The sequence below is a fragment of the Phaseolus vulgaris genome, chromosome 3 (genome assembly GCF_051622355.1).
Source record: "Phaseolus vulgaris cultivar YP4 chromosome 3, ASM5162235v1, whole genome shotgun sequence".
NCBI classification, from domain to species: Eukaryota; Viridiplantae; Streptophyta; class Magnoliopsida; order Fabales; family Fabaceae; genus Phaseolus; species Phaseolus vulgaris.
In genome coordinates, this window is record NC_143500.1 from 31,959,205 (window position 1) to 32,031,293 (window position 72,089).

Sequence of the window (72,089 nt, forward strand, 5' to 3'; positions counted from 1 at the left end):
ATACTTGATAATACTTCTTGGACTATTGGTACAAGTATTTTTATTAATTTCTAGAATAATAAATGATGTTCTACTACTTCTTTAGCAAATATTGCAGGATTATCTGATGGTGCTAGCATTCCAGATACAGCCTCTCAGTTTTGGACTGGTTGTGATTGAAATATATCATTGTCTTTACAACAAATGCCTCGTTTTTTTAATCATATCATGGTTAGGGAGGAACAGAATCTCCCTAATTGGATTCTAGATGAGTCTGGTCGTTTCACTCTTAAATCTGCAAGGACTTTTTTCTTGGAACCAAGAGTTCCCTGTGTTTGGGGTAAATTCATTTGGTCTTCATATATTCTGCCTTCCAAAACTCTAGTAGACTTCCTACAAATCAACATATTCAGAATAAAGGTTTACATATATGTTCTATGTATACGCTTTGTGAAAAGTACGAGGAATCTATTCAACATTTATTTTTTGAATGTTCTAATGCTTTGCATATTTGGAGTTGGGTTTGGCAAATTTTTCTTACTTCTCATTTCTCTAATAAGGATGATCTTCTTTCTTTTATTAAGAGTGATGATAGTCCTTTGGTTAAATTGATTAAGTTTGCTATGATAACTTTTTCTATTTGGATGATATGGCGTATGAGGAATTGTGCTAGATTTAGGATAAGATTGATGTTTCAGGGCTATTTTGGTAATTAAATATTTAACTTGTCTAGTGGGAAATTCGTCTAAAGCCTCAATGAAGAATGATATGTTGGATTTCAACGTGATTAAGTTTTTTGGTATTAATACTCGTACTGGCTCTTCGTCCTCTTCCTATTAGATGGGAGTTTCCTACACCAGGTTAAAATTAACACAGATGGGGCTACTGAGGATATTATGATCTTGCTACTTGTGGAGGTATTTTTCGTAGAAGTATGGGGGAGTTTATTGGTACTTCTTCTGTGTTTCTTGAAGTTCAGACTGCTATGGTTACTGAGTTTTATGGAGTTATATATGTTATGGAGGAAGCTCAAAAGATGGGGCTTACTAATGTATGGCTTAAATGTGATTCTGCCTTGGTTTGTGTTGCATTTATTGGTAAGACTAATGTTCTATGGATGCTTCGTAATCGATGAAATACTTGTCTTAATTACTATGGAAATATCAGGTTTAGGGTTACTCATATTTTTCGAGAAAGAGAATGCGTGTGCTGATAAGTTGGCTAATTTAGGATTTATTCATAGAGAATCATTTTATTAGTATAATAGGTTTTTATCTAGTCTGTTCTTAGAATTTTTTATGAATATGTGTAGTCTACCTATGTATCGTTTTTGTTAGCATATGAGTTTTGTTCTAGTCCCCCGATATTTTTTTTCTTTTTTTAATAGTATTTTTTTCATGTGATCACTACAAAAAAATGTGTATAATGCGACGGTTATTTTCGCAAAAATTGGCGTTTTTAACCGCCGCATTATACGTCTGTGGCGGTATCGCGTACCGCCAGAATTCTTGCCGCCACAAAGTTTAATGTGGCGGTCAAATGAGAACCGTTGTAGCAGACGTCATAGTATGCATTGTATAATGTGGCGATTTTAAGCGTGCAATTGGCATCAGTTATAAATGTCGTAATTTTAAAACTGGGTAAACCAATTCTAACGTAAATAGTGTCAGTTTTAACCGCCACTTAATACAGTATAGTATGACATTTATAATACACTTTATAACTGTCATAATTCGAATATTAAATATTTAATTTTATTTTTATTATTTATAATAATTTATTTAATTCTATTTTATAATTTGATTTCATAATATTATTTAATTTCATATTATAATTAAACTTTAATTTTATTTTTAATATTTATAATAATTTATATAATTCTATTTTATAATTTGATTTTATAATATTAATTAATTTGATATTATGTTTCATAATATATATAATTAAGTTATAACATAAACTAATTTCATAATATAATTAAAATTGAAAAATACAATAATCAAAAGATGAGTTCATTCATTCATTGAAAGAACAAAGTTGATAATGTCAAACTAATCCAAACAACAAGTAAATTAAATTGTGAAAATGTAAATTGTTTCACTTTCTAAACATTTTACAAGTAAATTCTCAAGCTAGGAGTTTACACCAAGGCTACTGAACAAATTATCCAAAGTATTCTTTTTCAGCAAATTAAGCTCCCATTGAGCTCGTACTTCTTCCCTTGCAGCCCCAAGCAACAAATTATCATGTGATATAGAAGTCTTGGTACAACTCTATAGCAATATGCTTCCAGTTTCCAGATCAGCTCCATAAAGCACCTGGGAGTGATAGAAAATTAAATGTAAGCAGAACAACATATAATAAGGGCAACAAATAGTGCGATTATCCACCCTCATTTTGGTGCATCTTCTCCTTTTCCTCTTCATATTACTTTGAACACTTGACATTAAGTAATAGAGGAGAATGGAGGCAATTATAGTTAATTAATCAATAATGAGGTTAATAATAATTTTCTAACAAAAATAAATCATGTATATTTTATAAATAGACCTTTTGGAAATTACTACAATCTAGACATCCATGGATGACTCCCAGAGGAAGACAAGCTCCTGAGGAAAAATTCTGCATTAACATTCATATGTAAGATACTAACCAGAATTCAATGCACTAAAATATTTAGGAAATGTTGAGCATTGTAATCAAAATCAAGATAAATCAATATGAGACAAACTTGATCAAGCCGCTCACAGTCAGAGTCTTCATCTGAATGGTTCTCATATTGTCCATAACTAATCCATGGTCTTCAGCGAAGGGATCTAGGAACCTTTGCAGTTTCACGAACTTGAACATCATTTTCCACCCGAGTTGATAGTGATTCAGAAGCACTTGTAGAGGCTAAACAATTGGTCATGTTTTTATCTAAAAAATGAATTTAAAACATCTTTGCCTTAAAAAAATTGCAATATTAGTTCATGCTAACCTGGTAAGGCGATAAAGGCATCTGAATGCTTGGCTATCTCTACCTTCCTTTGATGCATTGTATTCTCCCAAAATCATGGCTTCAAATCTCAGCAACCAACTTCATATCAGCAACAGCCTTTACTTCTCCCACGTTTCACCAATTAGTTGCAAAAAGAACCAGTGCACAGGGGATGGAGCAAATAATAAGATCAACAAAGTAAAGAGAAAAGGAGCAGCTAAGCAATTATGAGAGTTGAAGGGTTGTTTATTTCATGCTTTACCTAGCTATATAGACATCAATAATTTATAATCCAAGGGATTGAAACTAAAAACCAAAAAATAAAACCAACAGAAAAAAAATTCTAGCCAATGAAAGAAAACCTACAGAGGGAAAAGATGCTGAACTTAAAAAGATATCACTAGCAAACTAGTCTCTAAAATATCTAGTTATCCTGATATATTTACCATTGATTTATTTCCACAATCAAGTCACATATAAACATTAAGAATTTTCCAGAACAAAAAGTATGACTCTTAATAGCTATAAAATTGCAAAACAATAAGAATATGCATATTAGGTAAAGGATTCCAGGAAACACAAGCTTCATCAATGTCCCACCGCCTAAGACATCTGCCAATTTCAACCTCCCAAATATGGATAGTTTCATCACTTGAATTATCCCTCCTTAATTAAGAGACCCATATCCACCCCTTAATTGAGACAACAATATATATAATCAACATTCATACCTGAAGTCATCCATTGACCTGAAGCTTAAACAAAAATTGAAACCAGCCAAGCAATGCAACACCAGTGGCACACCAACATGTTCGAAAATATCAAGCTGAAAAACAGGACCCCAAAGCGCATCAAACATCGAAATCAATAATTCTGAAGAAAATAAAACCATGGTTTTAAACTGTGGTTTCTTCACAGTCCTTGTGGCCAAAATCGCGTTAAGGGAACATTTCTTTCAAGCCAAGGATAAAACAAAAGAACGATACTGATCATAAATAAAAATAGAAACCCTACTTGAAACCCTGCCTGAGTAGCCTAAGTGTCAGCAACGAAATCGAAGGTGAAGTTGTGGCCATTAATGGACAATGAATCATTGGAAACCTTTTGAACATCGACGGCGGTGGCGAGCTTACGCTTGAGAGGGTTGGAAGAGGATGGTCTCGGGGACAAGGGGCTTTTGAACTTAGCAGGGGAAAGGACATCGAGATTGGGATCGGAGTGAGGTCATTCTCTTTGGAGGGTTCACAGACAACGATGCGAGAGTGAAGTGAGCTAGCGTTTCGTAGTGAGTGTGTACTGAAGAGAGCTAGTGTTTTGTAGAGAGAAAAAGAGAGGGGGGAAAATGGTAGGATTTCGTGAGAGAGAGGGAAGAGTGTTTATGAAAAGTGTGAAGAATGGTGTATGGAGGGAAGAAAAACGCGAGCATTTTCAAAAGTGTGAAAAGTGGTAGGATTTAGTTTCCAAGAGTCAAAACAAGTTTTTAAAAAAATGGGAATAATAAGGGAAGGAAAACACAGCATTTTATTATGAAGGATAATTGTGACAGTTCAAAATGACACATTTTGAAGGATAATTGTGACGGTTATTAAAACGTCGTATTATACAGAAAATTGTGGCGGTTATTAATAACCGCCATATTAAAACTGTCACTTTATACAAGATTTTTTGTAGTGGATGGCAGATAATTGTTGTTACTTGAGGTGTCATCATAGTTGAGATGCCAAGTTGCATAGTGATGCCTAACATGAAAGCTTTTATAAAAATCAAATAATGTAGACAATAATATAGCCAAATGATTTTAAAAACTCTTTAGTAATTAGAAATGTTTTATGCAAAATCATAAAAAATTGTCTTCTTAATAAATATGTACTTTGATAAAAAAAGTAAAAATAAATTTTGATTAGAAAGTTACCATTGTAACTTGACTACAAATAATTATGAATAACTTAAAAATTATCATCAACTTCATTAATTTGTATTTCATTTGATAAATAATTATGAATTTAAATATGATAAATAAATAAAAGAATAAATATATTATAATTAGAAAAACATTTATACCTAAAATATATGATAAAATGTAAAAAAATATATTACTTCACCACAATAGTTTTGTTGTAAAAATAACAGTATTTTATGGCATGACACTACAAAAAATATGCATATTAAGATGGGCCAAAAAAGACACTAGCTATAATAAATTGACGCAAAAGTGTAATTATCGTGGACTTAGCGTTTTTTGAAATTTGGAACTAATATGGTCGACATAAAAAATAGTGGTGGGTGCGAACACAAGTGATGTGTTTTTTGCGTGGCCCACACAAAATTATATTTTTTATTGTTTATTTAAAGAAGCGTGGGCTTAGCCTACAGGGATCCACACAATTTTTAAACAAGCGGGGGCTTAGCCTTCATGTTGCGCACACAAAAATATATTTTATATTGTTTATTTAAAGAAGCATGGGTTTAGACATTGGCCACATAATTTTTAAATAAATGTGGGCTTAGCCTTCATGTTGCCCACACAAAAATATATTTTATATATTGTTTATTTAAAGAAATGTGGGTTTAACCTACATGTGTTATCCACATATTTTTTAAACAAACGTGGGCTTAGCCTCCATGTTGCCCATACAAAAATATATTTTATATTGGTTATTGAAAGAAGCGTGAGCTTAGCCTTGTCTCTGTTTTTTCACTTATGGCCTTTAAGAGGGTGCAACCTTAATTGATGCACTTATTGTAACAACCTTTATTATTGTTTTCTCTTCTTTGTAAAATCACCTATTACATAGTCAGTTGTTGTTTTGCATCTCCATAATGTTTAATCCAAAATCAACAAAGCTATGATTCAATACTAAAAAGACTGAAAAACTTCAAGAAGATCCCAAATGGCCTCATTCGTAGAATATTTGGGTTCGCAACTTTTGTATATATCCACAATCCAAATAAAGGCAAACTTGATCCCCAGGTTGCTAGATTTCTTGGTTATTCAACAACTCAAAAAGGTTACAAGTGTTATAACACTTCATCTAAAAAAATTGTATATCTCCATGATGTTACCTTCTTTGAAACTAAATATTTTTTTCTCCAAGGATGGCTCCTAAGAAGTTCTTTTATAAAATTGGGATGACCACCTTGAACCCTTTGTTTTGTCATATGCTCCAACTAATGCCTCCAAGAATAAACTTACAGTTAAGATAATTAATTTTGGGACATAATTAGAAATTGAAACTAATAATATCATTGATACTACTGAACTACAATAAGAAAACACTGGAATATGGCAGCATATGAAAGCAAATATGCACCCCTATAAAGAGAAGGTGGCAGCATTAAAAAACTTCACATATAATTGATAGCATTTGGTGCCCTTTTCTACCAAGTCGTGCCTATTAAGCCCACCAAAACAAAACTTCCTTGCATGGTGGCCTATTGGAATATGAAGTTGGCACCACATTCCTCTCATCCATTGGCCTTAATGCCCTCGATCACTCCAGATCTACACCACTGTTGTGACATCTCCTTACCCGATCAACAACTACCAAGCCAAAACTGTCCTACCTAAAAACTTGCACCTACAAAGACAGAATAACATGCCAGCAGCTTCTACTTTGCCCATTTTTGCACCTTCCAGCTACCTTCATCCTTCAAATTGCAAGCTCTCCATGGTAGCCTAAAGGGAAATCAAGTTGGCACCACAATCCTCTCATCAGAAAAACCAGCTTCATAAATACTACCCCCTCCAGTACCTACACCAGCCCCTACCTTGTCTTCTAAGCCCTTACAACTAAGCCCTTGCACAATCACACTTCTTGAACCATAACACTCACTTGCTCTTTCAGTTCCCTAAGCAATAGCAATTCTACAGCAACCGAAAGATTATGAAGTCTTCTATTTAATTGTTGCAATGTGCCTAATTCACCAAAGCTCCATACTAGTTTCAAAGCTTTGCCACTGGTTTTGCTCCACCCAAAGAGTGGACCTCATAGTCCACACCAAACCTCTTCCTATACAAAATCCTTCGTAGCCTCCAGAACCCAAAATTCTTGGTCTACAACACTAATCTAACACATTTTATCAAGCATAGTTTACTTCATTGCCAGAAACACTTTCTTCTATCCAAGGATTAAGTTGTTTCTACCATGATGAATTACAAATCTAGGGTAAAATAAAATTACACAATATACACCTCGACCAATATAACATAGAAAGAAAACAGTTAGGGCAAAACCTAGGGTTGAGACTAAAAAAGGAAGGGAATGCAAAACTCACGATCACAGTCCCGCGGTTTGACGGTTGCATTCTCACGTTCGCATGCTCTCGATTACTCTATCGCTGTTGAGTACGAAGGTTCTCACGCACTTCTCAAGCTCACACCATGCATAAATGGTTTCTTGTGATTTTGCTTCAAGATATTCATTTATCTTCAATCTCTTAGCAGCTATTAACAAAGAAATAGGATTTTGTTATCCTTTGGAACAACTATAATAAGAATTTAAGAAATAAATGATGAATTAACAAAGAAATAAATTTTTGTTATCTCTTTGGAACAACTATAATAAGAATTTAAGAAATAAATGATGAACAAACATGTGACTATTTTAGTCGAAGACCAAATTTTCTAAACAAATTAGTTAAAATGAGATATAACCTTAAAAAAAAAATGAACTAAATAATTATATGAAATGTTTCATATACAAATCTTGAATTTATAAAAAATTAATATTTTTATCTATGTTCGAACAAGACTTTTTTTTTAAGATGTTTGATGTCGCTGAAAACATGTTTTCGTATGATGCAAAAAATAATGAAATTGGACAGAATTGATTAGGTCTTGGTTTTCCACTTGTTGAAAGGTAATTTCATTCTTTTGCACATACTTCAAATTGAAAGCATTATACGCATTTAACTATAACATAATTACTTTCCATAGGGGAGCTCAACTCGTGCAATAAAGGACAAACACCTCCACCATCACAGTTGTCCAATTACAAACATTGGATTAACTACAACCAAGATAGGTTTACAACTTCAACTACTTCTCCTTCTATTACAAATTTTTCCATAGTATACCACTTATGCATGTTGACAAAAAATGTGTTAATATTTCTTATGGACTCCTTATCAGCGCAATGAATTGAATCTTCTAATTACCATTGAGATTTCTCTAGTGAGTGGGACAATTGTTCATATAAATGGTTTTGCAACTGTTGAAGTACATCAAATTGATTAGGTTATGCGACAAATTAGTTTTCGACAGAGTATTCCACATGTTCCTCTAAATCTTGATCAACTGCACAATGAGGACAGGAGGGAAAGAATTGATCGATATTGGCCATGATATCACGCATCATGGATAGCAACGTGGAACGACCGTCATAATTGTGTAATTCAAGGAACTGAATTCACCAAAAATGGTCACTTATGTTATACTATCTCATACAAATGATATATCATACACATTATATGATACATATCGTCTCCAATAGAAGAATTAGATGATGATGTGAGTTTTTTTACAATTGTTCTATATTATTCTACTTTTATTGAAAAGAAACTAACATAATTTTTTCACTATCACAAAACACCACAATCGCCTCAACAACCATATTAAGAGCCCCCACAGAGTTAACATGTTGGCTCTTCCAGTGCTCAACAAGAGCCATTTGGTCAACCCAACCAATTGTTCGACTACACGGACTATCGACACACTATGTTTTCTCACCCATCATACCAACAATTTTCATCCAGCTTCACCAGTTTTGCATCACACCAAAACATATTTTTCCACCATGAGACCTCCATCAACTTTTCGTCCACTTTCACCATCACATTGTTATTGACCCTCGTTGCCTTCACATGGTTTGATAATCCACCTCATCCAAATCAACCTCAGCCCACAGACGATAGTCCAGAACCAATCGAACATCCACCTCCACAATGACCTTAAAGGTAGAAAAGAAAACCACAATATGACACATCGTCTCATAGATAGTCTCCTTTCTTTTTTATAATTCAATGCAATTTATTTGACCTTATTACATTATTCTTATTTCAATCTATTTAATCATACTTTTTCCCATTAATACAAATCACAATATAATTAAAAAACAATGAACTTTACAAACAATATAATTCAAAACCTTAAACTTAAACTCTTACTTTCACCAAACTCAAACTTCCCCCCTAAATCCAAAAGTCTAAAAAATATAATCAATAAAATTTTCATCATTAACTTAATCTTAAATTTTACAACCAATCTCATTTTTGTTTATTAACTCTAATCCAAAATACATTCAATATGAAATTTTTTTAATTTAAAAAATATCAAACTAAAGTCATGCATGACTTGTACGACTTTAATTATATTATTTTTATGCTGAATTTGTTAAATCATACACAATTTTACTTAAGATTTAAATTACTAAATCTTACTTAAATGTATCTAAATTTGTCAAGATTATACCAAACCACAAGCTACATATAATAGAAAAAAGCTAATCATTCATTCAAGATGAATTATCCTCTGTTGTTGCGAACTTCATAAAGAAAACCTAATTAGGGATAGTAAGACGATAGGAGAGGAGAGGTGCATGTTTGACTATCTCATCCACATCTTCAAAGTTAAATTTCTTCATCATGCTTATATTCAATGGATTGAAATAAAAATTACATTATAAAAGTTAAATAATTATAGAAAATAGTAATAATGTGAATAAACTAAAAGTAAATTACTAAACTAGGAATAAAAAAAATTATAATATAAAAATTTTAAGTTATCTAATAAGTTAAAAATGTATTAGTAATTTAAATGATGATGAATATGAGAACGAAAAAGAGTATTGGAAATGTATTTATGACAAAAACTGTATATTCATCTTTATCCTCGTATTCGATTTACAAAATCAAATATTATCTGTATCCCTAATTAGTTATTATGAAATCTTCTCATCAAAATCAATATGGATTTGAAGAACTTCAAAAAAGACTCGAGGAACTCTTTAAATTTGAAAGAAATCAAGTGAGGTAGATGAACTCTGATTAGTGAGTGACAGAGGGAGCGATGAGAAAGGAGAAAAGAAGCTTGGGGAGAAGAGGGAGGAAGAAGAAATGGAGAAAGAATAGACATTGAAGGACGTGGTGAGGGTATAAGAAGGGAAAATGAATGTGAGGAGATTGAAGGAACAAGATAAATAATGGAATGCAAGAAAAACATAGAGGGATTGATAGTAATGAAATTAAAAAGAAATAATGTGATGCAGTAGTAGAATGTAGATTGTGATATGTAAAAGAAGATAAAGAAGAGGATTTGGGAGTTGGAAGCAATGGGGTGATAGGTTTGCATGGAGAAAGACATGTAGTAAAAGCTGCACTACGTGTGATATAATTCAGAATCTTTCCAATAAAATTGTGTAAAGTGATATTTTGACATTTCACAAATCATATGTAAGTATTATAATAAAAATATTAAATAAAAATTAATTTTATAGATAATAAATAATTAGTTATTGATTAAGTTAAATAATATTTTATAAACTACAATGTTATTAATATAGTTTTTTTATATTATTAATAAAAAATTATAAACTAATTTTTAAATTGGTATATTAATTATTAAAATTTTAGCTATTAATTACTTTATATTCTAAATTAATTATTATAAAGACTAATTTAAAATATAAAATTATTAGAAGGTAAAATTTTGGTAACTAATGTTAGAAACTAATTATAAATTTTTATTAATAATAAAAAAATTAGATATTAAAAAATTTAATTTATATAATAATATCTAATTTAATCAACTAATTATTTTTTATATTAAAATTATTTGATATTTAATTATTTTATTGTAGTGAAGTGTAAGAAGAAACTATGGAATGCGAGAAAAAAAAGTCTCTTTATGAATTAGAGCTTCCATTTTTAAAGAAAATAATAATTTCCCTATTTTATTAATATGATTTTGATTATATGTTAAAAGTACATGATATTTTATTATTCAACAAAACTTATGTACACCAATTTCATATATATTCTTGTTTTTTTTATTAAATTTTTGCTTGTCATCACACTTTGATGTCATTTTACGTTAATATTTTTATTAAGACTCTTATTGTAAATAAAAAAAATGGAGGTGGTGAAAGAGAAAATAGAAAAAAATAATGAGTATAAAAATAAGTTATTTGGTTGGAAAGAAATGTGTGAGAAATATAATAAGTATAGAAATAATTTAATTAAATAGAATATAAAAATAATATTTTTATTTGTTCGTCTATTATCATCATCATCATCATTATTATTATTATTATTATTATTATTATTATTATTATTATTATTATTATTATTATTATTATTATAATAAGTTAAAACTATAAAAAAAAAATTCTATAATCGATTATAGCATGATTGTAATAGAATATATTAAAGTCATAACTGACCTTTTTTTAATAGATGAAAAATATGAATAATATAGCCAATATAATCGATTATATATAGTCAATCATGTTATGATTTAATAGTGGTTTTTATGCATTCATTTCTTTTAAGTGCGAAAAGTTTGAATTGTGAGTCTCTTTTTCTTTATGTTTCGTGTAACTTATTATTATTTATGTTAAAAGTGAAGTGAGATTGAGATACATAGGTGACACATTATAGATAAAATTGTTTTTTTTTTTTCTTATTTGTTCAATAATTATAACACCATATCATAATATTTTCAATTTAATATTTAAACTTAACCGCTTGTTGTTATTTTAATTTTTAAAAGTACTTTAAATTTTAAATTAAATCCAACATTGCATATAAATTATTAACCTAACGTAGTCGTTTTATTTATAATATTTGTTATTGTCTTTTTTACATAAGTTTATGATTTATCTTCATGTTCGATAAAAAAAAATGATTGTTATACGTAAAAAATACTACAATAAGCTTTTGCAGTGTTTTACCTTTTTTTTCATCATCTAAAATATTGACAAAAATCATAAGTGAAAAGCATGATTTATATAAAGAAAACAAATGTAAGTGACACATCAACAAATCACAGTCATGTGTGTCACGTGCTACTGAAATGTGCGAATCCTGGATTAGGGTTTCCTTTTCCGGATCATTCATTCGGATTCCAGTTTTCTATCCGCCCGAACTTGTTCATATTTTAATTCAATTTTCAGCTTGTTGGACCTTTATTTATCTTAATAAGGCTCCATTGTATAATTTCCTTTATCCACTTCCATACCTTCCACCTTCACCTCCATATTGATGGTAAAAAGGTTAATTTTAAACTTTTAAAAAAATTTAAATAAATTTAAATGAAGTATAATTTCATTTTATTTTTTTTAATAATCTCTGCACCCCTGCATCCCATATTTCTTTTTTAGCCGCAACACTTTAGTTTGAGAGATTAGTTTCATCATTTGATAAGAAGATTCGTTGTATTTAATATTTTCATAATATTTGTTTTAGCTTTTACTCCATTCTAACATCTTGTATCTTTTTATGAAAAAAAAATAAGCAAACAAAAACACTGTTAGCACCGATAAAATCACCATGCAAGAAGAATATATGGAGTACACAGATAAATTGTCTTTCTTTTCACGTCTTTATATTTTAAAAAATTTATATTTTTTGGAGTTTTTTTAGACTTGTAATCTAAAAATATTGCATATTAATTCATCTAAAGATTAACACTTAGCTTCCGGATAAATAAATCCATAAGGCAAAAGAAATCATTCTATATCCATAAATCCGAAAAACATTTAACAATTCTAGATATGTATATTCGGAACCTATAACACCATTCAGGATATGTATATTCGGAATGCATAACACAATTTCGGCTAATCGTATTCGTAAGCCACTTTTCACCTACGCATATCGCCGTCCAGAAGCTACAAAAACAAATGTTGTTGGCTTATAGATTTTCATATCCAGAGTTGAATATCTACTTCTGGATGTCTGCATCCGGAATGCGAAAACCAGGCTTTCAGATGACGATATCCAGGACCACCTCAGTTTAAACGAAATGCGAAAAACGACTTGAAATGTGTTCTTACCTCATTACCTTGGCAACCACACCTTACACCGAAAACATCATAGCAAAACCCCACTAAAACCTCCTCTTTTGCCGGTTAAAGCATCACCCAAAGAAAATCAAGTTACGTATGCAAATCACCATACACTATTTTTTAAAGTAAAGAAGAGAAGGGCAGAATGGAATTTCTAAAAATTCGTCGGTGCCAATCATAATTGATTGGGGTGCAGGAAGCAATTGCCAAAAAGGAAACCCTAACCTGGATTTGTTCATTTCAGTAGCACGTGACACACGTGACTGTGAAAATAGGAGTAGTGAGCGCCGCAAGGTGCAATCACACTATCTCCGCTGAAACGCAAATGCTTTTACATGGACCGTCCGATTGATTGCCACGTCATCAATCCGTGTGAATTCGTGTCTGAACGGCTAAGATCAGCACTGCAGAGCAACTGGGGGAAGCGAAGGGAAGAGGGTGGTAACTTGGGTGTTTTCTCCATTCTAGCGTGCTCGGTTTTCGATCAATTTTGGCTGAGCAAAGAATTTCGAAACGGTTTGCCAAGCGTGCTCTGCTTTCTGGATTCGAAGATGAAGGTCAATGAGGAATTGAGCGAGCAAGTTGAGGAGAACCAGATCACGCTTTTGAGTGAGGATGACCAAGAGTACAACTCCGACGATGAGCTAGACGACGCCGAAGATGATGAAGACGATGACGAAGATGATGACGACGATGATGACGACGACGACGGCAATGATGATGACGAGGATGACGATGAAGACGATGCTCCTGACGCCGGTAACGACGACGAAGATGACGAAGATGAAGAGGAAGGTGATGTCCAGCACGGTGCTGATCCTGGAGACGGCGACGGCGACGACGATGACGACGAAGATGACGACGACGACGACGACGATGATGAGGAGGAGGAGGAGGACCACGGTGAAGAGGTAGTTCTCTCTGATTTAATTTCTTAATCTTTAATTTTCTGAAATTGTTACAGTTTTTGTTTCGTCGCAATTATGGATCCTGGATTGTTTATTATATTATAACTTCCCCTGATTTGTTTCATTTCTCCCTTGAATTTATGTTTTCCCCAAATTTTATTGTGTTTCAAGCTGTGGTCTGGAAACTGAGGATTCTTCACTAACTTGTTCATTTAATCATTTACGGACCTTGCATCTTTCTGATTTTTCTTTTTCATTTAAATTTGTTTTAGAACAACCTTTTGCAGTGAAATTAGTTGTGTCGTATCGTTACTGCGTTCTATTTTCATATTTATCTCTATTGTGCTGGGACGGTCATAACATTTCCCTCCTGCAATGTCCTTTTCCCTTGCTTCATAAATACATGGATCAGTAGGTTTGTACTTATTGGAAAAAAGGAGGGGGGAAAGTTTATTATAGCTCCTATTTAATTTTAGACATCCATGAATGTTTCCTATACTTTATGTTTAACAATATATTAATATCATTACCTTTTATTGTTTGATCTTTGATAATTCCTTCATTTGTATTTTGATATGCTTGCGAATTTGTTCTTGTTGTCTTGTTTGATGCCAACCATATGGGGGAAACAATGAATCACGTTCACTAGGAATATGCATTGTTTAATCGTCCTGGGGTCCTTTATTGGCATTGTTTGAATCTCTTTATTTTTCCCCAATTTAGGCGTTATAGTTTTTTATGGGGGAGGGGATGGCTGAGAATCTACTTAATAGAATGAAGTGTTTGCTTAAAGAGCATGGTTCAAAACAAATTTTATTCTGAAGTAAAAATGAAAATGAAGAGGTGTGAAATAAATTTTAGTACTGTATCTATTGTGTTGCTCCATAGTCCATGCTTATCTTTTGCAATAATCTATAAACATAATTTTCTACTTTGCCATGGGCCTCCTGTGTTTGCATCACTTGTAGGAGGATTTGGGAACAGAGTACCTTATTCGCCCTTTAGGCACTGCTGAGGAGGAGGAAGCATCTAGTGATTTTGAACCAGAGGAGAATGGGGAGGAGGAAGATGAAGATGTTGATGACGAGAACGATGAGAAGGCTCAGGTTCCACCAAAACGGAAGAGGTCGGATAAAGATGGTTCAGACGACGATGATGGTGGAGAAGATGATGAGAGACCCTCTAAGCGGTAGAGCTGGGTCCCTTCTTTGCTAAAGGGCTTAAACCATAGGTTAACTTATCTCCCTTTGACCTTTAAAAGCACTTCAGAGAAAGGTTATGGGAATTGTTTTATTCTCTCTTGTATCATTATGGTGCGACATTATTAGACTTATTACTTTCAAATGCTTGGTGCATAGTCTATAGTGGGTTAAACATTCGGTAGAACAAATTTTGCACATTTGAATGTTTTTAAGTGCTTTGTATTACTGTATCTGTTGGTAAATTTCTTCTTTCTTTCACAAAACGTTTTTTCTTTTTAAAATCTATACTCATTGGTTTCTATTACATTTTGATGGGTGTTTCATGTATTAGATCTACTACTAACAGAAAATGGTGTTACCCTTTTTTTGGATACTAAAAATATGTTTTGACGAGTTTCAACTACAGGTTCGATTGGTGCTGCATTTGCTTTGTACCAACTTGATTTATCAATCAATCAATCCCAATGGAAGAGGGACTGTAGTTGAAACTATTCAGTTTTTGTTTTTAGAATCTAAGTTAAACTATTCATACGTACTTTTAGAATATTTTTTCAAGGTTCCATAAGATTACATGCCATAAAAGAAAAAAACTTGTTGAGTTATGGTAGGAGGGGGTAAACTTAAAACTGATGGTACTTGGTTTTCTAGAATCTTAGAAGGTGCCTGCTGTTAAAAAAGGTGTACGTGCCATAAGGTAAAATTCGTGCATAAAATTCAGAAATATATTTCAAAATAATGCACAATATTTTCACATTAAAATCCAGAATGTCGTTCCAAATTGTATAATAAAAAAATATAACCTATAGACAATTTAAACTTTAGACTTTTTCAGCTACATGAAGAAACGGTGAAGGAGGAATGAGTCTTACAGTAAGAGTAAAGAAGTTTGTTAAAATTATACTTCTTCAATAAATCTAATGGTAGAATTAAATTTAAATAATAAATTATGTTAACTTTTAATGAAAATAAAATTATTATAAAAAAATAGTGAAGTTTTTAAAAGTGCTTTTTGTATGAAAATTCTCTATAAGTATAAGAGTGATAATAACAACAGTAAGAATTCAATACAATTAATGCATCTTTTTTAGAATGATTAAATACTTGATTATAAATATCTATGCTATATTTTAACATAAGTTTTTTTAAATTATAACAGCATATATGAATTATCAAAAACAAGATTTGGAATTTTAACATACGCAAAGTTTATTAATATTTTTATATGTGATAACATCAAATCTACAAGTTTGCTAGATTAAAATAATATAGTTTTTTAATTGGAAAGTACTTATCATCCCTTAAATAAAAATATTTAATACTTTTAACTTCTGCACTGAATACACATGATAAAATGTAAGGACTTTGAATGATAATTTAAGTGTATGAAATAAATTAACTAAGCAGTAATTAAATTTAAAGCATGTATAATTTTTTGTCAATTTAATGCGTGTTTATAGTTTAAAGCACGTCTAAACTTTAGTCAATCTAGTACAGGTTTTTCAGTGATGTGTTTTTGGTTTTAATTTTCACTAGTGTGCTAATCGTGATTAAGTTGATGGAGTGAAAATATTAAAAAGTACGGGTGTAGATAACATGTATAGTTTAGGCTTTTAGTTAGTATTGATTATGGGCTGAAGATATAAGAAGAGCGAGAAATTCTTTCTGCACTCCTACATTTCGGTTCTGCACCCCATAATTCTGAAAATATCGAAATACCTTGGTTTTTTAATTTTAGGATGTTGAATTTGAAGACTTTCCGAATTAAAAAATACAAAAGTTAATATTTGTAATTTTTTCATCCTGAAATATATTTTTCAAATATAAATTTTACATTTTGAAATATATATTTTGTATTTAAGATTGTATAATCCAAAATTCAAATATTTTGGTTGGTAAAATATACCATGCGGATTTTTTTTTAGTATACATTCTAGACCTAATTTATAATATATTTTTTTTCAAATATATTCCTAGAAGATACTTCCAGAATCAAAATACATTTAAATCTATAATATGTTTCCAATTGTATAATCTGAAGTGTATATAAAAATATAATATATTTTGGATTCCAAATTTTGTCATATGAAAACTTTCTAATCACCTAATCTGAATTACAATAATATAAGCAAAATATATTTTACCAACCCCAAACCGATATAATCTCCAATGAAGAAGTGTGAAAGTGCTCTCCAACACAAACAAATCAAGAAAAGAGGAAGTGGGTGCGACTCCACTTACAGGGTGCAGATGAGAATATAAAGAGGGATGCTACATGATTTATTTGTTTTATTTTATTAAAGGGTAAAATAGTATTTGCACTACCCATTGGGCGAGTATAAGATGAATTTGCCAAGAATTTAGGGTTTAGTATCTGATCATTATAACTTTAATGTAAAATAATATAATTAAAGTTATAACTGAAATCGTATTATTTTTTACAACTTCAATGTATTATTTTATTATACTAAGAGTCAAATACGACTTTCACTATAAAATTGTTTACATGTTATTTAACTTTTTTTTTTTTATCAAAAATTATAATTTCTTAAAAAAAACAACTACTTTAGTGTAAAACTAAGAAATTTCACAAATTCCTTTTAATTCACACATCACTACTCGATTTCTTCTTGCCTTGGACATTCTTCTTCAGCCATTCTCTCTTCTTCCTTCTCCTCAATAAAATTCAGAACCAAATCTCATGTACCTCCTTTTGAAGTTCTCAACCTACAAGATAGTTAGAATAGTAGTTGAAGACATTAATAGGGAATTTTGCTTTCAGAAAATTCTTATTTTTTCCTCCTCTTCTCTATCCCATCAATATTCTCCATAGTAACTCACACACATAGAGTTGTGGCTTGAAGAGTTGGTTTGAATTTTTTGGTTGTTATTGAGTAAAAGTTTATTTTTAGAGTTGATCAAGGACTACGTTACTGTTGTGCTTCAGTATCTCCTCTTAAATTTAGTTTTCTTAGACCATAGAAGTAAGAGAAAGTAATTTTAAGTTGGATAAAAATCTCAATTTTAATTAAACCTTAATTTTGTACTATGAGAGTGTAATCGATTTAGCTTGTGAGGCCAATTTTCATTGGGTTAAAATTATAAAAATCGAGTGTATAAAATAATTAAATATCAATTAATTTAGAAATAAAAAATAATTATTTGTATTAATTAAGTTATATATTATTTTATAAATAAAAAATATTAATATTTAAAGTAGTCTTTATTATTAATAAAAAGAATATAAAATAATTTTTAAACTGATATATAACATTAGCTATTAAAAATTATTTTATAAATTTTTATTAATAGTAAAAATTATTTTAGATATCATTAAATTTTTAGTTTATAAAATTATATTTAATTTAATTAATATAATGATTAATTATTTTTATATCTAAATTAGTTGATATTTAATAATTTTTTATGTACTGTTGCATTATGGAAAATAATTATCTGTATGTGTATCAACTTAACATACTTGGTTGGTAGTTATTGAAGTGTATTGTTCAATTGTAAGACTTAATAATGTTTTTGAATGGTAATTTGTGTTTGTGAAATTCCATGTTGATTATTGATTTGGGTTTTGTCATCTTGCTGTTTATTAAATACATATATTTCAAAAAATAATTGATTTTGAATTTTTTTGTATTTTTTAAATATGTAGAAATTAAATTAAATTATATATATATATATATATATATATATATATATATATATATGATTATATTATTTAGGTTAGAGTTTGGTCAGTACGTTTAAACTCACCAAAATTGTATAGAAAAGTGATTAGATGATACAAATTAAAGTGGGTTTTATTTATGATCAAATGTTATTGTATAATCTATAAGAATGAATTAAATTGTTTAATATCGAAGTTTTAATTGATAATTACATTATTTTATGAAGTTTTTAATATGCGTTAGTTATACTATCTCGCTTAAGTAAGGTTTGTACAGAAAGCAATGTGATTATTTTGTTACTTAAACAACTTAATATTATTAATTAAGTGATTATTTGTATAATTTAAATGACAAATCATTATTCAAGTGAGTAGAGAATAAATAACAATCTTTAGTTTATGAGGAATATCATTAAAACTTATATATAACTTATGATTTTACAACTTTTTTAAGATTGAATATCCTTTACTGAATAGTTTTAGTCTTCTCTTCAATTTCGACGGTTCTTTTTGGATGTCCGAGAGGGTGAGATATCTATAAAGATACTCCGACACTTAAATTAGATGAGGTCAATTTAAGTGGTCTAGTTTAGAACTCAAAATAACATTACCTTTCACCTTGAGGGTCCCCTCTAATTTATACTATTCTAGTGAGCCTTATCCTGTCAGAAGGATTAAGGCAGCCCAATGAACACTTAATTATGCTTTGTAACCCCTAATCAGGATTAACGCTCTTAACCTGTAATTTGACGTGGATATTGCTTTTCACCGAGAGGCCGCTAGGCCGTCTAGGTAACGATCACTCAGACTTTCGATTTCCACTAGATAGAAGTTTTGATGATGAACACTTTGAAGAAATCCAGTAGGAATTTATCGTCATGACAGAGCTGTGCACTCTCAATTTGTCTCCAACTTGTTGAACAATGCTGATTGTGATTGAAGAGTAGACGCCTGACTCTCGTTAGTTTCTGACAGAACACTAGTTTTAACTAGGTAGAAGCTTTGTTGATGAGGAACACTTTAAAGAATTGCAGTAGGGTTTTATCGCCATGACATAGCCTACACTCTTCATTTGTCTCCAACTTGCTGAACAATGTTGATTGAAGACTAGACGTATGACTCTTGCTAGTTTTTAGCAAAACACCTTGCTAAAGTGATAAGTGATGTTTTCCTGTATTTAAAAGAAAATTTAGCTTGTTTAAATTATTCTTAAATAGTAAGATTATATATTGATTTTAATATATTATTGTGTAATTGTATTAAACTAGATTTTTAACCCGTGTACTGCACGGGAAAGGTATATTATTAATATATTAATAAGTAAATAAATTACAATGTAAATATTAATGTATAAAAACTATAATTAGTATATACAAATAAATAAATAAAAAATTAATATATTAAAATTAATATAAATAACACATTAATATAATATAATATAACATAAATAAATAAATTGTTCAAGTATAAAACAATTGGTGTAGATTTTGCAAAAAAATAAGTAATAACTAATCATAAACATTTATGTTAAAAAATATTCATTATAAAAGGTCAATAACTTGATTATAAATGATGAACAAAAATGCACGTTTCAAAAAAAAAAAAGGATTTGGGTGAAAAACACTTTAAATTATGCTACCACGCATGTTTATCATATAATTCTATTGCTTTCAAATATTGTCAAAATTTTCAATGTAAACAACATTTTCTGTCTTATTTGTTACATTTTCATCCACATCAAGAATCATCATTTTCAACCCTTTTTTCCTTGTAACTCTAGAAATAGCAACATACAACTTTCCATGAGTGAAACTGTGTTAGAATTATAGGGCTAAAACAAGAGGGGGTGAATTGTTTTTGAAAGATTTTCGCAAGTATTGAAGGTAGAGTGAAAGGCTATGAAGAATTAATCAATGGAAAATCTGTCCAGCCAAATACAAAATTGTTTTTAAGCATGATGCAGAAAATCAACCGGTTGTTTTTATGAAACAGTCGGTTGTTTTTATCAGCAGTTTATAAAAGCAGATTTAAAGCAATTTAAAGAGTGTAAGGATAAAGAGATTCACACATAATGTTTATACTGGTTCACTCAAAACTTGAGCTACATCCAGTCATCAGAAACCACTGAGAATTCACTATGTAATCAACTCTAGATTACAAGTTACACACACCAGAAGTGATGATCTTGAACCCCTCAAGAACACACACCACTCATTGGCAAAAACCACCCCAAGAATGTTTATCTTGATCCCCTCAAGAACACACAACAGTTCTTGGCAACACCAGTACGAAAATACAATTATTAAGAAGGAAGGGAATAGAATACACCTGGGTAAATCACAAGATCAAAGATCAGAATACAAAACCCAATCATATTCCATACTTGAGATGATCCAAAGCTCTTTGAAAACTATTTTTGATTGATCTCTTTTTCTTAGTCAATGCATAGGAGCGTAAAACCACATTTTTATGCTTCAATCAAATGGTTAAAATAGTTACAACAAAAGCCCAAAAGCAGTTGGAATCATTTAAAACAGAAAACCACTTAACAAAATTCTGTTAAGGTTTTCAGCAAAACAATTGGTTGATTTTTCGAAATAATCGATTGATTTTTATTTAACAGTGTACTGGTATGGACCGACCAGTCACTACCATGACTCGGTCTCCCTGACCGAGCTGACCGAAACCTCCACGAACGCCCAACCGACACACTCAATCCATTAACGCTCAAATCAAGGTCAGCGAAGCTAAACTACCATTAAGAATTAGGTAATGCAACCATAAGTGTGATCCATTCCACTAATCAGACCCAATAAGGTAAGCCCATTAAAATAATATAAATAACGCACATTCCAAGAAGATAGGTACGTCATTATTACTGTACACACCCGAGTGCCGAATACCTTCTTTACTGACTTGAGCGTCAGAGCGTCTTCTACAAGTACCTCCCCCATTTGGCATTTATCTGAGACTGAGAGCCGAAGGAGCAGAGCGAAGACCAGAATGATCACAATAAAGCTTTAGCAACCTGCCAGAAGAAAGGAAGAAGACAGAGCCTTCAATAGTTCTCTAGGTCCCTTCTCCCTAGCAGGAACAATTGGCGTCCACCGTGGGGCCGAGAGAAACTAGCTGAAGAAAGAAAGTAGATGGTATCAACCAGAAGCATGGAGAGGATGACTGAAGCCGATCAGGCAATGCTGCTGCTGTCTCTACGGAGAGAGATGACCGAGATAAAGAGGAAAACAAAAGAAGCTACCCAGAAGAATGAACAAGAGATGCAAGCTCTCTGAAGGGAGAATGAAGAGATGAAGAAGAAGATGATGGAGGGAGGACCTTCTGCTGGACCGACCAATGTTGTCGACAAATCCTACACCTCACCTCTCAACCCGATACCGTTGGAAGAGATAAGGGACAAGGTCTCCACCCACGAGATGGATGGCGAATCCCTTCTCAACAAGTCGGCTAGGATGACTGTCACGATGGACTCGGCCCGCCGACATCCTTTCACCAACACTATCGTTGAAGTTACACTACTGGACAAATGGAAGGGTTTCAACCGAGACCGATACGATGGGTCTACCGATTTGGATGAGCATATGAACTCTACACCTTGGATGATGCAGTGCTATGTCGAGTATTTCCTACATCGCTGAAGGGAGCAACCCTTAGCTGGTTTACGAAGCTCCTACCCAATTCCATTGATAGCTTCGCCACACTTGTGGTGAAGTTCGAGACCGAGTTTGCCACTAGCAGGCCACATCACCTGACCTCCATCGCCCTGGTGGGCATCCGCCAGGAGAAGGAAGAGTCACTGAGAACCTTTGTTGACAAATTCAACAAAGGGGCAATGAGCATTTAGAATCTCATCCCGGACGTTGCCATGCATCATATGTTGACAGCCCTGCGCCCAGGGCCTTTTGCTGATAATTTGTGCATGCAACCAACCACCAGCCTGGAAGAACTGAGGAAGAGAGCTGCTAAGTACATGCAGTTGGAAGAGCTAAGGGAGTTCCGCAACTAGGCCCGTGCCGAGGCCAACGGAGAGAAAAACAAGGAAGAGAAGGACCGCCAAGGCCGATCAGGTCAACGAGGAGGCAAGCGCAGAGATAACACAGATCGAGGAAGTCGTTTCTCAAGATACATCTCCTTATAGCTGAGAGGGGAAGAATCCTGGATGAGGCACTCAACGCTGAGTTGATCCCTCCTCCCAAGAAGATGGCCAGCCTAAACAATGACGACCGAAGGAAGTAGTGTCAATATCATCAAAACAGCGAACACTCCACTGAGGAGTGCCGGGCTTTGAAAGACAAAATTGAGGAACTCATTCAGGCCGGACACCTACGCCGATTCGTCAGAAATGACCAAGACATAGGGCACTCACCTCGCAGAGAAGGGCTCTCTAAAAGAAGAAGATCGCCTCCACGGGCCTGAGATGACCGAGACCACAGGGAAAACCGCCGGTCTCTGAGAGACGACCCTCCCGGGAGGCTGAAAGAAGAGGAAACCGAGAGGTTATCAACACCAAAGCCGACGACTTCGCCGATGGAGGGAGTACAAATAGTGCCTTGAAAGAAACACCTTCAGGCAGTACACCAGGTGAACACAGTAGCATTCCGACCAAGGATGTCGCCCATCACCTTTTCAGATGACAACTTCAAAGGCGTAGACTATGGGCAGGACAATCCCATGGTGATATCGGTCGATGTAGACCGATTTACAATCAGAAAGACCCTTGTAGACCAAGGAAGCTCAGTAGACATCCTCTACTGGAAAACGTTTAAAGCTATGAGAACACTCGAGGCCGAGATGGTGCCTTACGATGACCATGCAGTCAGTTTCTACGGCGAGAGGGTAGGGACCAAGGGCTACATTGAGCTCTACACCACCTTCGGTCAAGAGAAAAACTGCAAAACGATAAGAATTCGGTATTCGGTAATCGACTCCAATACCTCTTATAACATTTTCCTCGGACGACCGTTCATCTATCGGCTGTTGGCAATCGTATCGACACCTCACCTAGCAATGAAGTTCCCTTCGCCAACGGGGTATATTCTCACAGTTCATGTCAACCAGAAAGAGGCAAGAGAGTGCTATGCCGAAAGCCTCAGAGTGGAGCCTTTGAGGAATGATCTCTCTCCCAAGAGAAAATCCTCTCGAAAGTACTGCACATCCCGCGAAGCCTAATCGATGTCAGTAGAGCCAACCGTTGCGTTGGTAGACCTAGACCCCAGGGCGACCGAGGACAGGTTGGAGGCCATAGAAGAGCTGAGGTGAGTACTGCTTCTGGACGAAGAACGTAGTACCGCTGTGGGAGCAACCATGGCAGCAGTCGAGGCCGAGATAATGCATGCCACGCTAAAGAAGAATGTGGATCTGTTTGCGTGGACACCGTCCGACATGCGTGGTGTAAGCCTGGACATCAGTACTCACATGCAATCAGTGTTTAAGGAAGCACGACCAATCGCTTAGAAGAAGAGGGATTACGGCGATCAAAAACGCCTAGCAGCAATAGCATAAGCCGAGAAGCTCTTGTCGGTCGGGTTCATATGTGAAGCCTGATACACAACTTGGCTGGTCAACGTCGCCATGGTCACCAAGCCGAATGGTAATTGGAGGATGTGTGTCGACTACAGAAACCTCAACAACACCTGCCCGAAAGACTCTTACCCCTTACCGAACATCGGCCGCTTGGTAGATGGGGTGTCCTGTCATAAAATCCTAAGCTTCCTGGACACTTATTGTGGCTATAACCAGATAAGTACACACCCCAAGTACAAAGAGAAGACGATCGATGCCAATTACTACTATGAGGTCATGCCGTTAGGCCTCAAGAATGCAGGGGCGACCTACCAACACCTCATGGACAAAATCTTCCAATGACTGATCGGCCGGTGTGTAGAGGTATATGTGGATGATATCATGGTGAAGTCTGACTCTTTTAACCAGCATGTGGAAGACCTCGAGGAGGTGTTCAAAGCCCTCAGAGGGACCAATATGAAGCTCAACCCCGAGAAGTGCACATTCGGGGTTGAGGGAGGGAAATTCCTGGACTTTATGCTCACCCACAGGGGGATAGAGGCCAACCCCGACAAATGCCAAGCCATAGTCGACATGAGAAGTCCAAAGAACATCAAGGAGGTGCAACAACTCCCGGGGCATCTGACAACCCTCTCCAGGTTCGTCCCTCGACTGACCGATTGATCAAGGAGTGCCAAGAAATAGGTTGAACAGGATGAGAGGTATAGTAAGAAAGAAAGGAATAAGAAGAAGGGTGAAGGCGTAGAATGTCGCACAACAGGCAAAAGGCCTGGATGGATGCCCAGGTATTTGGATGAATCTGGGTGGGAGCCACATTGAGTGCCCAAAGGACGCCCATTGTGAACTTGTCAAAAGGAAGAGAAACATGTAAGTCTGAAAAGAGACAGGTATACATGTAAAAGAAGGGGGGACCAATACCTAGTCTCCCCAAGCAAACGCTCTCGGTAGATGAGCAAGGCACAACACTAAAGAAGCTAGAGTGCCCGCCTGCCTTAAAAACCGAACACTTATCCAGAAATTTGGAGACATATGCCTCGGTTGAGTAAGCAAACGAGATCCCAACAACCTTAGGGTCGACCCAGCTAAGATCACCAGAGGGACAACTCGTAGGAGAGAGCCCGACCGATCAACAACATTGGCCGAATCATCTCCCCTAACAATCTCTACCTGGAGCGGCACGTCGACCACCCTGACCGACAAAGAATCGGTGGTAGAGGACGAAGAAGAAAAAGAAGAAGAAGAAGAGGAAGAGGGACGAACAAGAGGAGGAGAAGGGGGATCAGAAGAGGAGGTAGACCGAGACAAGGTAGACATAACTAACCTTATACAAAGCCTAAGACAAAGCAGGAAGGCGAGAAGACACTCGGTTATTAGAGCAGGAGGCGAGAGAATGCTCGGTTATCTGGATACTCAAACAGAGAAATAGAACAGTACCGCGACACTGTTGGGACCACTATTTATAGGACCCAAGGAACTCAAAATACGAAACGTCGAAATGATCTCAACCGTTAGATCTCTCAGATCGAACGGTCCACAATGCTTCGCACCCAAAAAACCCATCATTAATGTGGGTCATGTCACGTCGCCTGAGGTCACGTCATACCTCGGGAAGTTCAACAGTCGCATGCCTAAAGGGAACCGATCGACACTCATCATCAAAGACTCAATGGATACACCTATCCTCGAGCCTGGGGGGAAAGCGTACTGGTATAGATCGACCAGTCACTACCATGACTCCCTCTACCTGATCAAGCTTACCGAAACCCCCATGAACAGCCAGGTCGATCGACACACTCAATCCATTAACGCTCAAACGAAGGTCAGTGAAGCCAAACTACCATTAAGAATTACGTAATGCAACCATAAGTGTGATCCATTCCACCAATCAGGCCTAATAAGGTAAGCCCATTAAAATATTATAAATAGCACACATTCCAAGAAGAGAGGTAGGTCATTATTACTGTACACACCCGAGTGCCGAATACCTTATTTACTGACTTGAGCGTCGGAGTGCCTTCTGCAGGTACCTTCCCCATTTGGCATTTATCTGAGACTGAGAGCCGAAGGAGCAGAGCGAAGACCAGAAGGATCACTGTAAAGCTTTAGCAACCCACTAGAAGAAAGGAAGAAGATGGAGCCTTCAATAGTTCTCTAGGTCCCATGTCCCTAGCATGAACAGTCAACATTAAAATCTACTGTGTCAAATAACCTGTTGTTTCGAAATTTTAACCTGTAGAAATTTGTTTGACAGCAAACGCAAAGACAAAGCTTTTCCAAATGATTTTGAAATACACTAAGTGTCAAACAACCTGTTGATTCAAAATTTCAACCTGTTGAAATTTGTTTGACATCAAAGGCAAAGACAAAGCTTTTCCAAATCATTTGGAAATCCACTAACTGTCAAACAACCTGTTGATTTGAAATTTCAACCTGTTCAAATTTTACTTTCTTCTAGAACACCCATCTTTTCAAAATGTTAAAGATTCAATTTTGCTTGGATCATCTTACGGAGTGAATTAACAAGTTTCAAACAACTAGACACACACACAACAACAACGTCTTCAAGTTTTCCACGTGGATTTAGAGACATCAAACCATCTTGTTCAACGAACTAGACGTGGAAGATATAAACCAACTTTGCTCAATGATTGACCTTGGCTTTTATTGATTGTCATTGTAGAACATAAATCTACTGGAAATTGTCTTCTCTGGAATTTAAATGGTATACCTGTATATGAAGGAATCAAATTCATTCTTGAAATGAAGATTTTATCACCAATATTTGATCCTGTTAGAACTACTGCACAAATAACATTTTTCTTCAAATCAATAACTTGCAACCTTGTTCCATTACAAAGACCATTGGCTTGATCAATATTTCTCAAAAGCATAATAGGCACGACAATTTTCAAATGAAGGTGATGATTTGGTATCCTTAAACATTTTATCTCATTTAAGAACTCAAACGTGAACCATTCACCTTCAGTTTCCTGATTTTCATCTAATTGGCAAGGTGTGTCCGAGCTAAGATAAGTTATTTCTTCAGCACTTAACAGAGATAAAATAAAATCATTCAGTTGAAGGACAAAGTATTGCTCCATCCTCAAAGTACCCAGGAGACGTCATGTCAGTCAACAAATTACGATAAACAAAAATTCACCAATGACAACAAAGGTGTTTTTGTGGCCTCAATTAATAGATCATGTGGGATTTCCACTACACACTCACCATTTTCATTCAAGCCAAATTCACCATCTCCAATTTTAAGGATCTAATAAGCAATTTCCTTGATATTGTTTGCACTCACATTAGATTTTGCATTGTTTAATCTCAAGTTCTGAGAAAGTTTCAAGACTTCACAACACCATATCTTGATCATTTTCTTATAACTAACAATATTTGCTTGAAATCATCTCCCAAAACAACAAGCTTTCCACCAAAAGGTTTTTGACTATTTTCTTTATTAACCGTTCTCATAACATCTCTCAAAGTTTTGTCAAAGGCTTCAAAACACATTTGATTCATCATCGGTGCTTCATCCCAAATAATCAATTTTGTTTCAATCAAAAGTCTAGCACGATGACTTCCTTGAGGTATATTGCAAGTTGATTCTTCATTTATTATAATAGGAATGCAAAATCTAGAATGCGGTGTCTTTCCTCCAAGTAACAGCAAAAAAGCAATTCCGTTTGAGACTACATTCAAAACAATCTTTCCTGTAGATCTAACTACAACAGACAATGTTCTCCACATGAAAGTTTTGCCAGTTCTACCATAACCATATAAAAAAAAAGAAATCACTTTTTTCAGAAACAACTGATGAAATGATCTCTTCATAAACATTTAATTGCTTAGTAGTGAGACATTTCAACAATGACGAATGCTCTCTTGCCATTTCATCTTTGTTATAGTTAAGTTCATCCATATTAAAACTTATTTTGAAACAAACATGAAACAGAAGGATGAAGTTGAGGCAAACAAACAAAGTCTTGTAATGAGTGCCCATTTGCCATTAATAACTCTTGTATTTTTAATAGGCAAAGATCATGTAGTTGCTTCTCCTCGAGCTGAAAACCTAACATTATTTTTCAAAATATGCATCACGTTCATAATTTTAGTGAAAATATGTAATTAATTATAGAATTTTATAAATTCAATACCTGGTAACTGCAACTCTTTTCTTTTCTGGTATAAGATAAATTCCAAGAAGCTTTCCAAACCACTTTTGGTTTGGACATTGTGTTCATGAACAATAATGAAACAAATAATCGTTTGAGTTCATGACCAGAAGCTAATTCACTTAATTCTTTTATTGCATCAATGAATTATGTTCTCTTTCAATAGTCCTAGTGCATAGCAAGCTTCTTCATATGTATTGAACGTTTGCTCGTTCACTGTCCTTATGCTAGCATAGTCAACACAACCCTTCTGAATAGTCAACAATATCCTCATGTAATAAAGTTCTCCACATCCAGATGGTACATAGGTTAGTCTACCAATGTTGTAACCTTGTTTCCTCGGTTTCCATTATCTCTGTTGAGCAATCCATACAAACTTGCTTGAAAATTAAGCATATGTCAAGTTCCTTCCATCAACATATTTTTTGTTTGCCTCAAACCAAGCTAGAAACATGGTCTGGATAGATTCATTATTTTGCAACAATTCATGAATATTATCATCATCTTTAAAAATAATTGGTTATTGCTTCGGAAAATGAAATGACAACCTTTGTACAGCTGACTATCTATGATGTATATCAAAACCAAAAGTTTGCCAAACAGCTTCACACTGAGATAAGTATCTATAATCATAATAATCTTTGATTTCGTCAACATTCGTTTTCTCTCCATCTTTTGTAGTACCATTGCTAATTTTCATTGTAGCCCTGTCAGGACCTTTGTTGAAATATTTGAAAAGATATTTGATAGAATTTGACTTATTGCAGTATTTTGTATTCACATGTGCTTGATACCTCATAAGAAGATGGGGACTATATGGAACAACATTTCTGTTATCCATTTGAATACCATTTTTTTCCACAAAATTTCCAGTATTGCGATGTTTATACATTGGATATCCATCTTCATCAATAGTAGTTACATCTGTAAACTTTTTCGGAAAGAATTTTGAACATTTACCTTGTTTCATGCATGGTGAATTCAATTTAGCGACTCCACATGGTCCATGTATCATGTAACTTGTAACAACTTTGAACAATTTCGGATACAAATTTGGGTGAGGTAATTCAGCAGATATGACATTGTCAATGTATGTTGCATTATGCAGCTTGTTTGATCCATCCAACCATAATAGTATATGATCATGTGATAAACCTTTTTTTTGAAATTCTATGGTGTACATGCTTGAAACAAAAGAAGTGAATATGCCAAATTAATTACGGGAGTTTCATACCGTTAACATTTGACTATAAATATATAATGTAATAACCTTCAGTTCTTTGACCAAAAATGTTATTCTTCTTGAAATCTGCCATCATTTCATCAAGTTTGACTTTGAAGACTCTGCAAACAATATTAGGTCTATCTGACAGACTAAATCCTTTTGGTCCAAGAACATCACGAATTTCAGGCCAATTGACATTGCATGTTATTGTTATGAACAAATCAGGATAACTAAATCTTTTACAAATGACCATAACATCTTGACAATTGTTGAACATGTAACACATTCCACCAGTAAAAGATGAAGGCAAAACAATCCGTCTACCAACACAAGAAGCATAAGTTTCTCCCCTATTAATTGCTTCTTGTAGGCCATTGAAAATTTTAGACCGAATTAATTTATGATTTGACCTGATGAAAGAAAAACGTGTGCTTTAATCATGGTATAACAATCCACCACAAATTGTTGAAACAGCCTACGTGCATGTACTATGTTACCAAACTCACAATTTCTTTATTGAATTCGAAATGCAATAAATTCCCTTAAGGAAACACAAATTATTTTTCTACTTTCACTACCACTGTGATGTTCCCTTATTGGAATATTTTCTTGATAACCATCTTCTCCATAGGGGAACATCAAAGGAATTGTAGTGGAATGAAAGCAATGTGTGTTTCAAGAAGCCTTGATAAATCACCACTGAACTTCTTCACATTTATATCTCTACCTTTGTCCATGTTTGTGAAATCTCCCACAATTAAAGCATCTATCTTATTTGATGACGGCATGTTGTACCTCTTGGATCTTTCAATCGCTTTCTAAATAATCGGAGTGTAAAATCTGATGGTGTATCCTGAAGAGTCAGATCTCTTACTCTTCAAAAGGATTTTTCAAGAACATTGTATTCATTAATCATCTTTATGAAATCACCAACCAAGGATTTGTCAAGTATAGATTTATTGTTATATGACCTAAAACCATATGCAACAATTTAACAATAAACAATGAGACCATTGGAACATTTAAATAACATTAAATACATAGATACTTACTTAAAATGGCTCATTATATTACTTAATTGATTCTCTGTATCATATATACAACTTTGCAAACTTGGGATTGGAACCTGCAACTGGTAACAAACTTCCAATACGATGATAATTTTGGCATTGAGTATGAACTGAGGAGGTCCACAACCATTATTCATAGAAGAATCAATCTTCCCACCTATTGAAGTAAACGAAACATACTGTTGTAAGTTCTAATGTTATTTAAGAAATCCTTGCTTCTAGGATCTTCACCATGTAATAAATTGTTTAGTAGTTCTGGAGGTCTTTGTAAAAAGGGTAGCTATACTTTTCCCTTTTGGCAACACATAGAAAATTCCACTTCTGTTGAACGTCTTGATCTATCAACACATTCCTCAAACCACATAATAGCTCCATAATTAACACATTCAATTGAAGGTTGACCAACATGAAGAACTTCTGAAAATTACAAATAAAGAAATATAATTATGGTTTCTGTAATACACCTGGTAAAACATTAACTGCAATGAGGACTTATATTACAAATCATCCAAGTAAGAATAATGTGCTAACCTTGCAATTCAGATTTTGAATATAGTTGACTTATAAAATTGTTGTGTACATCATCTGAGATAAATAATAAAAATCATATTTATAAAACTATAACAATTTTGTATACAGTATAAGGAAACGAGTTAAAGAAACTTGTATGATTTTCCATTATGTTCAAAATTTGGAGACCATTCAACATAATGTAATGTTTTGCTAATCGAATTCATGATGTTCAAAGGATATCAATTAGCTTTCTTTTGAGAGACAAAGTAAGAATGTTGTCCAACTTCAGAACATTGAAGAAGTTCAATTCTTCCTGTATAGAAAAATTATTGATATCAACATTTTGTGCATATAAAAAGTAATTAATAAAATTATGGAAAGGCATATAATGACAACCTAGGTGTTATTCATCAATTCGTGTTGGCTGCTTAGATGTATTCAACAATGTGTTCAAAGATGACTTTTGAACTTTGGAACATATAAAAGATATTTGTGGCGCTACTAGAGTATCTGTCATCAAATTTTAAAATTAGATAAGACAAATGCCAATTGCACTATTAATTGAAATCTATAACAAATAATTATGTTTCCAAGTCAATCGAATTTCAAGGTTTAAGACATCACTTACTATAATTCAAATCCAATAATGGTTTCCTTTGTGCAATTGATTGTTGTGTGTTTTGATTAGAAGAAAACTTAATTGCAAGTAAAGGATATTATAAAATATCAGTAATTTACATAATAATTTGCAATATTCCTTTATAAGAAGGGCCTTAAGACTTACATGTACTAAAAGGACATGAGGGTTGCCTATTCTCTAAGTCTGATATTGCATTCTGTGAAAAATTACAATCTTATCCATCATTTGTAGGTGTTAGGTATTTATTTTGGATTGTATATTGTGGGGTAACAACCATGACATGTTTCTCTATTACATTTTGGAGTGAACTATCATGTACATCTGCATGAAATTTTTAAATTCTTATATTGAATACATTAGCAGTTAATCGATAAAATTTACATTTTAAACTATAATAATTAACTGCATATAAGGCCAAACCTGAAATACCCAGAATCTTATTTACTTGTTTTTAAAACAAAATTTCCTTCTCCAAAAGAAATTGTGTTCGTATGAGAACTTTCTTTGCTGTCATTTTTATCTGAAATACATCAAGAAATGAAGTCATCAAAAATAAACTTAAACTCTATATTAGAAAAAGATAAAAGATATGAGGTTATACATGTAAATTTGGTAGCGTTTCTCTGTAACTTTTTATGAAGCATGATCTTCCTTTGGTTTCTTGCATACTTTGCCTCATCTGAATCCATCCGCATATACGGTTTCCTTTGTGCAACTGATTGCAGTGTGTTTTGATTAGAAGGAAAATTAAGTGCGAGTAAAGGATATTATTATATACACTCGGTAATTTATATAATGATATGTAATATCACTTTATAAGAAAGGCCTTAAAACTTACCTGTACTTAAAACACATGAGGGTTGCCTATTCTCTAATCTGATATTGAATTCTTTGAAAAATTACACTATTCTCCATGATTTGTAGCTGATAAGTTTTTCTTTTGGGTTGTATATCCTGAAGCAACAACAATGGCAACTTTGTCTGTTGCATTTTCGGATGAATTGTGATGTACATCTGCATTAAAATTTTAAATTTTTATATTAAATACATTAGTAGCTAATTGATAAAACTTACATTCTAAAGCTTAAAAAATTAACTTCATATAAAGCCAAACCTGAAATATCCATACCTTTTCTCTATAAATTAACATCACTTGACAAACACAATTCTTCCTTACCCTCTATGTGAGAAACCACCTTCTGTGTGTAGTTTAATCCATATGAAATAGTAGTTAATTTATTCCTCTGACTTGTGCATTCTTGGTTCAAAACCATCTTCATTTTCTTTGTTGGATTGTTGTTGGAATGTCATCTGCAGTTTAGTTCTAATTTTAATACATTAACAACAAATAATAACCAACATACAAAACTTCATATACTATTCTTAAAACAGGTTTCGTATAATTTTAATCTTAGTATATCAACAAATCAAGTCATGTAGGATAAACTTAAATTCTATATAAAAAAACATGAACTGCTTAGGAGGTTCTGCATGTTGTAAGTTTGGTAGCCTTTCCGTGTAACTTATTCTGAAGGATGATCTTCCTTCGGTTTCTTGCCCACTTTGACTCATATGGATCCTTATGCACATAACACTGTAAGTGAAGTTCATTGGTTGTTAAATTCTTTTCACAAAACAATTTGTCAAATACGTAGTGACCACTGAAAGTTTAGAGCGGGAATATCCAAATCCTTTTTTTTGGATGCACTTTGACTTTTTGAAATTTGGGTTACTCCAATGGTGTGCAAAATAATAACTTATTTTAATGTAAGTTTGTTACCATATTTGTACTACATCATACCCTTATTCTGCTCAAGAAAAAACAAATTAGGCTAAACAACAAAGATTTAGAAAAAGCAGTCAAATTGTATTAATAATTTAATAATAAAGAACAGGGGAAAGTTGCTTGCACATTCAAAAAATTATATGTTATACTTACAAAGTTGACAAAGATTTAAAAAACACATTTTATGAAAACTTCTACACAGGATTGTCTATTGATATGGGTAGCTTCCCAAGGTAGATATTGAACGTGTCATATTATCTGTCAAATTGAATATTGTGCTTCAAGTGCTATTTTATGTACCATTGAATGCTCTATACTTGATATTACCATGGTATCAATCTTACTATGCCTAATGCTCTGGGGTAGGTTGTGCTTCACGATTTGGATACTGATCTTCAAAATAACTTGCTCATTCTCATCCAATTTGTGGGTGAAATCAAAACTCTTGTCTACAACTTAAATATACACAATGTCTTTAGGAAATTTGTTTTCATAATTATTGCAAGCTTAGGCAGCATGGTGTTAATGTAAAAATTCAACAACTCAGAAAATTTCATCTTAGCTTACTTGAATTTGAATGTGATAATTATCATTCACAAAAATCGTAATCCTTAATGCAAATTCCTTTGTGTAATTGTATTTGAGGTACATTGTTGATAACATATTTAATGGATTAGACTTGTTTAAAAGATCAATAAAGTTTTGTGGTATTTGGGCAATATATTCATCATATTGACACTACACAAAGGATGTTTGAGGTAAAATCCAATATTGTGCTTGAAATTTCATCTTATAGTCATGAATAGCATAACAATATGTAAATTTATACGGATGTCAGGTACACCATTGACTTATTCACATTAATAATGAAATGTCAAATGAATTATACATATATAAAATATTGTATGTCCAATACAGATTTCATATGCGTTTTTAAAAAGAAAGTACAAATACAACTTCAATCAATGACACACTTTGCCAAATTACATATGAACAATCTTCAACTTATAACAATGTCTTGGAACATTATGCTTCAACTTTGCATCTTTGCTATGACAGAAATTTTCAGCATACTCTCAAAATCTTCATCCATTGAGGATCAAAACATACAAACCTACAAAATAGCAATACACAACTATACAATCCAAACATGTCATACATAAGAGTAATCATAATATCCTCAAAACATCAAAATCAAAATGTCATACATAAGAGTAATCATAATATCGTCAAAACATGAAATACTTGTTACATTGTTTTGCATAATAGTTCAAATCCACTAGAATATTACATAAGTAATATAATTACTCTCATATCCTCAAAAGATGAAAAGTCACAAAGAAATTTTAAATAACATTTCACTTCTCAATTTTAACAGTTCTTTTGATTGTCTTTAGTGGCAAATTGTCCTCTACAACTTGCACCATTGGTGAAGATTGTCTCTTAAGTGGAGTCACGGTAACACTGTCATTGCTCAAATTCACAGTTTGAGATTGTGACTCATTGCATTCACTCCCAAACTCTGGAAACAAATCTTGTTTCAATACATACACATTTAGAATTGATGTTTTCAATTAATGGTATTGTCTATCACAATTTATTTATACCTCTGTGATGTTCTCACAGGAAGCACCAGTCATTGTCAACTTTCCTTTTCCTTTATTATCATCTTCATCATATATTTCCTTACGAACAAATGTGGATTTAAACAAATCAGACATTTTATTTTATATATTGCAGAAATAGTACACGACAACATAACTTACCAATGAGCTGTTATTGTCACTGATGAAACGTTGAATGATGTCTTCATCCACACAATTTTTTTAACTCTAAAGGTTTGCTCAAACCTAAAGCCTTTATCCATTTTTGAATCAACCTTAAACAAAACCTTTTTCTCCAATATTTCTGCAAATTCTTTTGGAAGATTTTAGTTCAAAATAAAAATGAAATTCAAATTAACAATGCACAATTATATATATAATTCATATCTAAAGGTGTGTAATGATAACCTTATCATGACTTTCAAAGATTTCAGCATATGATTTATCCGTAAGTGAATTGGCTTCTCTGTCAAAAAGCATGAACATTGTAGAATTAGTGTCATCAATCACATGGAGTTGTACTTTATACCTGGCATGCAAATACAATATGATCAAACCAGCACAATAGTGATGTACTGCAATCAATATTGGAGAATAAATCAATAAATCAATAAAACATATGTCAAAGTGTGTACCTAAGGGACACGTTCATTACATGCTTGTTGCACTTTTCACAAAAAAATATTTTGGAGTCGGGGTAAATTGCCTTGTTACAGATACAGGCAGTATACCACCAATCATCATCATCCACAATATGTTTTATAGTTGCAAGAACTATAAACGTGTTGACTTGTTTCAATAAAATATAAATATCAGTAAGAAAAAAAACATATGAAAAATTTAAAAATGTAATGACGTTTACTTCTCTACAATCCTTCAACCCTGCTATGGTGTTCCTGACGGTGCCATGAAGAAACCCATCTTCAGGAGTTTTCTCTGAAGATTCACAAAGTTTGCTAAGTCACTGGGATGGAGAGTCCCTTTTTTCTAACATCCTTTACCATTAAAAAAAATTAGAATCCATTCAAAAAGTTTTTTCGACAACATCAAATAATGGTATTTCTAAACTACCTTTTCTTCAACAGTGAGACTTCTTCAGACAATACATTATATTCCACTCTTGTGCAATACAGGTCTGAACATAGATGTTGTCTATATAATAAAAATTAACATGTAAGAACATTTTTAAATTCAGACTAATAAAAAATAATAGAGATAAGATACTATGATTCATTAAAAATAATACCTCTGAACAACTTGGCTTTGGCAAATTCTATAGATATGACTACATTGTCCACTTCCCTAGTTGAGAGGAATGCATTTCACTGCTCTACATAATTCCCAAAATGGGTGCATTGAATCCTAAAACTAATCTCACAAAACAACTTTGTTACACCGTCAATTTAAAAAAAAATATGATGAATTCAGGTTAAAACATTACCCATCACAATCTATAGAGATGACATTTATTTTGGTAACTTTTCCTTCCTTTGTCAACTCTTGCTCGGTGCCACCTCTAGTCAAATTCCAATTATATCTTCGTAGAATACTAATCATGTTAATAATAGTAAACTTGTATTGAAAAGGTACAAAAAATTAGCTTAAAAAATAATTTAACTAACCTATTAAAAAGTCAGTGTCAAAGTCTAGAGCAAAAAGTAGTGAAGGAGGTGTGTAATGTGGTTTACTTTGTGGTACAACTTCATTAGGCATTAAAGATACCTTTGTTCCATATTGAAAGTTAATCTTATAAGCATGTTTGACTATTCTGTAAGATCCTAAATTGGATGCCACACTAAACGATTGTATGGTATACACAAACCTTCAGATATCTTACTCTGGAATTTATATATAAGTGTCCTCCTGATCGATGATGGATTTGTACTCCCTAAAAAAATTCATAATGAAATCAAGTTCAAAAGCAACACATATTAAATATATGTATATCAGAACTCAGAGTTTTATGAAAAACTTACTTGTTCATCCTGTAGCACCATCTCCAGTGAAAAAAGAATTTTCTATTTCGTGAAATCTTGCACACACCATAGCCGTAAGACTCTAACAACCATATTCGATGACTCCTTTGTTGAACTAATGTCATTTAAGACATTGATAGTTTGATATAATTTCAATATAGACATATTGTATTCAACGTAATAGACAAAACAGTTTTACTGAAAAAAGCAAAATGTATATTGATGGCGTTGAATATTAGGTGCACCAAGTTGGGACCTAGGCGGCACTATGATGATTTGTTGCACTCCAGTTAAAGGAAGTTCGTGTGCCAGATACGTTAAGATTACGCAATAGTGGCACAAGGACACTTCCCAAGGAACCCTAGACAGTGGTAACAGAACAAAGGTAAACCCTAGTTTCTGTTGAAGATGGTTGCTGCCCCTTCAAGATTGTGTTTGATGAAGGCTTATATGTAGTGTTTGATGAAGACTTATATGTACATTTCATTTGTTTTTTGCTTTGCTTTAAGTATGTCTTAGGTAGTGCTTAGAGGTTGTCTAAGAGTGGGCTTTTTGCTGAGTAACTCACCTCATAACCACTGGCCATGTGATAAGAACAAGCATAAGTTTTCTTAAACTGTTTTTCACATGTTTTACAAAAAGCACGTTTACTGCATAAAAATAAATCTGTTCTTTTCTAAATAAACAGATTCATTTTTTACACTGATGCCTTGGCTATGTCTTGTGAAAATTAGATTTTGTGCATCAGGTATTTTGACTAAGTCTTCTACCTTTCAAAACGACTGAGTTTTAAACAGTTAAACTTTCTCTGTTTTCGTTTTGAAAAATAAATCTGTTCATCTGTAAATGAATAGATTCTTTTTGTCTCTGGTGCCATGACAAGCTTAAACGTTTTCAGTTTTATCTCTGCACCAGAGTGGTTGACTAAGTCTCCTCACTTAACAAATTCTCTAACTGTTTTTTGAAAATAAATCTGTTCATTTTATTTTCAATCTGTTCATTTTATAACAGCTTTAACTGTTTTTCAAAATTCTGTTATAAGTTGGCTTTCTATAAAATGCAAACTTGTTTATGAGTTTAATACCAATTCATACATTTGCAAAAACAAGTTTTGACAGCAGAGAGTTAAGTGTTTACAAAGGATTAGCATTTGTTCTTCAAAGATTTCAAAAATCACAAAGTGCTTGTTCTTGGTTTGGTTCCAAAAGCTTGGTGTGAGGTGCAGCTACTGTTCTAGCAATCTTGCCTACTGGTTTAAGGCAGATCTTTGTATCCTCAATCAGGTGTAGTCGTTTCAATTCTCATTTCTTGTAATAGTTTGGTTGAACACTCTTCTTGATAGGTGTTCTTGAAGAGTGGGTGTGTGTGTGCTGAAATAGGTTTTTTCAGCAAGAGTACCTAAGTTCTTATAGGTTTCAAGAACAGTGGGAATTGTACTTGGTTGTACTGTGTGTTAGTGATTTCCACCTGTTGTTGGTGAAGACTGGATGTAGCTCAGTTGAGTGAACCAGTATAACTGCTTGTGTTCATTCTCTCTCACTCTCTGCAATTTCGTTTCTGCATAATTGATAAAACAGCAAAGAAATAAATCTGTTCAATTGAAAATAAATCTGTTCTTTCTGGGCACTGTGCATACTGTTCTTAATTTCTGAAAAAGTTGTTTGAATATGATAAGAACATATATAATCTGCTAAAAGCCATTGGAACAGATTGGCTGCGATAGGTTACTCAAGAAATTGTCAAAGCTATTAATTGAACCTTAAACAATTGCTTAAAGTTGAAGCTTGCTGTTCTGGGATTCATTGTTCTTGATTTCTGAAAAACTGTGTGGTTTCAATAAGAACACTGATAATCTGTTAAAGGCTAATAAAACAGGTTGTGTGTAATAGATTGTCTCACTAATTGTCAAGCCCTTAACTGAACCTAAATCACACGAATTGGAATTAAGGTTTGCTGTTTTTGTGTTACACTGCTTTTCAATCTGATATCTGTGTGTGTGCATCTGGAAATTCTATCTGCATAATCTTGTGATTAACCTTGCTGAATTAAAAGCTTTTCAAACAAAAACAGTGCTGAAATAAATCTGTTCATTTTCACATAAATCGATTTATTTTCTGTAAAACTGTGTTAAACACGGTTTCTGCGAGAAAGTTTTAAAAGGTCAATTCACCCCCCCTCTTGAACTTTGACACTATTAAACCCAACAATTGGTATCAAGAGCTAGGACTTGTATTTTAATCAAGTTTGTTTGTAATAATGTCTGAGTTTAATGTGCTTTTTGCTGAGGGTTCTACTGTTAATAGACCACCTATGTTCAATGGAATGAATTATGCATTTTGGAAAGTTAGAATGAGAATTTTCATGGAATCCATTGATGCATTAATTTGGGAAGCTGTGGTCAATGGACCTTATGTGCCAATGCAGGTTGTCAAGGATGAACAAGTGGAAAAGCCAAGATCAGAATGGAATGAGACCGAAAGGAGGAAGGCTCAACATGATCTTGTGGCCAAGAACATCATAACCTCTGCATTGACAATGGATGAGTTCTTCAGGATATCTCAATGTAAGTCAGCTAAGGAGATGTGGGAAGTCTTAGAAGTGACTCATGAAGGTACTGAAGATGTGAAAAGGTCAAGGAAACATGCACTCATCCAAGAATATGAGTTGTTCAGAATGCAACCCGAGGAGAGCATTGCTGATGTGCAGAAAAGATTCACCCATATTGTGAATCACCTCACTGGCTTGGGAAAAGAATTTGACAGAGAGGAACTCAACATAAAGATATTGAAGTGCCTCGACAGAAGCTGGCAACCAAAGGTGACAGCTATCTCTGAAAGCCGTGATCTGTCAAAGTTGGGAACTGCTGCACTGTTTGGAAAGCTAATGGAGCATGAGCTAGAGCTTAAAAGACTTAAAGAGCAGGAAACAACAGAGAGAAAACCCAAAGGTCTTGCACTGAAAGCAACTGAACTGAATGAGATCAAGGAAGAAAAAGAAGATGCTGAAGATGATGATACAATCAGCCTTCTTACAAAAAGATTCAGCAAATTCCTGAGGAAGAAAAGCAAAAATAGGAACCAGCAGAAAAGAAGGTATCCTAAACCCAATGATTCAAATTCCTCTAAATATACTTGCTTTGGATGTGGCAAAACAGGGCATATCAAAACAGATTGTCCAGACAATCAAACAAGGGACAAATCTGCCAGCAAGAAATTTGAAAGGAACAAGGGAAGAAGAGCCTACATCTCATGGGAGGAAAATGAAGTATCCTCAACCAGCAGCTCTTCAACAGAAGATGAGGAGAACAATTTGTGTTTCATGATGAAGGATGAGGAGTCAAGCTCTGAATCAGTAAGTAATTTTTCTGCTGATTCTGATAACTATGATGATTTGCTTGCTGCCTTCAAGGAAACACATGATGAAGCCAATAGGCTAGCTGTAATATGTAATAAGCTGCAAAAGGTAAATAATGTGCTTGCACCTAAAGTAAAAACACTTGAGGAAGAATTGCATAAGGCCAAAACAGATTTGGTAAGCCTTGAACTGACTTGCTTGCATGCCTCTATTAAAAACTGTGAAAACTGCAAAAGATTGGAAAAACAAGTGGAATATTTGCTGAAAACCCTTTCCAATTTCACCAAGGGAAGAGAAAACCTTGAGTCTCTCCTTGGATCACAGAATGCTGTTTTCAATAAGAATGGACTTGGTTATACCCCTGGAAATACAACCAATGTCAAAAAGCTTTCAAGTTTTTTTGTTCCAGCAAAATCAGTTTTTTCAGCTTTTAACAGTGGCAAAAAGGCATCTCATGTAACCTGTTTTTACTGCATGAAATCTGGTCATACATCTAGATCTTGCATTGCTAGAAAGCATCTTGTGCCTAAGAACTTAGCAAAATGGCTGCCAAAGAGAAGGTTTTAATCTGTGTTGGACCCTATACTGAAAAGGGTACCATTTGTATCATTTTTATTTTGTTTTGCAGATTGGCAGCAAGAAAAATCAGTGGTACTTGGACAGTGGCTGTTCCAAGCATATGACTAGAGATCTTACAAAGTTTACCAGCTTGAAGCTCAAAGCAGAAGGACATGTAACCTATGGTGATAATAACCGAGGGAGGATTTTGGGCAGAGGAACTGTTGGAATACGGATCTCAACAACCATTGAGAACGTGCTGTATGTAGAAGGACTCAAGCATAGTCTTCTTAGCATAAGTCAACTTTGTGAAAAAGGATACAAAGTGAATTTTGAGTCAAAAGGCTGCACAATCTCAAGTAATTCATCTAGTAAGGTACTGTTTACTGGTAAGAGAGTGAATAACATTTATCTGTTGAATATCATGGAAACTAACTCTTCAAATGAGTGTTTGCTGTCCAGAAGTGATGAGTCTTGGTTGTGGCACAGGAGGTTAGTTCACATACACACAAATCATTTGAATAAATTGAAATCTAAAGATTTAGTTTCTGGTTTACCTAACATTAAATTTCAGGACAACAGGCTTTGTGATGCTTGTGTGAAAGGTAAACAAATCAAATCCTCTTTCAAGTTAAAGGATATTGTCTCTACAAAAAATCCATTGGATGTGTTACATATGGACTTATTTGGTCCATCTAGAGTTGCTAGCTTGGCTGGAAATTTGTATGCTTTAGTTGTTGTGGATGATTACTCTAGATTTACATGGACTCTATTTCTTGCACATAAACATGATGCTTATTCTGCCTTTAAGAGATTAGCAAAAATTCTGCAAAATGAAAATGGTTGCTGCATAAAATCCATTCGAAGTGATCATGGGGGAGAGTTTCAAAATGCTAAGTTTGAGAGGTTCTGTGAGAAGCATGGGATAGCTCATACCTTTTCAGCCCCTAGGACACCTCAACAAAATGGTGTAGTTGAAAGGAAAAATAGATCACTAGAGGAACTTGCTAGAACTATGTTAAATGAATCTAAGCTTCCTAAATATTTTTGGGCTGATGCTGTTTATACTGCAGGTTATGTCTTAAATACGACCTTAATAAGACCAATTCTTAAGAAAACCCCATATGAATTGTATAAGGGCAGAAAACCTAGTGTGAGTCACCTTAGGGTATTTGGGTGTAAATGCTTTGTATTGAATAATGGCAAAGAAAATCTTGGTAAGTTTGATGCTAAATCTGATGAAGGTGTGCACATTGGTTATGCTTTGAATGGTCATGCATATAGAGTCTTTAATAAAAGGTTGCTTATAGTAGAAGAATCAATGCATGTTGTTTTTTATGAAACTGATCATAGCCTATCTAAAACTGCTGATGACCTTGACAGTAATGAATTTAAATCTGTTTTAAATCAAAATGAATCGATTCATTTTGATACTGCTGATACACATGCTATACAAGAATCTACTGCAGCTGCAGGTTTGCCAAAAGAGTGGAAAACCCCAAGAGATTTAACACTTGATAATGTCATTGGGAACATTGAGAAAGGAGTGTCAACTAGAAAATCCTTGAACAATTTCTGTGAAGCAATGGCTTTTGTATCTCAAGTTGAACCCAAGAATTTGAATGAAGCTCTCAAGGACAGCAACTGGATTTTAGCCATGCAAGAGGAACTAAATCAATTTGCTCTTAATGAGGTCTGGACTCTTGTTCCTAAAATACCTGAGATGAATGTAATTGGAACAAAATGGGTATTTAGAAACAAGATGGATGAGCATGGAGTGATCACCAGAAACAAGGCTAGGCTTGTAGCTAAAGGGTACAATCAAGAAGAAGGAATAGACTATGATGAGACATATGCACCAGTGGCTCGGTTAGAAGCTGTTAGACTGCTGCTTGCCTTCTCCTGCATCAAAGGGTTCAAGCTATTTCAAATGGATGTGAAAAGTGCCTTTCTAAATGGCTATATAAATGAAGAGGTATTTGTTTCACAACCACCAGGTTTTGAAGACCATCAACATCCAAAATATGTGTTCAAACTCCAAAAGGCTCTCTATGGACTCAAGCAAGCTCCTAGGCAATGGTATGAGAGGCTAAGTGATTTTCTCACCTCACAAGGCTATGACAGAGGCACATCAGATAAGACCTTGTTCATTAAGAAGAAAGGAGATGACTCAATTCTAGTCCAAGTATATGTGGATGACATCATTTTTGGATCAAACAATGGAGAATTGTGTGAAGCTTCGTGAAAGTCATGAAGAGTGAGTGAGTTTGAAATGTCAATGATGGGTGAGTTGAACTATTTTCTAGGCTTGCAGGTCAAACAACTCAAGGATGGCATTTTCTTAAGTCAAGCTAAGTATTGCAAGGATCTGCTGAAGAAATTTGAAATGGACAAGTGTAAACCAATCAGCACACCCTTCTCAACAAGCTGTCATTTGGATCATGATGAAGTTGGAAATTCTGTTGATGAAACCAAATACAGAGGACTCATAGGATCACTACTGCATCTCACTGCCAGCAGGCCAGATATAATGTTTGCAGTGTGCATGTGTGCAAGGTTTCAATCTGCTCCTAAAGAATCACACTACAATGCTGTCAAAAGGATTTTGAAGTATTTGCAAGGAACTAAAGAAGTTGGCTTGTGGTATCCAGGTAACATTTCATTAAGCTTAACTGGTTATTCTGATTCAGATTTTGCAGGTTGCAAAATTGACAGGAAGAGCACAAGTGGAACCTGTCATTTGCTTGGATCAAGCTTGATCTCATGGCAATGCAAAAAGCAGGCTTGTGTAGCTCTTTCCACTGCTGAAGCAGAATACATTGCAGCAGGGAGTTGTTGTGCTCAAACTATATGGCTAAGACAACAATTGAATGATTTTGGTATCTTACTTAACCATATACCTCTGCTGTGTGCTAATACAAGTGCAATCAACTTAACCAAAAATCCTGTCATGCATTCAAGAACCAAACACATTGAAATTAGGCATCATTTTCTAAGGGAACACATATCTAATGGAACATGTGATATTAAGTTCATTGGTACTGATTTACAGCTTGCTGATTTGTTCACAAAACCATTAGCCAAAGATAGGTTTAATTTTCTGCTTAATGAATTGGGTATTATAAATGTCAATTGTGCCTAGCAGTAAAAAATTAAATCTGTTTATTCGCAATTAAATGTGTTTATTTTCTGCACTGATATGCATTGATGACTAGGAAAGAGAATTTCTGATCTTTGACTGCTTGACTGACTTAGTGGGCATTAACCTCTGTACCTTTGACGGTTTTGGTCATGGTTATGTAACCGATTTGATGGTTTGGGTGCTCAATAAGAGTTTGAGTGTATGCATCGTGACCCTAAATATTTGGTGCATATTTTCAAAGATTCTCTGCACAAATTCAGAGCATAAAATCTTCATGCATATCCACTCATAACTGCCATATCAATCCATTTATTCTGCTATAAATATGTGTGAATACTTGCTACCCACATTGGCCATTCTCTTTCTGTTCTCACCATTTGAAACCAAGAAAAGAATTCAGGTTCAACCATGGCTTCTTCTTCCAAGAAACAGAAAAATAAGGGGAAGCAAACCACCTCTCAAGGTGTGTTAGAAGGATGGTTCGCTGGAAATGAAGAGGGCATCAATGCCTACATTCATGAGACAAGCAGGAAGCAGATCAACATACCCAAGGTGCTGGATTTCAACTGGCTGAAATCTGAAAAATTGGTAGAAACAAGGGCTGTGTTGAAGCACCAGAAACTGAAAAAGATGCTGGAATTAACGGGTAATGTATATCCTGACTTGGTTAAGGTGTTTTACACTAACCTCACATTGGATGGAAAGAATGTTGTCTCTTATGTGAAAGGAATCAAGATGAAGATCACAAGTGAAGTGTGGAATTCTGTGGCTGGAATAAAATATGCTGGATTGAAAGTAGGAAAGGGAAATACCAGTGGAATTTCAGAATTCAACAAGCTGCAATATTATAAGAGTTGCATGAGGAATCCTACAGAGAGTATAAACAGGTTCCATGCTGGGCATTTGAACCTCACTCCACGCCTAGTTGCATACATCATAGCATGGCAACTGATTCCTAGAGGAACAAACCATGCTGTCTTACATGAAGAGGATCTCATTCTCCTATATTGCATCATGAACCAGATTAAGGTAAACTGGGTGTTCATTGTCAATGAACACATGCTCAAGTAAAAAAGGTTGGCTGATTACCGATTTCCCTATGCTATTCTTGTTTCCAAATTAATTGATTACTTTGGTGTTGATGTTACAAATGAGAGAAACGACCCTATTAAAGCTGTAAGTGAGATTGATAATTCAACTCTCACCAAAATGGGTTTTCACAAAATTGAGGACAAGTGGGTGGTTCTCAAGGAGAAGGACCCTCAAGCAGAACATGAGGATGAGGATGAAGCTGTTCCTATGGATGATGACTCACCTGCTACCCAATCTGAACATGAGGAAGTTGCTGCAAATGCCATAGTTGCCTATCAAGCTCCAGAATACCGAGGAGAACCAATGTCTATGTTTGAGAGGCAAGTGCTGTATCGTCTTGATGTAATGTCTGCAGAACAAAGGGCATACTTTGAGACTACTCATGCAAGGTTTCAACACCTTGATGATCAGATTGAAGGGGTTCAGGCACAACTTGCATAGCTTTACTACAAGGATCAGTAGTTTTCTGCTTTTAATGCTTTCTTTATCAGTTTTCAAGTTTCTGTAATGCTGAACATTTTGGTTTTCTGTTTCTGAACTATTATGATTATGGTTTCTGCTTTATATCCCTTTATTCCCTATGCTTATATGCTGTTTGATGAATCCCAAGGGGGAGAAAAATAGCTCACCATGCTAGGTGAAGCTAGCTGAAACAGGGAGTTAATTCTGCACCTTTAAACCAATTCTGCATGTTATGCAATGTTGCTGTTTTTTTCTGGTTTAAAATCTGGTGCAGTGCAGGTACTTAAAGCAACAAAGCTATGAGGTTAGCTATGGGGATTTGTCTCCATCAAACAGAGGGAGATTGTTGAAGATGGTTGCTGCCCCTTCAAGATTGTGTTTGATGAAGGCTTATATGTAGTGTTTGATGAAGACTTATATGTACATTTCATTTGTTTTTTGCTTTGCTTTAGGTATGTCTTAGGTAGTGCTTAGAGGTTGTCTAAGAGTGGGCTTTTTGCTGAGTAACTCACCTCATAACCACTGGCCATGTGATAAGAACAAGCATAAGTTTTCTTAAACTGTTTTTCACATGTTTTACAAAAAGCACGTTTACTGCATAAAAATAAATCTGTTCTTTTCTAAATAAACAGATTCATTTTTTACACTGATGCCTTGGCTATGTCTTGTGAAAATTAGATTTTGTGCATCAGGTATTTTGACTAAGTCTTCTACCTTTCAAAACGACTGAGTTTTAAACAGTTAAACTTTCTCTGTTTTCGTTTTGAAAAATAAATCTGTTCATCTGTAAATGAATAGATTCTTTTTGTCTCTGGTGCCATGACAAGCTTAAACGTTTTCAGTTTTATCTTTGCACCAGAGTGGTTGACTAAGTCTCCTCACTTAACAAATTCTCTAACTGTTTTTTGAAAATAAATCTGTTCATTTTATAACAGCTTTAACTGTTTTTCAAAATTCTGTTATAAGTTGGCTTTCTATAAAATGCAAACTTGTTTATGAGTTTAATACCAATTCATACATTTGCAAAAACAAGTTTTGACAGCAGAGAGTTAAGTGTTTACAAAGGATTAGCATTTGTTCTTCAAAGATTTCAAAAATCACAAAGTGCTTGTTCTTGGTTTGGTTCCAAAAGCTTGGTGTGAGGTGCAGCTACTGTTCTAGCAATCTTGCCTACTGGTTTAAGGCAGATCTTTGTATCCTCAATCAGGTGTAGTCGTTTCAATTCTCATTTCTTGTAATAGTTTGGTTGAACACTCTTCTTGATAGGTGTTCTTGAAGAGTGGGTGTGTGTGTGCTGAAATAGGTTTTTTCAGCAAGAGTACCTAAGTTCTTGTAGGTTTCAAGAACAGTGGGAATTGTACTTGGTTGTACTGTGTGTTAGTGATTTCCACCTGTTGTTGGTGAAGACTGGATGTAGCTCAGTTGAGTGAACCAGTATAACTGCTTGTGTTCATTCTCTCTCACTCTCTGCAATTTCGTTTCTGCATAATTGATAAAACAACAAAGAAATAAATCTGTTCAATTGAAAATAAATCTGTTCTTTCTGGGCACTGTGCATACTGTTCTTAATTTCTGAAAAAGTTGTTTGAATCTGATAAGAACATATATAATCTGCTAAAAGCCATTGGAACAGATTGGCTGTGATAGGTTACTCAAGAAATTGTCAAAGCTATTAATTGAACCTTAAACAATTGCTTAAAGTTGAAGCTTGTTGTTCTGGGATTCATTGTTCTTGATTTCTGAAAAAATGTGTGGTTTCAATAAGAACACTGATAATCTGTTAAAGGCTAATAAAACAGGTTGTGTGTAATAGATTGTCTCACTAATTGTCAAGCCCTTAACTGAACCTAAATCACACGAATTGGAATTAAGGTTTGCTGTTTTTGTGTTACACTGCTTTTCAATCTGATATCTGTGTGTGTGCATCTGGAAATTCTATCTGCATAATCTTGTGATTAACCTTGCTGAATTAAAAGCTTTTCAAACAAAAACAGTGCTGAAATAAATCTGTTCATTTTCACATAAATCGATTTATTTTCTGTAAAACTGTGTTAAACACGGTTTCTGCGAGAAAGTTTTAAAAGGTCAATTAATCCCCCTCTTGAACTTTGGCACTATTAAACCCAACAGTTTCAACCTATATAAAGGGTGTTAAGAACCCTAGTATGGTACGCAACTTTGGAGACTAAAGCTATTTTATACACTTGATGTTCTTTGCTCTAATACTGACTTGAGTGTCGGAGTGCAAGCAACCGCTAGGGCGCCCCTTTGTCTTTGCATGTGAGAAGTTTCTTGACGGAGAAGGCACAGTTCTCAGGTAGGATAGAAGGGCCAAAGCAACTGTTGGAGATGACCGGCGAGGCAAGTCAACCGGACAGAACATTTGGCGCCCACTGTGGGGCCCGTTAAAACAAGGTTCCACTCACGATTGCATAAGGAGTCTTAACCAACAAAATGAGGAGCACGAGACGAGCGACAGCTAGATCTAAGGGGAGGGCGCCCCTTGAAAGGGATAATGCGACCACACAGCAGGTCATGGATACGATGCGCGCTCTCTAAGCAGAAGTAGTGGCTTCCCGTGCGGACAATGCAAAATTACGTAGAGCCAATGAGGAATTACGAAGGGGCTTACAACATGTAGGGGAACACGCGACAAACTAGCGCGCACCACCAATGCCACTTAGGGCACGTCCTATGCCGTTCTCACGAGCGATCATGAATGTCATGTTACCAACAATGTCTTTAGGTCCGAAGGTCTCCTTCACAGGAGTAGAAGACCCGGAGGCTCACCTCACAGTGTTCCACACCCAGATGATGCTCACCGGAGGATATGATGCCATTTACTGTAAGATGTTGATGAGCACCCTGTCAAGCGCGACATTAGAATGGTTCATCAGCCTCCCCGAGGGCACATTACTAGTTTTGATCAATTTCCCGCACTGTTCAGGGAACAATACCTTGTCAACAAGGCTCCCACCTGGCTCTCATACGACGTCTTTGATGTCAAGCAATGACAGGGAGAATCCATGAAGGATTACCTGAACAGATTTGCAATCCAAGTTGATGGAAGAGGCCCAAGCCCATGATAGAAAAAGCCCAAGCCCAAGCCCAAATACAAGTTCAAGCTTCAGCTCAAGCCCAACAAATAGAAGATATGGGCCAACTAAGCATCATTGGATGTCTTTCTTTTGTAATTCCTTTTAAGTATTTTTAGTAGAATATAAAGGGAGGTGTTGATATAAATATAAGAGGTGCAAATGTAAAAAGCTAAGCCACACCTTCCATGTGACATAAGAAAAAGGTGTAGGTGTAGATTTAGGAGATGCCAAAAAAAGAAACCAAGTCACGCTTTCCTTGTGACTAGGAATTGGCTCCAAATTCAAATGCTTCTCATTTGAATTTCCCTCCACTTTCTTTTTAATTTCCAGCCCTCTAAACACTATAAATAAGAGGGCTTGGCTCATGTATTTAAAGATTAAATTGAGTAATGTTATGCTGCCCATTTAGTGTCATACTTTGCTCCTTGCCTAGCTTCTAGGTTTTAATCTTCCTTTCACCACCTACAAAGGGGCTGGTCGAACCTCCCCATGTCCATACTCTTCATGCACCTTCAAGGTCACCACACCTCCTAGGAGGACCTTGTTCATCTCTTCCATTAAGCTTCCGCACCATCTTCCACAATCATCCAAGAAGAGCTCATAGGAAATCCATCATTTGGTATTATGAGCTATGGTTCTTCAAAGATGAGTATCTCTTTGTCATTTTCTTTTTGAGTTCTTCTTGAATCCGTGTTGTTCTTCATCTTCCATATTTGTCTTGCTGTTTTTTAATTTTTGTTTTGAATTGGTGTGCTGTTTGGAAATTCCAATCGGTGCATCTTGCTCAATTGTTCTTGAGCAATCTTTGTGCAATTTTTGGTAGGATTCCATATAGTTTGTGTTGCTGTTTTATTTTAGGTATTTGAGTCCTTTTTGCAATTTTATTTGGTTCATTTTGTGTTCATTTGAGTCTTTTAATTTATGAATCTATATGTGTTTTGTCTAGTCATGTTCTTCCAAAATGTCATCAAATCATAGTAGTACTTTGTTTGGCTTATTTATTTCTTGTTTTTGGTATAAATGCTTGATCTGAATCTGCTGTGTTTTTGATCCTTTGGTGCTTTTTATTTTTAGCTTGAGTTCATATTTGTGTTTAGATCTACACAAATTCCTTTTTACTCTGTGCTAGCTGTTTTGCTTAAGAAAATTATTTTTCCGCATAAGAAAATTCTGAACCTCTGGATTTTGCAAGATTGAGGTGTTAGGGAAAAGACAAAAAAAGAATCAGTTCAAAATAACAAATAGAAAAAAAATGATAAATATTATAAAAACAGTGTGCAATCCTGACGCTACAACTGGCGCAACTGAGCACTGATTTTAGAAAATTTATTAAAAACAAATGGTGCATGCGTTTGGAGTGAAACCAACGCCATAATTTTGTTAAGATCTTGATCTGTTTGCATATAAAATTTCAGAAGCAAATTTTAAAAGGCCAGCTCAGCATAAATCAGTGAAAATCACGCTTTCTGGACCACAACAATTATTTCAGTGGTGCTGTTTTTGATTTTGAAATCAAATCTAGTGCTATTCCATAGGTTCCATTTTGTGTGCCATCCTTTCTTTGAGTACCTTTTAATTGCTTGTCTAATATTTAATTGAAACTCTTTCTAGTTGTCACATTTAATTCCATTTGTGTGGTACTGTTTTTCAAATTAATTTGTTTCTTGCTTTAATTCTTTGACCTCTAAGCTTGGTTGTGGAATAATTATCAATTGGTAGTTGATTGAGTGGGAATTGACTTGAGGAGAGTCTAGTTTGCTTAATAGGTGCTGGATTGAAGAATTAATTACCTAATAACAAGAGGAACAAAGGCAAGGGGCAGAAACAAACACTTTCTAAATACACCACATACATTGGAGGGCCCAACAAAGAGGAGATAACAAAGGGAGTTTCATCTAATTTCTTTGCAACTTAACTTTTGTTAATTACTTGTTTAATTACGTAATTAGACGGTGAGTGTGCCTTCAAGGGCTCCAAGTGTCCAAGAAGCCTCACCTAGGGCCGACTAGCTTAAACTTTCAAGCTTAGCATTTGTTAATTGCTTTAATTATGCCATTTGTTTTTGTTAACTTGGCTTAATTGTTTTTGTTTGGTCTTGTTTAAAACTTTGATAATTTGCTAGATAGCTTGCATTATTTTTGTTGCATAAAAATTTTGATTTCTACATCCTCATTGTGTTTTAAGTGATTTACCTAAAGAAAGAATTGTGTGAAGATCTTGAGGGATAGTTTTTGGCTAAGGCAAAGACTTGGTATTTAAGTAGTTCACTGTGACTCACCTCTCTTACCTGGAAAACTACCTTCATTAACTTTCCTCATCTTTCTTAAAGTAAAACATTTCTAAACACAAAGTTTTAGTCATGTCTTCTCACTCCTCTAGATCTCTTAAAAGTGATGTGAAATCCTTGAAATCTCTTTTAAAACAACTTTCCAAGGATATTCAATCAATTTCATCTAAACAATTGGAGAATGAGACCAAAACTAATGAATTGACTAAAGCAAAGGATGAGAAGTCTCACATTTCAAAAAAATTACCTTCTCATGCATCTATCTCTAAAGCTCATGATTCTTTTGGGGAGGGAAGCCTTAGAATAAATGATTATTATCAAGCACCCCCTAGAAGACATAGAAGTGATAGAAGAGAACAAGAAAGCCCAAGAGAGGTTAGGGTAGACCTACCCCATTTCCATGGAAAAGAAAATGTAGAAGCTTGCTTAGATTGGGAAATGAGGGTAGAAATTTTTTTTTCTTCCCATAAAGAAAAGAAGGAAAGAAAGATAGAAAAGAAAAGAGAGGAAGACGAAAGGGAAGCTAAAGAAAAAGAAAAAGAAAAACCAGGTGAGGGGTGGTGTGAATCTAGAAAGAATGAGGAATATCTTATAACACCCCTTACAAGCATATTAAAAATAGAAAATCAAGAGAAAACCCTTGAAGAACAAAAGGCGTGGGAAAAGAGTGTTCCTTCCCACAAGGTCATTCAACAAGAAATAAAAGTTGAAAATACCTTTGAAAATATGCTTCTTGTTGAACAACCTAGCCTTACCTTTTGTAAAGGAACACTTGCAAGCCTAGTCAAAAAAGAAGAATCCTTGAGAGAGGCTTGCATAGATAAAGATGAAGTAGATTATTTCTCATGTGTTAAGATATCACCAAGTGAAGCACAAGTTATCTATAGGCATCTACAAAGACAAATTTTTATGTGAGCTAGTGCCTAAAGAAACTTTTCATGTCTTATTGAGACAACCATTGCAAAATGTACAAATTCTTATAAACAATGGTTGTAACAACAAGACTACCTTTACACATAAGAGAAAAATTCTTCATGAAGGAGAACTCATGGGCCAAATTAGAGTAGATAAAACTCTAGAGCTTTTAAAAGGAAAACATTTGTCACCCATGAGAAAGGAGGTTCAAAGAAATTACCCTAGATACATTTCTTGTTTTAAAACTACACCTAAGGCAATGTCTCATGAACTCTATACTCCTTCACCCATGATAAATTTCATATTAGAGCTTCCTAGGACAACAAAAGGTTTTGATTCCATTTTCATGGATATGGATAAACTCTTCTCTAGAGAAGTGATACATATTCATCGTTTATCCTCAAGCATACTGTTGGATAGAGCTCCAAATTTTGCAAACCATGATTTGAGGATTCTCTTGGGAAAACTTGCAACTAAATTGTTCTCTTCAAATTTTTATCATCCTCAAAAGAATGGTCAAAATAAAATTGAAAACATAGCTCTTTCTACTATGCTTCGAGAAATCATGAGAGAGAACCACAATTCTTGGGATGAGTATCCTTTTCCTATTGAGCATGCATACAATGGAGTAGTCCATAAGATTACTCATATTTCTACATTTGAAGTTGTATGTGAACATAGTCCTCTTTCCCTTTTAAAGTTGTTACCACCTCCTAAAGGAATTATGCCTAAGGGAAAAGTAACTACTATTGGAAATTTAATAAAACATAAGAGGATTAGAGGATACATACAACCATCAAAAGGGAAATATTGTGAAAAGTTGCCAAAAACAGAAGAAAAACAAAAATGGCAACTTCATACAATTAAGTTTTCTCCAATTGCTCACACTAACTCCTTTGCTTTGTTTCAGGATTTCCATAGATGGACATTTGATCCTGGAGGACGAGCCTAGTTTTCAAAATAAGAATAAGGCTGTTGTTCGAGATCAAAACTGTAGATCTGAGGACAGATTCTCTCAAGAAGGAGGGGATGATGGAAACCATCCAGCCACATACATCCACATAATGATGATGAAGAAGAAGCATTGGATTTGAGGACAAATCCTTTTCAAGAGGGAGGGGATGATGGAAGAGGCCCAAGCCCATGATAGAAAAAGCCCAAGCCCAAATACAAGTTCAAGCTTCAACTCAAGCCAAACAAATAGAATATATGGGCCAACTAAGCATCATTGGATGTCTTTCTTTTGTAATTCCTTTTAAGTATTTTTAGTAGAACATAAAGGGAGGTGTAGATATAAATATAAGAGGTGCAAATGTAAAAAGCTAAGCCACACCTTCCATGTGACATAAAAAAAAGGTGTAGGTGTAGATTTAGGAGGTGCCAAAAAAAGAAACCAAGTCACGCTTTCCTTGTGACTAGGAATTGGCTCCAAATTCAAATGCTTCTCATTTGAATTTCCCTCCACTTTCTTTTTAATTTCCAGCCCTCTAAACACTATAAATAAGAGGGCTTGGCTCATGTATTTAAAGATTAAATTGAGTAATGTTATGCTGCCCATTTAGTACCATACTTTGCTCCTTGCTTAGCTTCTAGGTTTTAATCTTCCTTTCACCACCTACAAAGGGGCTGGCCGAACCACCCCATGTCCATACTCTTCATGCACCTTCAAGGTCACCACACCTCCTAGGAGGACCTTATCCATCTCATCCATAAGCTTCCGCACCATCTTTAACCAATCATCCAAGAAGAGCTCATAGGAAATCCATCACAAGTGGTCCGCTTGAAGCCCACAGATGAGGCCATGATAGTCCATGCCTTTGTCAAGGGAATGCTATCGGGGCCCTTTAGCGAATCACTGCTAAGGGTCTACCCGAGGACATTCACAGAGATTCGACGCCGAGTGTTAGCACATATCCCTGCAGACGATCGCGTAACACAGAAGCAAGGCCTCTTGGCCCCCGTCCGACCCCAGGCAACCACCTGACCCCAGCCTATGAGAGTCCACGAGACAACAACAGAGAAGAAGGGGATGGAGAAACCCTACGAACGGACCCCGACGGGGGCACGCACGAGACGGGTGGAGCTCAAGGGTTGATCACCATCCCCAACATAGCGGCAAGATTGAAGGTACCAGCGAAGACCGATAGAAAGATGGGGCCCAACAAGAACGCTTGGTGTGAATTCCATCAGGTGAATGGCCACCATATACGAAATTGTCTAGCCTTGGCACATCAACTAGACGAGTTAGCAAAAAAAGAGATTCCTGAAGGACTACCTGCAAGAAGAAACGGACGATCAGACATTGGTGGCTACGGGAGCAGATCAGGGGCACGAGGTACCTATGCATGGAGTGGTAAACACTATCTCAGGAGGTTTCCCGAGAGAGGAATATGCCTCCCAAGCGACAGTAAAAGCATGACAGACGGATCTCACTCCCGAGGTAGACCTTGTCTTCACGAAAGCCGACCTCTAGGGTATCGTACCACACGATAACGGCCCAGTGGTAATTTCCCTGATAGCCGCCGGGAGAAGGACACGCTAGGTCCTCGTAGATCAAGGAAGTTCGGCCGACGTTATGTTTCTAACAACCTTCAACCATCTACAGTTGTCTGCGGACCAGTTGAAACCCTACGCCAGATGTTTGTACGACTTTGCAAGAAACAAGGTAGAAGTCCATGGGTACATTGAACTAAGTACCACATTCGCCGACGACCTGTCTTCGTGTACCACTAATATCAGGTACCTTGTTGTCAATGCACCCTCGGCTTACTACATACTGTTAGGAAGGCCGACTTTAAACAGGTAGAAGGCAGTTCCCTCCACAAGACACATGAAAGTGAAATTACCCTCTCTGGAGGGCGCAGTGATCACCATCGCGTCCGATTAGGAAGAAGCTAAGAGGTATTACGAGAACAGCCTAAAAACGAAAGGAAGAATATTCTCCTTCACGTCCAGACCACCAACGGAATATGGAGTGACCTGAGAAGAAATCGTCCGGGAAAATCGACCCGAGCCTGCTGGAGGTGTGGTGGAGAGGGAGATCGGGGGGAAGATGTTTAAACTTGGGCAATCTCTAAGCAGAGAGTCGCGGGACCAAATCTCCGAGGTGATAGCTAGACACCTCGACGCCTTCGCATGGACCGCTGCCGACATGCCCGACATTGACCCTAATTTACTGTGTCATCACCTCACCATGGACCCTAGCGTCTGACCTGTCCGCCAAATAAGACGAAAGTTCAACGAGGAGAAGCGACAGGTCATATGGGAGGAAACGGGGAATTTTTTGAAGGCTGGCCACATCCAGGAAATCCAGTATCCTGAATGGCTAGCCAACGTGGTGCTGGTAAAGAAAGCAAATGGGAAATGGAGAATGTGTGTCAACTTCACGGATCTCAACAAAGCCTGCCCGAAGGATTCTTACTCGCTTCCCAGTATTGATACATTGGTAGACAGTGCTTCGGGGTGCCGGTTGCTCAGCTTCCTGGATGCCTTCTCCGGCTACAACCAGATCATGATGCATCCCAGGGACGAGTGTAAGACCGCATTTATGACCGAGTCATCCTGTTATTGTTATAGAGCCATGCCTTTTGGGCTGAAGAACGCAGGGGCCACCTACCAACGGGTAATGGATAGGGTGTTGGCTCCCATATTGGGTCAGAAGGTCCAAGTGTATGTGGATGACATGGTGATCACCACCCAGCAAAAGGAACAACATGCGGCCGACTTGGAAGAGTTATTCACTACAATAGCAAAGTACATGTTAAAGTTAAACCCGAAGAAATGCGTGTTTGGAGTAGAGGCAGGGAAATTCCTGGGTTTCTTGCTCACTGAACGAGGGATTGAGGCAAACCTTGAAAAGTGTGCTGCCATAATAAATATGAGAAGCCCGATTTCGGTGAAGGAAGTACAACAGTTGATGGGACGCATGACTGCTCTGTCCAGATTCGTGTCGGTCGGGGGGGGATAAGGGTCACCCTTATTTCCAGTGCTTGAGAAGGAACAACAGGTTCGTCTGGACCCGTGAATGTGAGGAGGCTTTTGAAAATTTGAAGAAATACCTACCCAGCCCTCTAGTTTTGTGCAAACCAAAGCTAGGTACCCCACTCCGTTTGTATTTTGCGGTTACGGAAAGAGCTATCAGCTCAGTCCTGTTACATGAGCAGAACCAGGTACAAAGACCAATTTATTTCGTCAGCAAGGTGTTACAGGGGGGCGAAGTAAGATACCAGGCCCTGGAGAAAGCGACCTTAGCAGTATTATTTTCAGCCAGAAGGCTCTGTCATTACTTTCAAAGTTTCACCATCATGGTAATGACGAACCTTCTGATATGCAAAGTCTTACAGAAACCAGATGTGGCGGGAAGAAGAATGGCACGATGGGCGGTAGAACTCTCTGAGTTTGACATACATTATGCACCCAGGGGCCCCATCAAGGGCCAGATCTATGCCAACTTCGTAGTAGAGCTCTCCTCCGCAGCCACCTATCAAGAAGGGGCAGATTTCAAGTGGGTGCTCTCAGTGGATGGCTCTTCAAACCAACAAGGTAGTGGAGCAGGTGTCATCTTGGAAGGTCCGGATGGGTTGCTGATTGAGCAGGCCCTTCATTTCTCTTTCAAAGCCAATAACAACCAAGCAGAATACGAGGCCCTGATCGCGGGAATGCTGCTAGTAAAGGAAATGGGAGCGAGGAGATTATTGGCGAAAAGTGATTCTTTATTAGTTACAGGACAGGTCACGGGAGAATATCAAGCTAAAGACCCTCAGATGGCCGCATATTTAGAGTATGTTCAGGTGCTGAAAAAGTCGTTCGACAGTCCATGTACCCAGAGAACAAAATGCCCGAGCTGACTTGCTTGCAAAACTTGCCAGTTCGAGCAAGGGGGGCAGGCAAAGGACGGTAATTAAGGAAACCTTGAAGACACCTCGAACGATCACATACAAAATGGCAGAGATCCAGCACGTTGACACTTCGGAAGGGACGAGGAGGAGTCACCTATCGTTAACGCAGGAAATGATGAAAACGCCCAGAATAAGCAGGTATCCAGTTGCTGGAGTGATAATGCCACAGGTTCACCAAGTCTAGGAAGGAGAAACTTGGATGACAGCTTACCACCGTTACTTGGCCGAGGGAATACTCTCGTTAGATCCCGCAAAAGCCCGGAGAGTGAAGAAAAATTCAAGTAAATACACAATAATCGATGGAATGTTATTTAGGAACGGGTTCACCCACCCCATACTGGTATGTGTGGATGGTGAGCAATATCGGCGGCCGGTCCCTCTCGTTGAAAGCCCTTCATGCAAAACTACACGAAGGAATATGCAGTAGCCACATCGGCGGCCGGTCCCTCTCGTTGAAAGCCGTTCGTGCAGGTTACTACTGGCCAACTATGAGGGAGGACTGCATAAGATACGCCCAACAATGCAAGCAGTGCCAACAACATGCTGATTGGCACAACGCACCCGAGAAGAGTTAAGATCAATATATAGCCCATGGCCATTCCATACGTGGGATGATGTACCTTGTGGTTTCCATAGAGTACTTCACAAAGTGGATTGAAGCGGAACTGGTAGCACAGATCACGACCCACAAGGTTCAACACTTTGTGTGGAAGAACATAGTGTGCTATTTCGGGATCCCGAAGAGGCTAGTATCTGATAATGGTACCCAATTCACAAGTTAGCAGTTGGGTAAGTTGTGTGCAGAGTTGGGAATAAGACAAGTGTTTGCATCGGTAGAACACCCCTAGACAAACGGACAGGTCGAGTCGGCCAACCGAGTTCTGCTCAGAGGTCTGAAAAGAAGATTGGACAAAGGCAAAGGGACTTGGGCAAAAGAAGTTTCTAGAATTGTCTGGGCCTACCACACCACCCCTCAGTCCACAACCAAGGAAACACCATTCAATCTGGTATATGGTTTGGACGCTATGATCCCAGTAGAAATCCAGGAGAAATCACCTCGTTTCCAAAACTTCGTGGTCGAGGAATCAAACGAAGAAAGAAAGGTGAACTTGGATCTACTGGACGAAGTGAGGGAAGAAGCAAAGATCAAAGCTGAAGCTTTGAAAAGGAGGGTGGAATACAAGTACAACTCTAAGCTGAGACCTCGGCAGTTCTAGGTCGCCGACCTGGTAATGAGGAAGGCCCACCCGTATAAGTTAGAAAACAAGTTATCTCCCAAGTGGACCGGTCCTTTTAGAATAACGGAGGCCCTTGGAAATGGAGCATATAGGCTCAAGACATTAGAAGGTGGTGCGATTCCTCGCACTTGGAATGCGACCAACCTGAAGTTTTACTTTAGTTAAATCTTGCACTTGTACACCTTTATGGGGACACTCTTTTTCCCTTAAAAGGGTTTTTTAACGAGGTCACCAGAATAAAAGTTATTCAGTTAAAAATACATTGCAAAACGAATGAACCTCTCCCTTGTAGTGATAAAGTAAAGAGTGGAAGCAATATGGTTCCCCGAGTGGACCTCCCTTTTACGTAAGTTCACCAAGCCCGAGAATAGTATGGTTCGCAAAAACGAATGAACCTCTCCCTTGTAGTGATAAAGTAAAGAGCGGAAAGCAATATGGTTCCCCGAGTGGACCTCCCTCTTACGTAAGTTCACCAAGCCCGAGAATAGTATGGTTCGCAAAAATGAATGAACCTCTCCCTTGTAGTGATAAAGTAAAGAGCGGAAGCAATATGGTTCCCCGAGTGGACCTCCCTCTTATATAAGTTCACCAAGCCCGAGAATAGCATGGTTCACAAAAACGAATGAACCTCTCCTTTGAAGTGATAAAGTAAAGAGTGGAAGCAATATGGTCCCCCGAGTGGACCTCCCTCTTACGAAAGTTCACCAAGCACGAGAATAGTATGGTTCACAAAAACGAGGGAATCTCCCTCCTGAGAGAAACGGTGATAGTTGAGAGCAGAAGTAGCACGGTTCCTTGCGGGAATCTCCCTCTGGCAAGAAATGCGAAAACGGTTTGTTGAGATAAAGGAACCTCCTCTCGGGTAGGTATCGTGCAAAGACAGAGGTGGTTTTGCCTCCCCGGGTAAACCCCCCTCGCGTGAAGACACCGGGACGAGGGAAGGAATGGTGCGAGAATCGGATTCCCAGTTACACCCTAACGTCATACGGTAGGGGTGGGAATTAAGAAAGTAGCCACTACTATGGGGTAGCCAAAGTCGCGAAAAGAGAGGCTTGTGCCCCCTCTTACGCATCAAAACTCCACACAGACAACCATACAAGACAACAACAGTTATAAAGAAATAAATGCTTATGAAGTATCCACATAAAAAGTTTGGTTGATTACAAAATAGAGTTAAAAAGATTCATCCTCGTGGCACGATCTGACCAACCACGACACATTTTGACTCATCAAAAAGGGAAGGATTTGTGTCAGGGTACGCACAGGTGAACTGAGCAACAGCATCTTGGAACCCCTCGCCATAGGCCGCAACGACGTCATTCAGAAGTTCCTCTTCAGCCTTCCTAAAGGACTCGGTCTTCTCGGCCAACTCACCCTCGACCTTCCCTAGGAGGACCAGAGCTACATCCAGTCTTTCCAGATACCACTGGGGAATCCACTAAGCAATCAACCCTAGATCACTTACAACACAACCAAAGAAGTGACCTTGATCCCCTCAAGACACACACTTCCTTTGGTCCAGCACAGCAACACTAAGAATGCTGATCTTGATCCCCTCAAGAACATACAACACTTCTCAGCAAACACACAAGGTTCTTTCAAAAGACACAAAGGATTACATTTGTTATAGAACAAATCTGAAATCAATACAAGATGAAAAATCCTATCTCACACTCTTTGATCCAACTCAATCTCTAAGCAATTCTCAACTTTTCAAAATCTCAATCTCTTGAAAAACTCAAATCTGTTTTTCTCTATATATTCAAAGTTGTTGTTTGTTATCAAATCTTAACAAACTATTCATTGCATTTAAAGTTTGGTCAAAGCATTAAAAACTGGAGCGTAAACAGTTAGAAAAACATTTAATGCTCAGTCAAAGCACAAAACAATTTTCTGTTATGGTACCAAAACAAACAATCGGTTGTTTTCGTTTTGACAGCAAGTCAACCATTGACAACAATTTTCAACCTTTCTAAAAACTTCTAAGTATAAAACAATTGGTTGTTTCGACAAAACAAGAGGTTGTTTTTCACTTAGTTTGAAAAACACTTTTCTTTTAAAAGGATTGAGAATACTTATGCTTTGGATTCAATCAAGAGTGGATTATACATAAAATCTACCCCAGATCCTAACTAAAAGACAGCTCAGCAACAACAAGCACAGCTAGCCTTTCACCATCCTTCAAAAGGGTTTGGATTCTTCAAAGCTTGAACACACTTGGTTCAACAATCTCCCCCTATTTGATGAAGACAAATACCTGGTGCTTGTGTTTGATCTGATTGAATCTAAAGCAGCACCTGCAAAAATAGCATATATACAGTCCAATGCTTCTTACAGCAGTAGGTTAGATTTTCCCACATTGAAAGCATATTTCCAAATAAATAATCGGTTGTTTACACGAAACAATCGGTTGTTTCTATCAGTAGCAGCAAAAACATTTTTAATAACAGAGATTTCAGCAGATTTAAACAGTTTTAGAAAAAGATACACAAGAAACCAATCAATTCTCTCCCTATTTGTCTTCACAAATAGACTTCAACACATATCAAATCAGATTTAGGAGAGATTATTAAGATCAAGGATACCTAACTCATTTCTTAGAAAGAAGAACCTCTCTTTTGGTAATGGCTTAGTGAAGATATCAGCTAACTGCAGTTTTGTCTCTACAAACTTCACTTCACAGTCCCCATTGCTTACATGATCCCTGATGAAATGATGGCGTATCTCAATATGTTTGGTCCTCGAATGCTGAATCTGATTTTTGGTAAGATTGATGGCACTTGTGTTATCACACATCAAAGGAACTTTGTTGATTTGCAGTCCAAAGTCTACAAGTTGTTGTTTGAGCCACAAAATTTGTGCACAGCAGCTTCCAGCAGCTATGTACTCAGCCTCAACAGTAGAGAGAGCAACACATGCTTGCTTCTTGTTATGCCATGAAATAAGGCTTGAACCAAGAAGGTGGCAAGTGCCACTTGTGCTCTTCCTATCTAGCTTGCAACCTGCAAAGTCAGAATCTGAATAACCAATTAAATGAATGGGAGTGAGAAGGATACCATAACCCAACAGTTGATGTTCCTTTGAGGTATTTCAAAATTCTTTTTGCAACTTTGAAGTGTGATTCTTTAGGTTTTGCTTGATATCTTGCACAAAGACACACCACAAACATAATGTCCGGCCTACTAGCTGTTAGATATAGCAAAGATCCAATCAATCCTCTGTATTTGGTTTGATCTACTCCCTTTCCAGCAGCATCAACATCCATGTAGCAGCTTGATGGCATTTGAGTGTTTGCTTCTTTGCAACTCTCCATTTCAAATCTCCTTGCAATACTTTGATTGGCATAGAAAGATCCCATCCCTTGTTTTGCTTAACCTGCAATCCAAGAAAGAAAGACAGTTCTCCCATCATAGACATTTCAAACTCACCTTTCATTGCAGCTACAAATTCTTCACACAAACTATCTTGTGTAGCACCAAAGATGATGTCATCAACATAGATTTGCACAAGAATTATTTCTAAATTTGACTTTTTGATGAAGAGATTCTTGTCTACCATTCCCCTTTCATAACCATGAGACAACATAAAGTTGTTAAGCCTCTCATACCACTGCCTTGGAGCTTGCTTCAGTCCATACAAAGCCTTCTTCAACTTGAAGACATGGTTGGGATGTTGGTGATCTTCAAAGCCCGGTGGTTGATCCACATACACTTCCTCATTGATGTAGCCATTCAAGGCACTCTTGACATCCATCTGGAAGAGTTTAAAACCACTCATGCATGCAAAAGTCAGCAGCAGCCTCACAGCTTACAACCTTGCAACAGGGGCAAAGGTTTCACCATAATCAATGCCCTCCTCTTGATTGTAGCCTTTGGCAACTAGCCTTGCTTTGTTCCTTGTGATTACACCATCTTCATCCAACTTGTTTCTGAACACCCACTTCGAACCTATGATGTTCATCTCAGCTGTTTTAGGGACAAGAAACCATACCTCATTCCTTGCAAACTGATTCAACTCTTCATGCATAACTTCAACCCACTTTTCATCCTTGAGAGCTTCATCAATTGACTTCGGTTCAATTTGAGAGACAAAAGTTGTGTGCCTGCAGAAGTTTGAGATAGAGCTACATGTAGAGACACCTTCCTTTATCTGCCCTATGATGTTTTCCACTAACAGATCTCTAGGAATCCTCCATTCTTTGGGCAACTCACTCTGTTGCAGAATTTCAATCGGTTGTTTCTGTGAATCAACCGGTTGTTTTTTTGCACTGATGTCCAGCTTCTCCAAACTGATGCTATGTTCATCCTTTTCAGCACTGGTCTTCGGGATTTGGATGCTTTTGCGATCTACCTCATCAAAGACAACGTGAACAAACTCTTCTACAATCATCAATCTCTTGTTGTAGATTTTGTATGCATGACTTGTGAGAGAATACCCTATGAAGATGCCAAGATCAGCTTTTTAATCAAACTTCCCTAGGTTTTCCTTTCCATTGTTGAGAACGAAACAGTTGCAACTGAAAACTCTGAGATGATTGATGTTAGGCTTCCTTCCATTGAAGAGTTCATAAGGAGTCTTCTTCAGAATAGGCCTAATTAGCACTCTATTCATCACATAACAAGAAGTGCTCGCTGCATCAACCCAAAAATACTTAGGAAGAGAAGATTCACTAAGCATTGTTCTAGCTAGCTCTTCAAGGGACCTGTTCTTCCTCTCTACCACCCCATTCCGTTGTGGAGTTCTTGGAGCAGAGAAATTATGCAAAATCCCCATCTTTTCACAGAACTTGCTGAACTTTTCATTTTGGAATTCTCCTCCTTGATCACTTCTTATTGAGCTTATATTGTTGTTCTTTGTATTTTGCAACCTTCTTACTAGCTTCTTGAATGCAGAAAAGGCATCACTCTTTGATTTCAAGAAGAGAGTCCAAGTGAACCTAGAAAAATCATCAACAATAACAAGAGCATAGTAATTTCCACCAAGGCTCATAGTTCTTGAGGGTCCAAAAAGATCCATGTGAAGTAGCTCAAGAGGTTTTAAAGAAGAAACAACATTTTTTATTTTAAAAGAGCTTTTCACTTGTTTCCCTTTTTGGCAAGCTTCACAAATATGGTCCCTCTCAAACTTGAGCTTTGGTAGCCCAATCACAAGATCCCTTGAAATTAACTTGTTCAAGTGATTCATGTGAATATGAGCAATTCTTCTATGCCAAAGCCAAGACTCATCTTGCTTGGATAGAAGACAACCAATTGAACATGGTGAAGAGATATCTAGAAGATAAACATTATTGATTCTCTTACCTACCAACATTACCTCTTTGGTGTTGGGTAGACAAATTTCACATGTGTTTGTCTTGAACATCAGTTGAGATCCCTTGTCACACAGTTGGCTAATGCTCAGCAGATTGTGCTTTAATCCTTCTACATAGAGCACATCGTGGATGACCAAGATATCTTTGTCTCCTATGGATCCTCTCCCAAGAATCCTTCCCTTGTTGTTGTCCCCATAGGTGACATGCCCTTCTTGCTTAAAGGAGATGCTCAAGAACTTTGATTTGTCCCCAGTCATGTGCTTGGAGCATCCACTGTCCAAGTACCATTGTTGCTTGCTCTCCTCGAAGTTTTCCTACAAAGAAGATTTTCAAGTACAAAGATTTGGTCCCCTTATGAATGTGGGTCCATTTGGTTTACATTCATCAATTGAACCTTTACTGCACTTAGGAATCCACTTCATAAAGCCCCTAGGAACAACATATTTTCTGATTTTACACAGAATGGCCTCTTTTCATGCAGTAGAAGCATGTAACAACCGGTTGTTTCGATGGTCCAATCGGTTGTTATCTGGCATTTTCGAAAATGACTTTGAAAATCTGTCTTGCTTGTTTTGTGGGTTAAAACCCAATCCAGCTTTTCCAAAAACACATTTTTGAGATGCCAAGACATTCTCAAAGTTGGATTGACCTTTAGAAAGCTTATCCACAGTTTTAACAAGATAGTGGACCTTCTTTTCAAGATTTTTGCAATTTTCACAAACAAGAGTATCACACTTGCAAGAGGAGTTTTTGTAAACAATTTCATGTTATCAAAATCTGTTTTTGAATTTTCCAATTCCTCTTCTAGTGATTTTACTCTCTTTTCAAGCCAGCTATTCATCCCCTTTAACCAGTTGTTCAAGAGGGCCAATTGGTTGTCTTCTTCATGTGTTTCTTGAAAGGCTTGAAGCAATTGATTGTAATTTTCAGAATTTGAGGAGTTGGATGAACTTACACTACTTGAGTCATCTTCCTTTCTGGCCATGAAGCAGAGGTTGAGGCTTTTCTTGTTTTGCCTTCTTTTCCTTCTTGCTTGACTTCTTGACCTTGCTTCCTTTGGTTCATTGATGTTTCCATGAGCAGCCTTGAGTGTGTTCCACATCTCTTTAGTAGTTTTGCATTTTGATATCCGGAAAAACTCATTAGTATCTAGTGCAAAAGCTATTATGTTTTGAGCAGTACAATCAAGCTTGGCAATTTTACATTCTTCATTGGTCCATTGGAACCAAGGTTTTGCAATTAAAGAACCATTCCTTTTAAACTTTGAATGAAAGGCCCATTCTCAATTGAATCCCAAATTCCTTGATCAATAGATTCCACAAAGATTTTCATTCTGGCCTCCCAATACTTGTAATTCAATTCACAGAATAAAGGTGGTTTGTAGATTGAAGCACCTTCCTCAAAAGATAGTTTTCCAGCCATAAAAAAAAGGTTTTCGGATCAAACTTGAATAACTTTCAAGAACCAAGCTCTTGATGCCAATTGTTAGAATGTATGGCTTTAAACTAGAAGAGGGGGGGGGGGGGGGTGAATGATTTAAAGAGGGTTTTCAAAAACTTTTAAGCCAATAATGAATTTACTTCGAGAATCACTTGATTTAGAAATCAGTTTTGCCAAAACACAAAGCAAAAAACACAGCACCAGAAAAACAATTCGTTGTTTCACAGAAACAATCGGTTGTTTATACCAGTTCACAAATATCAAAACTAAAATTAAAGAGTTAAGGATAGAGAAAAATGTACACAGAGGTTTATACTGGTTCACTCTAAACCCAGAGCTACATCCAGTCTTCCCAGATACCACTGAGGAATCCACTAAGCAATCAACCCTAGATCACTTACAACACAACCAAAGAAGTGACCTTGATCCCCTCAAGACACACACTTCCTTTGGTCCAACACAACAACACTAAGAATGTTGATCTTGATACCCTCAAGAACACACAACACTTCTCAGCAAACACACAAGGTTCTTTCAAAAGACACAAAGGATTACACTTGTTACAGAACAAATCTGAAATCAATACAAGATGAAAAATCCTATCTCACACTCTTTGATCCAACTCAATCTCTAAGCAATTCTCAACTTTTCAAAATCTCAATCTCTTGAAAAACTCAAATATGTTTTTCTGTATATATTCAAGGTTGTTGTTTGTTATCAAATCTTAACAAACTATTCATTGCATTTAAAGTTTGGTCAAAGCATTAAAAACTGGAGCGTAAACAGTTAGAAAACCATTTAATGCTCAGTCAAAGCACAAAACAATTTTCTGTTATGGTACCAAAACAAACAATCGGTTGTTTCCACGAATCAATCAGTTGTTTCCACGAATCATTCGGTTGTTTTGGTTTTGACAGCAAGTCAACCATTGAAAACAATTTTCAACCTTTCTAAAAACTCCTAAGTATAAAACAATCGGTTGTTTCGACAAAACAACAGGTTGTTTTTCACTTAGTTTGAAAAACACTTTTGTTTTAAAAGGATTGAGAATGCTTATGCTTTGGTTTCAATCAAGAGTGGATTATACATAAAATCTACCCCAGATCCTAACTAAAAGACAGCTCAGCAACAACAAACACAGCTAGCCTTTCACCATCCTTCAAAAGGGTTTGGATTCTTCAAAGCTTGAACACACTTAGTTCAACAAGGTCATCTAGCTCAATCGTGCGGGTGTGTAGAGGCAGGATCTTGGCCTCCAATTCGACCGCCTCCATACTCTTGTCTTGAAGGACCTTCTTGACGTCTTTTTCAATCTGGCGAAGGTTGACCATCTCCAAGTACAGAGCGGTCTCACGATTGGCAAAGACCCTTGCCCTGGTAGCAAAATCCTCTTCCTTAAGGTCCCTAAAAGCCTGCGTCCTGACAAGTGCCCGATCGGAAGCAAGCGCAAGCCCCCAAGAAACTCAGCTACACGATCCTAGAGGATATTATCGTCTAGACCTTCCGCCTTACCGCTTCGGAAATGCCTAAGCGCCTGTCTAAACAGCGGAGGGAGGGATATGGGGGAGTCAGTCCCTTGAATCCTAGTGGCACTCCCTTTCCCGCCCTCCAGGGCAGCAGGGAGGGGGAATGAGGCACTAGGAGGATGGTCTACGAAGGTCGGAGCGCCAGCCGAAACAGAAGTTGAGGGCATCGTAGATACGCCTACCCTCGGTCGCTTATAGACTAAGCCGGTGCAGGTGTCCTCATCGTCCGATTCTACCGCCAGCACCCCCCTAAGTTCACTAGCAGCAAGGGCCGAATTAATAGGCTGAGAGGTCGAGGTAGTGGATGTAGAAGGTGCCAAGGGTATCGAAAGACTTGTCCCAGTGGCAATTTCCCTTTGTTTGGCCAGGAGGCCCGCCAATTTTCTCTTCTTATCCTCTCTGAGACGCATACATGTGTAACAGAAGCAGGTCAGTATAAAAACAAGCATAGGATGCACGCAAGACCAGAACGAAATAAGAAGTCCAGGAGCGAAGGAATACCAATATAGTTCTCAAGATCCTTGGGGCTATACTCGCGTTGGAGCAACTCCAAAGTGCTCAGAGGGGCAGTAAACCCAAATAACAGTTCACACATACCTCTCTCCAGCGGAGAAAGATCCTCGGGATGCCAAACCTTCCGTAAGTTCGGCCTCTTTGTCCAGTATAAAGGGAACCCGTCTAAAAGAGAAGGGTCCCTCTGATTCCACCAAACTTTAAAGAAGTTCTTCTTGAACCCTTTGTACGACTGCTGAAAGGGTGTTAAAAGTACTCTCCCAGCCACGCCATTGAGGCTAACCCACAACTTCTTTCCCGGGTCTTTGGCCTCGAAGAAATAGATGAAGAAGTCCACCGACGGCGTAAGGCCAAAACTGCAACAGAGAATTGCGAACGCTCGCACAAATTCCAGACTGTTAGGATGAAGTTGGGCAGGGGCCACGTTCAGTTCGGTCAACAAAGTACGCTCGAAAGGGGTGAAAGGCAACCAGAACCCCAGCCTTCGGAAAAGGGTCGAGTATACGAAACAGAAGGCGCCCTCGAGGTCAGAGGCTTCATCAGCACACATCGGTTCCCCCACACGGCAAGCCACCATTCGCACGAATTTATCATGATCTTTGCCAAAGACGCGTGACGGGTGGCACGATTGCCTTTTCCTATAGGTTGCAATACTTTCCAGGGATGTGAAAGTAGACTTCTCCCCCAGAAGATCCGTCGGAGCCCAGCGGTACAAAGACTTGTAAAAAGAGGCAGGTGAGGGGGCTGAGGAAAGTGGAGGAACAGTAGATGACGATGAGGTAGAAGCAGAGTTCGAAGGAGAAGCCAGTTTGGGAACTCACCTCGTTCGCTTAGCCATCTCAACGGGAAAGCTAAAAAGGAAATAAAGGAGAGACTTTAGAAGGGAAGCAGCGTGACTCGACAACATCGGAAGAAACCTAGAAAAGTGGAAACCCGAAAAATATGAGCAGAAGAAATGAATGCGCGAAGAAGGGCGGGAATCGTAAACAGTCCCAAGCAGGTATAAGCATGTTATAAGCAGTGAAATCGTAAATGGCAAAGTGATCGGGAAATAAAAATCGTACCTTTCGGAGTGTTGCGATTCGAGGGTTTGAGTTTTGGAGGAAAGAGAAGAGAGCGTCTTTCGCAGAATGCTAAGTGACGGTTCGCGTAATGAAACAATGGCAGGAGCGTAAGGGTCGAGCGCCAGCAAATCCCAGCCATTGATCTTGACACACGTGCGTTGATTAGCGGAAAATGATGAGATGTCACTTCGGTGTACTATTCACGACTGTTACCCGATGCCACGTAGGTCGCGCAAGCGCGATCATTTAGTCTCTTCGCTGAAACAAGTTACAGCTCGAGACTGGGCTTGTGTCCCGACCAGTCTTCAGTCATCGACTCGGAGGCTGACCTCAGGCAACTTGTACCGGTAAATGGTAAGAAAAAGGGGTCACTTAAGGTAGGCCCCAAACACACTTACCATGAGGATTGGTTAAACTTCGAGTTTGCTACCCTAAGCCTGATGTCGGAGATCAGTATCAAACCTCACCAGTAGAAGGATAAGATCAGTCATCGGCCGACGGGATGAAATGAAAGCCCCGTAAGGTGGGTCCTAGAATTTCGTTAAGATAACAGTTAAAGATAAAAGATAAATGGGGAGTCTAAGGCAAGAGAGACCCATGCATATTTTTGTATTACTCTTAGAATTCTATTAAACTTAACCTGTTTTCGTATAAAAAAATAATTTTGTTAACTTGCTTTTATAAAAAAAAATAAAATTATTATAACTATTTTTCTTAAATTTTAAATTATTGAATATCGTATTTATATAATAAAAAAACTAAATTGTAATTAAATACAAATATTAAATGGAAACACAATGGTTTCTTAGTTTATATAGGTTCTTATGTTACAATCACACGTGGCAAAACTTACCGTTGTGCTACCTATATATAAAAATTCTCATTTCTCATTTCTCATCAGATTTCTAAGTTTCGGGTTGTGCTACCTAGAATTGTTATAAATATAGTGTACCGCCCTGGTAGTCGGAAGTGATGACGTGGCAGCAAGCTATTATGTAGGAGTGTTGAGCAGGGCCCATGGCTGGCAGAAGGGAAGGAAGTTGGGGGGCTCGTGTAGTCGCCAGTCCTTAAGTTGGCGTGCTCCGATCTCTAGCACACCTAAACCAGTGGTCACCGGGTTTGAGATGAAGTCGCCGGATGTGAACCCAGACGACCAAGTGATCAGAGATCGCCGAAACGATGAACAGCTTACCTGAACATGCACGGTGAAGCAAGTGAAGTAGATCATGAAGGCGGCCGGCGAGACCACAGGGAAGGTGTGTATGAAGGCACCCGTGCTCACCATGCAGAAGAGATCACGCTCCAAGGCAGCTATGCGCTGAGTTGTTTCATGCATAAGTAACTTAGCCAAAAGTCTGAAGAGTAAGAAGTGGCACCCAAGTCGAGGATGCTCCAGATGGTGACACGTGTACAGCTGGATGCGAGCCACGTGTCCAGATGTGTAATTGTCAAGAGAGAGAAAGTGCACAGGTATATAAGAGATTCTAATGAACTTCTGAGGTACGCACGTTTAGATTTCTTCTTTACGCTTGCGAAAACTTGAGTACGCTGAGAGAGAATTTTGCGCAGTTCCTGAGAGTTCTTGAGTTTTCTCTTAGTATTTGGTGGTTCAGTCGCTGACTTGGGCGTCGGAGCGTGATCGGCCGCAGCGGCGCCGTTCTTTCTTTTGCAGGTTCTTGAGGTGAATCAAGGTGAAGGACCGAAGCTAACACGGCGCAGGAGTCGATCCAGATTTGACGAGGCAAGGCTCCAGCGTCTTCGTCAACAGGCAGGATCATCAGGCGCCCACCGTGGGGTCGTGTAAAACTTGTTCCCATCCACAGCGTGAGTTCTTGGAAGTTTCTGTAGTTTCTGTGTGGTTGTGTGCTGGTGCAACCATTTTCCGCCGTTCATTCAAGCTTTGTTCGGTAGATTCGTGCTTTTCACCGATCGTTCGAGGTTTTGTTCGGTAAGGTGAGGCTTTTCGCTGTTTACGCAAGTTTCAATCGGTGAAATCGAAGCTTCGACGTTCGTTCGGACTTTTTGACCGGTGGATCAGAGGTTTTCGTGGAAGAAGCGGTGGTTTGTGGTGAAGTTGCGAGTTTCTGTGAAGGTTTGCTGTTGAGGTTGTGTTCTTGGAGTTCTTTGGAGTTTGCGAAGTTCTGACCGATTGATTGCTGGATCGATCGTTGCTGAAGGAGGTGTTGTTCGTCGCTCATTGTGATCTGTCAAGTTTTCATGAGAAAGATGAGAAGCAACCGTTCAAGTCCAGTTGCGCCTGTTGCTGCTGAAGGCGCCATGACTATGGCTCAGATGGTGGAGATTATGCGTGCGCTGCAGGCGAATGTGGAAGCCTCGCGCATAGAGCAGGCAAGGATGCATGAGGACCTGGTCGCCTCTCAGGCCAGGAATGAAGAGCTCAGCAGAGTGACTGAGGAATTGCGCCAAGCTCTTCAGGAGCAGCGAGGGCGCCCAGTCGCTGAAGAGGTCGCGCCGCCTCGCGTTTTCCCCATGCCTTTTGCTCAGGCGATCACAGACACGCCTATCCCTGCGAGTGTGGTACCCGTGAAGGCTGTTTTCACCGGCGTGGAGGATCCTGAGGCACATCTCACCACGTTCCACACGCAGATGATGCTGTCAGGAGGCTCGGATGCTGTGTATTGCAAGATGTTTGTGAGCACGCTCCAGTGAACCGCGCTGGAATGGTTTGTGAGCCTGCCTACTGGTCACATAACCAACTTCCAGCAGTTTTCGAAGCTTTTCGTCGAGCAGTACATAGTGAACAAGGCGCCGCCTCGGGTGTCTTATGACCTGTTCGACATAAGGCAGTACCAGGGAGAGTCCCTCAGGGACTACTTGAATCGTTTTGGGGCGCAGATGGTCCGCTCGCCGGCCAAGGACGAAGAGATGTTGTTCTATGCCTTCAAAAAGGGCGTGCTGCCAGGACCTTTCTGCGAAGCGCTGATCAGGGCTCACCCCGCCACATTTGCTGAGGTTAGGCGACTTGCGGTGGCCCACATCGCCGATGAGAGCGAGGTTGCCGAGAAGAGAGGGAGCGTGGCCCCCGCCAGACCATATGCCCAGACCAGGATCCAGCCACAGAGGGTGCTGGAGACAGCGGCGACCAAGAGAGATCAAAGGACCCGCCATCCTTATGATCCAAGAAAAAACAAGGGCAGGGGCCCAGGGCGCCCCAGGGAGTACAATCGTCCGCCGAAGCATAAGTTTGTCATGGGGCTGGCGGACCTGATCGCCATCCCCAATATAGCAGCCAGACTCAAGGCGCCCGAGAAGGTGGGCGACAAGGTGTTGGGACCAAAGCCAGACGCCTGGTGCGAATTCCACCAAGGCTTTGGCCACACCGTGGACTCATGTTTGGCATTAGGATACCAGCTCGATGACCTGGTCAAGAGCGGGTTCCTAAATGATTACCTGTTGGACAGAAGGACGGGGGGCGCGTCGAGCTCCAAGCCGGCGGGTGGTGAGGCTCAGCAGCACGAAATGCCCACTCACGGGGAGATCCACACCATCGCGGGAGGTTTCTCGGGTGGTGGATGCACCGCGTCGCAGAGGAAGAAGTATGCGAGGTCCGTGATGACAGTGGACATGTTCGAGGACCACTCGCCAGATGTGGACATCACGTTCACAAGGGAAGATCTCAGGGACGTTGTGCCTCATGACAACGATCCAATAGTCATCTCGCTTGTTACGGCGGGAAGGAAGGTCCACAGGGTTCTGGTGGACCAAGGAAGCTCGGCAGATGTGATGTTCTGGCCGACTTTCACACAGTTGCAGTTGCCCCTTGACCAGCTGAGGCCCTATGGAGGGTGCTTGTATGGTTTCGCTGGCGATCAGGTGGAGGTTAGGGGG

At 37.1% G+C, this 72,089-nt stretch overlaps 2 protein-coding genes across 2 annotated transcripts; both read left to right on the forward strand.

Annotated features, from left to right (window-relative positions):
* The first annotated feature begins 13,273 nt into the window (after window positions 1–13,273).
* Window positions 13,274–15,396, forward strand: LOC137807041 (uncharacterized). Its single transcript, XM_068607459.2, has 2 exons — window positions 13,274–13,934; window positions 14,900–15,396. Exons 1-2 carry the CDS (start codon window positions 13,359–13,361, stop codon window positions 15,122–15,124), a joined length of 801 nt encoding a protein of 266 aa, XP_068463560.1. The 5' UTR covers window positions 13,274–13,358; the 3' UTR covers window positions 15,125–15,396.
* Window positions 15,397–23,435: 8,039 nt separating this feature from the next.
* Window positions 23,436–23,996, forward strand: LOC137805528 (uncharacterized). Its single transcript, XM_068605471.1, has one exon. It carries the CDS (start codon window positions 23,436–23,438, stop codon window positions 23,994–23,996), a length of 561 nt encoding a protein of 186 aa, XP_068461572.1.
* Window positions 23,997–72,089: the final 48,093 nt, after the last annotated feature.

Bases quoted from the DNA above. Each gene is read 5' to 3' on its own strand.
- LOC137807041 (XM_068607459.2), top strand. From the start codon at position 13,359: ATGGACCGTCCGATTGATTGCCACGTCATCAATCCGTGTGAATTCGTG. The intron at 13,935-14,899 runs GTAGTTCTCTCT...CATCACTTGTAG, and splicing joins AGGAGGACCACGGTGAAGAG to GAGGATTTGGGAACAGAGTA.
- LOC137805528 (XM_068605471.1), top strand. From the start codon at position 23,436: ATGTCGCCCATCACCTTTTCAGATGACAACTTCAAAGGCGTAGACTAT.